At 50.5% G+C, this 55479-nt stretch overlaps 1 protein-coding gene across 4 annotated transcripts; it reads right to left on the bottom strand.

Moving 5' to 3' along the window:
* Nucleotides 1-6478: 6478 nt before the first annotated feature.
* Nucleotides 6479-54953, bottom strand: SEMA4F (ssemaphorin 4F). 4 transcript variants are annotated; one of them, XM_068944034.1, is made up of 15 exons: nt 54351-54953; nt 53695-53895; nt 36000-36151; nt 33331-33390; nt 27227-27325; nt 25931-26024; nt 25270-25389; nt 24960-25102; nt 23421-23590; nt 19380-19527; nt 18106-18328; nt 17474-17583; nt 13531-13688; nt 11098-11156; nt 6479-10316 (listed from the first exon to the last, which is right to left on the bottom strand). In XM_068944034.1, the coding sequence occupies exons 2-15, from the start codon at nt 53777-53779 to the stop codon at nt 9694-9696; spliced, it is 2244 nt and encodes a 747-aa protein (XP_068800135.1). In that variant the 5' UTR covers nt 53780-53895; nt 54351-54953; the 3' UTR covers nt 6479-9693. The 4 variants fall into 4 exon arrangements, with proteins under 4 accessions (XP_068800135.1, XP_068800134.1, XP_009669673.2 ...); XM_068944033.1 differs by lacking the exons at nt 53695-53895; nt 54351-54953 and adding an exon at nt 52425-52548; XM_009671378.2 differs by lacking the exons at nt 53695-53895; nt 54351-54953 and adding an exon at nt 51863-52057.
* Nucleotides 54954-55479: the final 526 nt, after the last annotated feature.

The raw sequence follows: 55479 nt of genomic DNA, 5'->3' as shown, positions 1-55479 counted from the left end.
GACACCCGGGGGCAGCAGGGAGCACGGCGGGATCACCGCGCATGCGCTCGCTCCCTCGCTGCAGTACTGCACTGTCGACACCCGGGGGCAGCAGGGAGCACGGCGGGATCACCGCGCATGCGCTCGCTCCCTGGCTGCAGTACTGCGCTGTCGACACCCGAGGGCAGCAGGGAGCACGGCGGGATCACCGCGCATGCGCTCGCTCCCTCGCTGCAGTACTGGGTTGTCGACCCCCGGGGGCAGCAGGGAGCACGGCGGGATCACCGCGCATGCGCTCGCTCCCTGGCTGCAGTACTGCGCTGTCGACACCCGAGGGCAGCAGGGAGCACGGCGGGATCACCGCGCATGCGCTCGCTCCCTCGCTGCAGTACTGCGCTGTCGACACCCGGGGGCAGCAGGGAGCACGGCGGGATCACCGCGCATGCGCTCGCTCCCTCGCTGCAGTACTGCACTGTCGACACGCGAGGGCAGCAGGGAGCACGGCGGGATCACCGCGCATGCGGTCGCTCCCTCAGTGCAGTACTGCGCTGTCGACACCCGGGGGCAGCAGGGAGCACGGCGGGATCACCGCGCATGCGCTCGCTCCCTCGCTGCAGTACTGCACTGTCGACACCCGGGGGCAGCAGGGAGCACGGCGGGATCACCGCGCATGCGCTCGCTCCCTCGCTGCAGTACTGCGCTGTCGACACCCGAGGGCAGCAGGGAGCACGGCGGGATCACCGCGCATGCGGTCGCTCCCTCGCTGCAGTACTGCGCTCTCGACACGCGAGGGCAGCAGGGAGCACGGCGGGATCACCGCGCATGCGCTCGCTCCCTCGCTGCAGTACTGCGCTGTCGACACCCGAGGGCAGCAGGGAGCACGGCGGGATCACCGCGCATGCGCTCGCTCCCTCGCTGCAGTACTGCGCTCTCGACACGCGAGGGCAGCAGGGAGCACGGCGGGATCACCGCGCATGCGCTCGCTCCCTCGCTGCAGTACTGCGCTGTCGACACCCGAGGGCAGCAGGGAGCACGGCGGGATCACCGCGCATGCGCTCGCTCCCTCGCTGCAGTACTGCGCTGTCGACACGCGAGGGCAGCAGGGAGCACGGCGGGATCACCGCGCATGCGCTCGCTCCCTCGCTGCAGTACTGCACTGTCGACACCCGGGGGCAGCAGGGAGCACGGCGGGATCACCGCGCATGCGCTCGCTCCCTGGCTGCAGTACTGCGCTGTCGACACCCGAGGGCAGCAGGGAGCACGGCGGGATCACCGCGCATGCGCTCGCTCCCTCGCTGCAGTACTGCGCTGTCGACACGCGAGGGCAGCAGGGAGCACGGCGGGATCACCGCGCATGCGCTCGCTCCCTCGCTGCAGTACTGCGCTGTCGACACCCGAGGGCAGCAGGGTGCACGGCGGGATCACCGCGCATGCGCTCGCTCCCTCGCTGCAGTACTGCACTGTCGACACCCGGGGGCAGCAGGGAGCACGGCGGGATCACCGCGCATGCGCTCGCTCCCTCGCTGCAGTACTGCGCTGTCGACACCCGAGGGCAGCAGGGAGCACGGCGGGATCACCGCGCATGCGCTCGCTCCCTCGCTGCAGTACTGCGTTGTCGACACCCGAGGGCAGCAGGGAGCACGGCGGGATCACCGCGCATGCGCTCGCTCCCTCGCTGCAGTACTGCGCTGTCGACACCCGAGGGCAGCAGGGAGCACGGCGGGATCACCGCGCATGCGCTCGCTCCCTGGCTGCAGTACTGCGCTGTCGACACGCGAGGGCAGCAGGGAGCACGGCGGGATCACCGCGCATGCGCTCGCTCCCTCGCTGCAGTACTGCGCTGTCGACACCCGAGGGCAGCAGGGTGCACGGCGGGATCACCGCGCATGCGCTCGCTCCCTGGGTGCAGTACTGCGCTGTCGACACCCGAGGGCAGCAGGGAGCACGGCGGGATCACCGCGCATGCGCTCGCTCCCTCGCTGCAGTACTGCGCTGTCGACACCCGAGGGCAGCAGGGAGCACGGCGGGATCACCGCGCATGCGCTCGCTCCCTCGCTGCAGTACTGCGCTGTCGACACCCGAGGGCAGCAGGGAGCACGGCGGGATCACCGCGCATGCGCTCGCTCCCTCGCTGCAGTACTGCACTGTCGACACCCGAGGGCAGCAGGGAGCACGGCGGGATCACCGCGCATGCGCTCGCTCCCTCGCTGCAGTACTGCGCTGTCGACACCCAAGGGCAGCAGGGAGCACGGCGGGATCACCGCGCATGCGCTCGCTCCCTCGCTGCAGTACTGCGCTGTCGACACCCGAGGGCAGCAGGGAGCACGGCGGGATCACCGCGCATGCGCTCGCTCCCTGGCTGCAGTACTGCGCTGTCGACACCCGGGGGCAGCAGGGAGCACGGCGGGATCAACGCGCATGCGCTCGCTCCCTCGCTGCAGTACTGCGCTGTCGACACCCGAGGGCAGCAGGGAGCACGGCGGGAACACCGCGCATGCGGTCGCTCCCTGGGTGCAGTACTGCGTTGTCGACACCCGAGGGCAGCAGGGAGCACGGCGGGATCACCGCGCATGCGGTCGCTCCCTCGCTGCAGTACTGCGCTGTCGACACGCGAGGGCAGCAGGGAGCACGGCGGGATCACCGCGCATGCGCTCGCTCCCTCGCTGCAGTACTGCACTGTCGACACCCGGGGGCAGCAGGGAGCACGGCGGGATCACCGCGCATGCGCTCGCTCCCTCGCTGCAGTACTGCGCTGTCGACACCCGAGGGCAGCAGGGAGCACGGCGGGAACACCGCGCATGCGCTCGCTCCCTCGCTGCAGTACTGCGCTGTCGACACCCGAGGGCAGCAGGGAGCACGGCGGGATCACCGCGCATGCGCTCGCTCCCTCGCTGCAGTACTGCGCTGTCGACACCCGAGGGCAGCAGGGAGCACGGCGGGATCACCGCGCATGCGCTCGCTCCCTCGCTGCAGTACTGGGTTGTCGACCCCCGGGGGCAGCAGGGAGCACGGCGGGATCACCGCGTATGCGCTCGCTCCCTCGCTGCAGTACTGCGCTGTCGACACCCGAGGGCAGCAGGGAGCACGGCGGGATCACCGCGCATGCGCTCGCTCCCTCGCTGCAGTACTGCGCTGTCGACACCCGGGGGCAGCAGGGAGCACGGCGGGATCACCGCGCATGCGCTCGCTCCCTCGCTGCAGTACTGCGCTGTCGACACCCGAGGGCAGCAGGGAGCACGGCGGGATCACCGCGCATGCGCTCGCTCCCTCGCTGCAGTACTGCGCTGTCGACACCCGAGGGCAGCAGGGAGCACGGCGGGATCACCGCGCATGCGCTCGCTCCCTCGCTGCAGTACTGCGCTGTCGACACCCGGGGGCAGCAGGGAGCACGGCGGGATCACCGCGCATGCGCTCGCTCCCTCAGTGCAGTACTGCGCTGTCGACACCCGAGGGCAGCAGGGAGCACGGCGGGATCACCGCGCATGCGCTCGCTCCCTCGCTGCAGTACTGCGCTGTCGACACCCGAGGGCAGCAGGGAGCACGGCGGGATCACCGCGCATGCGCTCGCTCCCTCGCTGCAGTACTGCGCTGTCGACACCCGAGGGCAGCAGGGAGCACGGCGGGATCACCGCGCATGCGCTCGCTCCCTCGCTGCAGTACTGCGCTGTCGACACCCGAGGGCAGCAGGGAGCACGGCGGGATCACCGCGCATGCGCTCGCTCCCTCGCTGCAGTACTGCGCTGTCGACACCCGAGGGCAGCAGGGAGCACGGCGGGATCACCGCGCATGCGCTCGCTCCCTCGCTGCAGTACTGCGCTGTCGACACCCGAGGGCAGCAGGGAGCACGGCGGGAACACCGCGCATGCGCTCGCTCCCTCGCTGCAGTACTGCGCTGTCGACACCCGGGGGCAGCAGGGAGCACGGCGGGATCACCGCGCATGCGCTCGCTCCCTGGCTGCAGTACTGCGCTGTCGACACGCGAGGGCAGCAGGGAGCACGGCGGGATCACCGCGCATGCGCTCGCTCCCTCGCTGCAGTACTGCGCTGTCGACACCCGAGGGCAGCAGGGAGCACGGCGGGATCACCGCGCATGCGCTCGCTCCCTCGCTGCAGTACTGCGCTGTCGACACCCGAGGGCAGCAGGGAGCACGGCGGGATCACCGCGCATGCGCTCGCTCCCTCGCTGCAGTACTGCGCTGTCGACACCCGAGGGCAGCAGGGAGCACGGCGGGATCACCGCGCATGCGCTCGCTCCCTGGGTGCAGTACTGCGCTGTCGACACCCGAGGGCAGCAGGGAGCACGGCGGGATCACCGCGCATGCGCTCGCTCCCTCGCTGCAGTACTGCGCTGTCGACACCCGAGGGCAGCAGGGAGCACGGCGGGATCACCGCGCATGCGCTCGCTCCCTGGCTGCAGTACTGCGCTGTCGACACCCGAGGGCAGCAGGGAGCACGGCGGGATCACCGCGCATGCGCTCGCTCCCTCGCTGCAGTACTGCGCTGTCGACACCCGAGGGCAGCAGGGAGCACGGCGGGATCACCGCGCATGCGCTCGCTCCCTCGCTGCAGTACTGCGCTGTCGACACCCGAGGGCAGCAGGGAGCACGGCGGGATCACCGCGCATGCGCTCGCTCCCTCGCTGCAGTACTGCGCTGTCGACACCCGGGGGCAGCAGGGAGCACGGCGGGATCACCGCGCATGCGCTCGCTCCCTCAGTGCAGTACTGCGCTGTCGACACCCGAGGGCAGCAGGGAGCACGGCGGGATCACCGCGCATGCGCTCGCTCCCTCGGTGCAGTACTGCGCTGTCGACACCCGAGGGCAGCAGGGAGCACAGGGAAGCCCAGTTCGCCCTCGCTGGCTGCAGTGCTGCGTTGTCATCGCCCGAGGACTGCATGGGGCGAGTCGGGGGCAGTGCTCCTGCGTTTTCCGCCTGGCTGTAGTTCTGATCTGTGATCAGGTTATGGCAGCCGTGAGCAGTGCGGCGGCGCTGCGCTGGGCTGAGCCGTCCTGCTGCAGCGGTGGAATTCCTTCGCCCGAGGACAGCTCTGCGCAGATCCGCACCAGTCCGCAGTCGTTGCTCGTTTTGCAGCAGTACTGGGGTGTCATCCGATGGCAGCAGGGAGCAGCTCGGCCGCAATGCGCGTACGCGGCCCTGCTGCGGCATCACCCTCCGCCGACGCAGCTCCCTGCACCCCCGGCCCATGCCTTTGTGCCCGTCGGCCCTTTCGTACTCTGCCCCCGGGCACCTCTGTCCTCCAGGAGGAGACGGTGGTGGGGACGCCACGAGCACCCCGTGTCCCGGCGGCCCGTGTGGGGCCCAGCGCCCTGGCAAGCAGGCGGAGCAGGCCGCGGGCGGTGGACTGCACCGGGTGCCCGCAGTCAGAGCCCAGGGCAAGGGCCTGCTTACAGCTGCTTCTGTCTGGTTAGGGAAAAGAGCCTCAGGCCTTCATTCCAGCTCTGCGCCTGACTCCATTCCAGAACCTCCTATTGTGGGCTGCTGTTACCAGAAAAGTTACAGATACACCACTGTAAGAAATGCAACTCTCTCACTCAGGATTGATGGGAAGGATACCACTGCTCTCCCGCACTGCTGCAGTCACACATCACATGTACACCTGTTACACACAGGACGGAAAAATCCTTACACATCTTAAACATGAAAAAAATTCATTAGGCATAATAGATTTAGAAGCATCACTTTTTTTTTTTTTTTAAACTCCATCAAGGCTTTTCAACACACATGCTCATTTGCCAAAAATCACCAACTTGCAATCTGTAGTTTAACAGCTAAGTTCCTGGTTACCTCATCCATTATTGTATATGTCATCATGGAGTGCATGGGGTGTCTTTGTATGATACCAAGTAATTAAACCTGTTTAGGTACAGATTTTGACAAGCTTCATTCTTCAGTGATCACTAGAAGATCCACTTTACTGTGGACAGTGTTTTCTCTGTGAGCCCTTTATGCCTAGTCATTGGTGTTCTTGCCAATCTTTTTTTCCACACTGGCAGCAGATGATTTCTTCCACATCTTTTCCTGTTGACAGACTTCTGCCATGTCAGATCAATTTTTAGTCTTGGCTGCTAGATGCCTGGAGGTTCTGACAAACTGCTGCCATAAGGGACTTCAGGACAAAAAAATGTTTTTTTAAAGACAGCAAAATACCTGAAGTAGTAAACAAGCGTACGTGATCCTTACTCAGCAGCAATATTAAAAGATATAAAGAGTAAGCCCACTGTCTATTATTCTCACTTTAAAAGGATCTTAACAAAAAGGAAAGGTTTGCAAGCAGCTTAAAGGCATCACCTGTAACCTTGCATGACCATGATTCACCACCGTGCAACCTATTTTATCTAGCATGAGAAACAGATATTTCTGACAGCGCAGCAAATGTTCATAATAACATTTGCAATAATAGCAAAGCAAGAGCCAGTGATGGAACCTTAACTATATATATTCAGTCCAGAAACAAGGCATAATTTTTTTCAACAGAAGGCCAATTAAACATTCAAATCATTTATTGAGTCACATGAGACATGAGTCACAGCATTCTTCATCATTTTGAGTCTTTATATGAAGATTTTAGACCCTGATGGCTATAGCAGGAACTGCTGCCTGAAATTATCTGACTGTTAGAAAGATAAACTAGGTGATCAATTGCAATACTACTGTCCTTAAGCCCCACCTCTAATCAGATGCAGAAGATGGCAGTATACAAGCCTGCTTTGCTCATAACCCAGAAGTCTCTAACAAAATAGTCCTGGGATACTTATATCTGTCATCTCTCTTTGCTCGCTAGTGATGCACAAAAAAAATATACATATTTTACAGTAACTTTTTATTAAATCACAATGTAATAAAAAAATTGAACAAAACCCAAAACACAGAACAGCAGAAAAAAGCCTGATGTTCCTCTCACACGACACTGTGCTCAGAGGGGCAGTCACAGCAGGAGCCTGTGGATCTGCTAGAAAAGAAGGTTGGTTTCCTTACAACTGCAAGGCAGCTGGAGGAAGCTCAAGGGAGCAGAGTCTGATCCAGTCTGCAGGGTAGCAGCTGTTGCCAGCAAGCCCTTTGAACGAGCAGGAAAGGCCAGAAGATGGAGGGATCTTTCTGAAGATGCAAGGAAAGCTGGAGTGCATCAGAGAGTTGGCCTTGAGTGGTGACCATGACATGACACTGGAGAGGGGAGAAAGAAAATAAATCACATTCCTGTGAGAGTCCCAGTGCTGGCATTTGCAGGGATAGTCCCCCGCTTGGTGCTCTACAGCACGTGGAGCTCTGCCTTGGGGTGGATGATGAGCAAGTCAAGAGCTTATGGGTAAGGATTAAAGAACAGACTAACAAGGGTGACACTGTTGTGGGTGTTTGCTACAGGCCACCTAATCAGGAGGAGGAAGTGGATGAGGCCTTTTAGAGACAGCTGGAAGTAGCTTCACAATCACAGGCCCTGGTTCTCATGGGGGACTTCAACCACCCTGACATCTGCTGGAGGAACAACACAGCAAGGCACAAACAATCCGGGAGGTTCCTGGAAAGCACTGATGATAACTTTCTGACACAGGTGATGGAGGAGCCAATGAGGAGAGGTGTGCTACTGGACCTTGTACTAACAAACAAGGAAGGACTGGTTGGAGATGTGAAGGTTGGGGGCAGCCTTGGCTGCAGTGACCACAAGATGGTGGAGTTCAGGAACCTGTGAGGAAGAAGCAGGGCAATAAGTAAGATCACAACCCTGGACTTCAGGAGAGCTAACTTTGGCCTTTCAGGGACTTTTTGGAAGAATCCCATGGGTCCTAGAAGGAAGCGGGGTCAAAGAGAGCTGGTTAATATTCAAGCATCACTTCACGCTCAAGAATGGTGCATCCCTATGAACAAGAAATTGAGCAAAGGGGGCAGGAGACCTGCATGGCTGAGCAAGGAGCTCCTGACAAAACTCAAACATAAGCACAAGACGTACAGGAGATGGAAGCAGGGACAGGCCACTTACAATGACTATAGGGACATTGTCAGAGTATGCAGAAATATGTCAAGGAAGGCCAAGGCCCATTCAGAATTAAATCTGGCTAGGGATGTCAAGGACAACAAGAAGGGCTTCTTCAAATACATCAATAACAGAAGGAAAACTAAGGAAAATGTGGGCCTGCTGCTGAATTGGGCAGGGACCCTGGTGACAGAGGACATAGAGAAGACAGAAACACTGATTGCCTTCTTTGCTTTAGCCTTCACTGCCAAGGATGAGAGGCAATGGAAACAAAATGAAATGCAAGAAGTTCCATCTGAACATGAGGAAAAACCTCTTGACTGTGAGGGTGACTGAGCACTGGAACAGGTTGCCCAGAGAGGTTGTGGAGTCTCCATCCTTGGAGATATTCAAAAGCCGTCTGGACACAATCCTGGGCAACGTGCTCTAGGTGACCCTGCCTGCTTGAGCAGGGGGGTCGGACTAGATGATCTACAGAGTTCCCTTCCAACCTCAACCATTCTGTGACTCAGAAGTCCAGCTGTGCACAGATCCACTGGGCCTGTCCAGGAACAGGACAGCTCTGAGAGAACATCTCAAGATGGGAACTGAATTACAGAATAATTTAGGTTAGAAGGGACATTTAGAGGCCATTTTGTCCAAACAAGACTGGACATCTGCTGTCTGCAGAGTTTGGGTTCATCTCTTAGCTTGCGCTCCATGGACAGGAGATTCATTAGAGTCCACCTTGTCACTAGTTCTGATCACTGCCCTACATACATGACAGACCATGCTGGCCACCCCAGCCAGCCCTGGACACAAAAACATGAATGCAACATGGGCCTGAAGACACTTATGGGCAGGTCAGGGGTACATGTGGGATGTGGCACCACAGAAGGTGATGCCATTTCTGATGGGCATTACAGACCTCAGCTCCTCTGTGGACAGAGGCCCTGAGCTTCAGGTAGCCCTCACCTGTGATCAGATCCACATGACATTCAAAGACAGTGCCGTGCAAGAGGAAGCAGCCTCAAGGTATTAACTGCTTAGCATAGGCTGAAGGTCTCTTGCATGCTACCCTGTGCAGCAGAGAAATGGGTATGCAGGCACAGAGCTTTTCAGTGAGTGTTTGTTCCTCTTTGAGACACTAGTGGCAGGGTGTATTCTTCTCCCAGGCAGAGCAACAGGAAGGCCTGAGAAAACAGGCAACTGTTCCATGTTACTCTGGTACAATCACAGCCAAAGCTATTTTCATCAATGTAGTAATTACTCCAGAGAACACCTACAGGGCAAGAGGCTCAGTGACACACATCTAACATGCATTCCCCTTATAAAGCCCAAGGATCCTAACCCAGAGGCTAAGCTGGCCTGTTCCAAGCAGCTTTGAGGTGAAGAAAAGTGGGGATACAGACTCAAGATTCATTCAGAGGGCCATTTCTTTGGCCAGAAGACAGAGGCTGTACAGGGAGAGAAAAAAGCCTAACATAATTGCTCTGCCCAACTGCCAAGCGTCTTGGCAGAGCCTCTCACCAGCTTCAAGCCTAGACAGTTCCATGACACAATGGATTCAAAAAATTGAGCCTGGTAGAGTCATGAAGAAAATGGCAAAGCAGGAGTGCTTGGTGAAGGCCGTGCCTCTTCTCCTCCTCCAGGGCAACCACTACCAGGGTGTCAGCCATGGCTGTGCCCTGTCAGCAGCAGGTGTTGCTGCTGGCACGAGAAATGGATGTGATACCCCTCAGGGATTGCTAAATAGATGTCTCATCACACTTTGCCAGGGGAACTCCACCCAAGTAAATTCGGGCTTGGTCTTTGTCCAGCTCATTAATGTAAAGATGGGGAAAGCCATTCAGACCACCATTCTTCTTGGCTGTGGCTAGTGGGTGGCGCTCATCTTCAGGCGAGCTAGGTGTGTGGGGCTCGTGGCTGCAGCTGGTTGTGTTTGACTGCATCAGATCCAGCCCATTCTTTTCATGGTTGATCAGCCCCCTCTGATGTCGGTCCCGGCGTGTCTTCTCATAGGCAAGGAAACAGCAGCAGCCAGCAGCAAAACCCAGCAGAAAAAAGAAGAGTCCCATGAGCGCACTGTATCTCCGCTGAGTGGACCTACAGCTGCTGCTGGGGCTGCTGCCCTGCATCACACTGTAGGAAGCCAGCATACTGCCCACACCCCCCTCTGTACACCAGCAGGAGTAATCCCCAAGGGTTTCCTCTGACACTGTGAGCTCCAGACCATCACTGCGCAGGGTGTACACAGAGGCATCAACATGTGGTTTCTGCCACGTGCAAGTGGACCAGGCCGACCGTGGAAGGCAGGGAAGCACCAGCCTGGTCCCAATGGCTGTCGGCACCTCAACGGGCACTGGCGCATCTGTAAGGGAAGAGACACCGGCTGTGGGGAAGACCCTGTGCAAGGGACACAACACTGACCACTCTACTCCTAACCCTACGGCCATAGGTGTGACCGTCTGAACAGTGAACGCTAACTGGCTCCTGTCTGCAGCACAGCAAAGAGCCACCAGGTACCCAGCGGCAGTGCAGCATGTTGCTCCCAAGAGGCTCTTCCAGCACCTTAACAGTCTGTAACAGGCTATTATTCCCAACAACTCTGTGCCAACATCCCCTTAAGCTGAATCACATCTTTTGCTTCCTTGGTACTTGTTAGTCATCTTCATAAGCTGCAAGGGAGCCCCGCCTTGCTTCTCCTGTCCAAGGCAACATGTGCTAAGCCCCCTTCTCTTCCTTCCAACTGACAGCTGCTGCATGGCCAATCTGGGCCCCGGTGATATCACTGTGTGAACACAAAGCCCATGGGGAGGCACCTGATGAGGCTGAAAGCAGTCTGACATCCCAGCCTGGCTGCCCCAGTTGTCTGTGCCAGCAACTGCAGACCGTCCCCTAATTACCTCTTCTCTTGCAAAGACTGTTCCTCCAGGGAATCCTTCTCCCTGCTTCTCTGCTGGGTTGATATAAGCTGAACCAGGGGAAGAAAGCAGAGCCTGTGCTTCCTTCTACAGACATAACCTCACTAATTGCAGAGCTGCAGTTTATACAGCATGTGCCCAGGACACTCCTTTGAGAAAACAGCAGTTTCCAGCTATTGACTCTTGGCTCCCAAAACTACTTCAGCAACGCCCACTCCCATCACATACCTTCCACGCCCTCTGGACACAGCATTAAGACATTCACAGACAAGATATCCTGGAGCAAGCTAGGAAAAGGCAGAAAAGCAGCAAAAACAATCATGAGCATCTAGTGGCTCCCACAGACACATCCAAAACATTCTCCTCCCACCATGTACAACAGGGTAGCTCCATGCCCTGTGGCACAGCAGGGAAGTTCCCTACAAGAGGCAAATGCCTCTTTGTTCAAGCATGAGACAAACAACTGTAAGGTGTTCAGTATTACAGCATGGGATATCTGACCCAGCAGTGACTACTGTGACAGCACCTCAGCTTCTAGGCCAACAGTCACAGCAGGGGGCATCACAAAGGGCCAGAACAGGGATAAAAGTCCCTGCCCTAGCTGCCTACCACCCTCCTCTCCAGTTGTCCTCCCAGTGCACCTGTTTCTTACAGCACTGCTTAGAAAGATAAGGTGAGAAGAGGTGAAGCAAGTTAGTGAGAGACGCATATCTCCTGGGAGAGGAGAGAAGCAGAGGCAGGCTATGCTAGAAAGAGAATCATCTCTAAGAGGGGAGAAAACAGAGAGGTATTGGCTGTGCTTTGTGCAAGGACCAGGTGTCTTAAAACATAGTAAGGATTGGCCAAGGATTTCTATATTTTACCTGATCACTATTTACTACAGAATACAGTGCCGGGAGCCATCAAGGCCTCCTGCTCCCTAGACTACAGGTCACTGTGGGTGCAGCCATGTTCCCACTCATGCTCCCTCATTCTGGCCACATTAGACTTCAGCTTTTTTCTGCACATCCTTGTCCTCACCTGGAGGAGTCTACCTCCCTCAGCAGGCAGGGGATGGTGCTTGAATTCCCAAAAACCAGATAGAGTCTGGAACACAGGTCTGGCATTTCTGACATGAGTGCAGGAGGGAGAAGGACAGCACTGCCCCCTTCAGCACCTTTGTGCAACACGCCTAGTGTGTGTCAGGCTTGCTCTGGGAGCAGCCTTGCAGACTAAGATGCCTAAGCTCAAAAAAAAATGGGTACATGTGATCAAAAACAGGTATTGAGTCTAGCCCAACAATCCATCCCCACAGTGGCCAGCAGCAACTACATTCATAAAGGCATAGGAGCCCAAGCAGATGAGGCTGTTTCTCCAGAACACTCTCAGGCCTTCCTTGCAAATACCTTTTCAAAACTGTCAGTCCAGGGAGAAGATTCATTGCTGTTCATTTGTCTACTTGATCTATAGCTTTTTCTAAAGGACCCTCAATTTTAAGATAGCTCCTCTGATGCATCACCCACGAGAAAACACTCAGCACTATAAGCCCCCCACAGAAGCAAAAATATCATTTGTCTTTTTCCCCACTGTGGCCTTATCTTCTCTGTGCACTCTTTTTATGGCTGGATTATTCACTGGTCAACATATACTTTGGCAGGCTTCCTGCTCCTGAATTGGTTGAGAAATAATTTATTAGCTTTTATGCCTTTTTTGGTCTGGGATATACCTACTCTATATCTGATCTGTTGAACAAAGGACACTGTGCAAACAAGACTACAGAATTCATGCAAGTACCATCCTCTGAAAGAATAAGTGAGTATAGAACTAAGGTTGCCAGGCCACACTGAGATAAGAACTCCCCAGGGCTGACATGGCTTCCCCAGCACCTGTGCAGCACCATGGGGAAGCAGGCTTGTCAGCAATCAAGGGTCAAGCAAGATGGTACACACACTGCCCAGCATAGCATAGCAGAGAAGAGGTCCCTTCCAGCCTCTGTTATTCTATGAAAGAAGCAGCAGGAAGGATGGGCACGTGATTAAGACACTGAAGGGGTCTGTGAAGACATTCAAGATCAACCCTTGAGGTCTGTAAAAGAGAGACAACACAGCTCCAGGATCACAGCGGGTGAGCAAGGATAATGTTTTTAAGTTCTGGTGCTGTGTCACGGGGGGAGTGAGGTAGTAGCATGCCTAGGAGAGAAAGCATGGACAAACACTGCTGTGGTGACCAGGTAGCTGGCAAAGTTCAGATAGAGAAGCAGCTTAATATTCTTTTTATGTATCTGTTTTTAATTATACAAATTAATGCCATTCCTGACTATATTTCTCTAGGCAGCCTAGAAAGAGCTACCTAAGGAAGGCTTTGACTAAGGGAAGATACAGGTCTTACAAACTCAGCAGCATGAAAGATGCCACTGAGAAAGCTGAGGCCAAGACTAGCATCAGGGTAGTCTGAAAGCTGGGGAAAGCAATGTGATAAGAGAAGGTGGGAAGCGTTGTCCTGGACATGTTGCTCTTGGAAGGGCTGTGATGCAAGGAACTGAAACAGCCAGAAAAGTGAAAACAGAGGCTCCAGGTCATTGAGGTGGCAAACAGCTAGAAAGGTAAAGCAGATGCAAGAGAGTTTCATCAAGGCAGAGATGCTGCCTCCAACACATTGCAGGTGTAGGGGAATGTCACTTACTCATTCTGTTGCTGGTGGCTGATGCAAGCACCTATTTCTTTGCTCCACGCACAGGCTGGATCTCTGCTTAGAATACACTCTTGGCAGCTCTTGTACATCTCACAGTTAGTTGTATTGAGTTGAGTCACTTCACTAGAGGAACCCACATACAACCAGCTCTGTAAATGAAGGAAAAGAAAGTAAGAGGTGAAAGCCGATGCTTGCAATGCCAAATGAGGCACAAGGCGCTAGCTTCACCACAGGACTTAGGTGTGAAAAATTCATTTAGTTCCTAAACCCTATGTCCAGTACCTATGTCTCTTACCGGTCTTGTCCAGTACCTTAGTCAAGTCCTTCTAGTGCCAAGGGGTGTATCAGTTTGGAGCCGTACACCTGCCCATGTCCTAAAGGTGCCCAGACATCACTTACTTGGATTCGCACCAGATGACCCTACCACACCTAGAAGATCTGACTGCTTGGTTCAGGCTCCACAAGAAGCTCGTGACAAGCCCCAACCAACACCACAGCACTGCCTGGAGCAACTACCCAGCACATCTGATGTCCCAGCTCAGAGCTCTTGGGGACAATGAGGTCACCCAGGGCTCAGGGTGCAGGAAGAGCCTGGTGCTGGGGCGAGGATGTGGCATCCATGGCTGCAGGAGGTGTGGGCTGGCTGAAAAGCTGTGTCAGTTAAGGAGCTGCAGGAAGAGTGGAGCAGACTGTGCATCATCAGGGAGCATGAGAAAGAGAGCTTGACAGGATCTTTACAGAGGCCCTGAAAGTCAAGAGCCTGAACCCCCAACTGCACAGAAGAAGGCACAGCCAGGGACTGCGTGTGATTTTGATGCAAACATGGACTCCTGTGATGGGAAAGGCTGGAGGCTTGTGACTTTTGGCAGGAGGAGGACACCTCCTTTTCCACCCACAGATCTGCAGCTGCAGAATAGCTTCAGCCCCTGGTAGTAGGCAAGGGACTAGGAGCTCTGTGGAGCCATCATAGCCTGATCCATGCAGCAGCACCAGGATGAAGCAGCAAGTGATAACAGTGGGAGACTCCCTTCTGAAGGGGACAGAGGCCCCTCCGTCTGCTGACTTGACCTGCTGTCTAGGGAAGTTTGCTGCTTGCCAGAGGCTCAGGCTCATGACATTGCTGAAAGATTGCTGAAGCTTCTCCGGCCCTATGACTATTACCCCCTGCTGCTCTTCCATGCGGGCACCAAAGATACTGCTAAAGGAGACCTGGAAAGTGTCAAGTGTCACTTCATGACTGCAGGGATGAGAGATCCCGCGGGGCACCAACTGATTGCACATCTGCAAAAAGGCCACGGGTGGTCCTGGTGGGCAGCCAACGGGACAGGCATGCCCTGGCAGCAATGAAGGCCAGCAGTGTCTGGGGTTGTACGAACAGGGGCTCAGCCAGGAGATCGAGGGGAGCAACTGTACCCCTCAGCCCAGCACGCGTTAGACCACATCTAGCTACTATCTCTAGTCTGGGGCCCCCCAGTACAATAAAGACAACAACAAACTGGGGTGAGTTCAGCAGAGGCCACCAAGATGGCCAGGGGCTGGAGCATCTTCCCTGTGAGAAGCTGAGGGAAAAGAGCTGGTTCAGCCTGGAGACAAGATGGCTTCAGGGGACCTAACAGCAGCCATCTAACACCTATAGGAAAGCGTGAGTAGGCTCCTCACAAGTTGCTGGAGCCTGGCTCTTCATAGTGGTACATGGCAGAAGGATGAGATATGACAAGACAAATTGAAACACAAGGTTCAGACTGGATAAAAGGAAAAACTTTCTCCCCCACGAGGACAATTCAACGTTGGAGCAGGGGCCTACAGGGATTGTGCAGTCTCCATCCTTGCAGGAGTTTAAGGCCCAATGGGGAAAAAGTCCTAAGAAACCTGCTCTGATTTCAGAGCTGACCCTGCTTTGACCAGGAGGTTGGACTAGAGACCTCCTGAGGTCCCTTCTACCCTGAATTATCCTGTGGTCCTACTATCGCTGCTCCAGTGCAATAACGCAGAAAGCACTGCATGCCCACAACTCATGTAAGGGTGTGTGGAAGTTAAAGAATGGTATTTAGATATCTAAAACATATGGACATCTGCTTTGTGAGGCTATATGGTTAACAGCTGTTCAACCTTAAAAATAAAAGAGACTGGAAAAATAATAAACTGAACACCCACCCATTGTGAACACCGATTTGTGTTGTGAATACACAAACCCAAACAAATAGGAGATAACAGAGACAATACCAAAGCCCAGAGCTTTCTCTCATTGCAGGAACCTGCTCAACCACTCAAGTGGAGAGGGTCAACCTGAGCTTGGTAACCGATAAGAAAGGGGAAACAAGATGATCCTGAATCTCTTGTGGAACAGCAAGCTTATTAAGGGATATTTGAGCGGTCTTGTGGTATTGTGTAAAACTTATTATGGTATATTTTAATGGGATTGTGGGAATGTGCAAAAGGTATTATGGGGTGTTTAGGGAAAGGGCCAAGGGCTGGGAAGAGGAAAGATCAAGGTGGATTGGAGAGGAACAAGTATGGGAATACAGAGAGCATAGGAAATAAAAGGAGCTGGTGACATATAAGCAAACTGCTGGCCAGTGCACTTGTCTGGCCAAGCCCCACACCTCATCACCATAGTCTCTGCTGTCTTCTTACTAAACTCTAGTCTTATTTTCTGTGTGGCCTTGCTCTCGGTTTTCTATGTTTGCAAGAGCATGAAATTCACTAGCAAACTTCAAGCTGGACTAGCCAGCAAGCAGGACACCAGGGTCAGGAAAGACTCAAGCTTGTAGCTGGAGGCTGGATAAATGGCACCCGTGATCTGGGCACACAGTCTAGACGGACTTATGGTCTGGTCCATGGTTCCAGGGATCCATACATGTGAATTAAGGAAGTAAGGACATGTGTATGTCCACAAGTGCACTTCCATCTTGATCAGCTGGAGAGGAGAAACAGGATGGGGCCATCTATGGAATTCATGTATATGTCAGTCCTATTGGTGTTTTTCACATGGATGTCAGTAAAGGCACTGCTCTCTGTGATGATCTGTGTAGGCAGCTGTGTGTGTAGCGTGAGTCTGTGTATCTGTGTCTTTGGGATTTGTGCTTGCCTTGCTACTGGCTGGACCTGCAAATGGGAAGAGTGGCAAACAGGCTAGGGAGGAGAAATCCCAAGTTTTAAAAGTCCACTGGAGTCAGTTTCCCTTAACTCCAGGGAATCCATGAGTCAGCTAAACAGAACTGAACAGCTTACTGCTTGCAAGGAGACAAAATGAAAACTGAGAACTAGGGCAAAAAAAGGCTCCCATGCTGGGAATTCTCTATACGTGGCTGAGCACGAGAGAGCATGAGTACATAGGAGTGAATCAAGTCCGGAGATAGAAGAAGCGTCTATAAAGAATAAAGGAGTAGAAAACAGGATGCCAATGCACCACCTCTCCCATGCTCCTGCTCTGAAAATGGAACCAGGAAACTGTACTCAGTGTTTCAAGTCAGTGGTTTCAAGTCAGTGGTATCAGGAGAATTACATGCTGTGGCAGCTACCAGCCATGGGGCAAGGATCTGGAGTGCACAGGAATCACTCTTGCAGTTGTTCTCCTACAACACTGCTGCTCCACATAATCCTGTCAGCAATAAAGGGTGATCTGCACAGACTTACTCTCCCCATTAGACATAAACCAACTCTAAGCCAACCAAAAGACACAGGATTAACAGGGCACTGAGCCTCAGTTAATCAGCTCTGCTCAGTGGAAGCCGTTATTAACGCAGACTCAGCATTGCATGACCCAGAGGCACAGCGCTCTCTCTTGCTTCCACGTGTCCAACCTGCCCACAGCAATACCTTCACTCTTTTTGACCAAGAGCTCTAGTAACCAAAGGCTTCCTTTGACCATATACCTATCAGTATGTAAAAGACTGAAGGCAGAGACTTAAGAGGAAGCAGCTTATTGCCTCACCTGGTGGAGCTGCAGACTGTGGATTGGCTGTGGCTCTGGGAAGAGGGCGAGATCTTCCGTGATGAAGGCCTCTGAGCCAATCTTCACTGCTTTGTGTAGGTGCCCATCCTCTGCACAGGAAAGGAGAAAAAAGCAGCATGCAGGACAAGTCTGTCAAAACCTGCCTGGGAACAGCAAACACCACCTGAGGAGGGCTGCTCATCTCTCCTCTCAGCAATGCCATCACAGCATTGCACAGCCACTCAATCCCTGGGCAAAAATGCACTGCGGAAAAGGCATGCCTGCCTTGTCCCAGTGCCCAGAGAAGTATTCTGCACCTCAACTCTTGACAATTTCTTCATCCGTACTGTCTAAAGATCATTCCCAAGCAACCCAGGCAGCATTAAGGCACTGTGGCCCTAGCTCTACTTCCAGTCCACTCATCACTCTAAGCCTGGGCACAATCCAGACTCTTCCTTCACAATCCTAGCTTTGCACATTTGCTAAGAGGTCTTCACTCCTGCCATTAAATCAAGTCTCTTGATCCCATTCCAGCCCCTGCGTGGTTTCCTGATGCCCCTCCAACCCCCCTTCCATTTTCAGTACATCTCTACCCAAACCTGGTGGTCACATCACAAGCTGCCAGTCCTCACCTGTTCCCAGATACAATACATCATATTCCAGCCCAGAGAGACTCTTGACCCTGTGTACTGCAATGCTGCGGTAGGGCATATCCAGGTTGACTAACAGCGGTCCACTCTCAAGAGGGTGAACAGCCTGGTCCATAAGAGGATGATCTCGAACAAACGTGAGGACACGGTCTGGCAGTGCCAGTGAGGAGCCAAAACCAGCCAGCTTCATGCTGTTGGTAATACACTAGGAGGCGGGGAGAAACAAATGTTCAATTAACCAAGAAATTGTCTATTCTGCTTCTTCAGTATCCTTGGGTTTGTTCTGGAGAAGGAGCAAAGCACATACAACTTGTACATACCAGTCTCTACACTCAGAGCAATTTCCTTGTGTTAAGGAAATTTCACCCGAGTGAGCTGCAAAGTGGATCCATTTAGGCATTTTTGTTCCACCTTAAAGAACTGCACTGTGGTTAGATCCCCTGAAAACATGCTCCCAAAGTACTTACAGGCTGACTGTTCACAGAGAGAGCATCCCAGCAACATTAGCTATGCCTTGCATCTTCAAGTATATAAAAACTTTTAAGTAGTAACATATTCCTAGGGAATCTCTAGATCAAGTAGGTACTACTATCAAACAGCCCTGTGTTCTGGTAAAACTGAAAGACTGCAGCAGGTTTATCCGTTAATCTGTATTTACTCTATCACACCAGCAGAAGAGAAAACCTCAGTTGTGATGGAAGTCAAATCTGGAACATTCAAGGGTAGGGGAAGCTACTGCATGCAAGCCCCTTCCTATTGCCTGGAACAAGACTGTGGGCTGCTCCTAGGTGGTAACTGGGATTCAGACATGTATCATCAACAGGATTTTGTGGCATCTATAAACACTACTCTCTCCATCTTCTCATACACACACTTACCACTGAGTAAAGCACTCTGTCTCCCTGAATCTCCCTTCCACATGGAACAACAGGTGGGATCTGTCCTCACTCTTCCCTCTGATATGAAGCAATGATATAAGCACTTATTTTCCAATTAAAAGCAACAGGCCAGCCTCTCTCTCACTATCTTTTCCACAATAAGCCTCTCATTTACACATACTCTTTTCTCCAAGGAGCATCAGCTGTGACATCCTGATCACAACATCTTCCCCTGTTCCACTTAATGAGTCTTAGGGGAGATTGCCCCATCTGCATTCCTCTCAGTGAACTGTAGGCACATTCTCCTCCCTTTCCTCCCTGTTTATGGGAAGGAAGGTATGCATCTCTCCAGGCTTTAGTTTGATGCACATCACTCACAGCACCAGGCCGGGGCTCTGGGACATCAGCACCCATGACACTCGTCCACTTGTCACAATCACGCTTAAATTCCTTGAAGCGACCATTCATGGCTTTATGGACGTCCTGAATGCTGTAGGCACAAACAGCAGAGACCTCTCCACCATCCCTAGAAGGACATTGAAGAAAGAGGCATAATTCAGCTCTGAACAGATTCTCCACATAAAAATTCAGTCTTGGAATATGCCTTTATCCACTAAGTCAACTGAGAATCTTTTAAAAAAAAAAAAATCACACCACACACAACCCTCCTTCCAGATATCCCCCAAATCCCTCTTCCAACCCTGAACAACCCTGCAAACAGTATGGCACTACAGATCCATACAGGGTTAAGAAACACACTTCTCCCTAACAAGCAGAAGAACAATTCCTGAAGCCTGAGGCACAGCATAGAGCTTTGTGGGAATAAGGACAACAGAAAGGAATTTTCAGATAGGAACAAAATTATAGCAATGGTAGAGAAACATTAGAAGGCTGTCATAATGATACAGTGTAAAATATGCATGATAGGTCAGCAAATATTTCCATTTTATACTTGTATTTAGAAAGAAACAAGGTCATATAAGCTATAGCTTTCAAAGAGAAGAGTCAGGGAATTACAGTCAATTCAATTCAGTTCCTAGAACTGCATAATGCATGGACAGTTTACAATATCTGGAAGATAATGTAGAAATGAGCAGCTGATGTGAATTTCTGACTCACATAATCCAATGCACTTCCCTTCTATAATAGGATAGCAAATCTTATAGACAAAAGAGAAGCAGTAGAGGTCACTTAGCTCTGTTTGAGAAAGGTGCATGCTGGGAAAAGAGGGTGAAGAGAAAGCTGTGAAGTAGTTGCAAGAGTGGTCGAACAGAGGTAGTTTTCAATGCTTTTGATGAAAATGGAATGGTATGTATAGTGGTTTCATCGTCTGTCCTGGATTTGAGACTAGTCAATGCTTTCATTTTTCATCTGCAAGCTGGAACAATGAGTTTTGTTTGAAGTATTTGCATGTGAAAATGAAGAGGGCTTTATGTGCCCTGCAGGAGAGGGTGAAAGTCATAGTGGTTTTGACAGATGAGATGACCTGAAGACAGACTGAAGAAAACAAGATGCAACTCAATAGGAGGGCAGAGCACTTCGTGGACCTAGCACTAACAAGATGAGCAAATTGCAGCCGGAAACCAAATACTGAAAAGTTGCCTGCCAGGCAGGTTACCAGGATGCAGTTTGAGTCTAGCTTCCTTCTTCACTATAACAGGGGGAACACCAGCATCAAGGATCGCAGCAAACAGGGAGTGCAAACAGAGAGTAGGCAGTCAGCAAGACTGTTAGTGCAGATGGGGATACCCAGGGCTGGGAGCCGCTCCTTGAGACTGAGCGAGTACTAGAGTCAGCAGAGCAATGGTGGTGATGCCCTGAGGACGTGGTCTCCTGCACAGGTCACAGTCTATCCTGAACAATCGGGCAACTGACTGAGGGTTTGTGGGTCAGGAATGGAGGGGAGGCAAAGAAAGCTGACATCTGATGGGCATTTGCTACAGATCAGCTGACGAGGAAGAGGAGGCGGATCAAGCCTTCTTCAAACAAGTGAAAGATGCCTCTCAGACACAGGCCCCAAGTTCCATGGGAGGCTTTTCCCCATCTTGATATCTGCTAAGAGGGCAACAGGGCTGGGCACAAGCAGCTCCAAGGATTTCTGGAGCAAGCTGGGGACAATCCTTTGGCACGGGTCCTGGACAGGTGACTGGGAGTAATGCTTTGCCATATCTGCTACTCTCAAAAGAGGCAGAACTAGCTGTGACATTAAGGTCAAGGTCAGCCTTGACTGCAGCGACAGTAAGAGGGTGGTGTAGAGACGCTGAGGAGAGTGAGGAAGACAGCAAGAGACCAAAGGACAGAATTCAGGATGGTAGGCTTCAACTTGTTCAGGAATCTGTTTGGCAGGATCCCAGGGGAGGTTGCCCTGGAGGGCAGATGGCCAGAACAGCTGGTAGATCTTCAGGAACACTCTCCTTAACACACAAGGACAGCCCAGTCCAACGTACGGGAAGATGAGCAGCCATGGAGGAGCAGGAACTTCTCACTGCGCTCAAACACAGAAAGGGAGTGCACAGAAGGTGGAAGAAGGGACAGGTGCCCAGGAGGAACATAGAGACTTTGCCTGAGCGAGCAGGGACGGAATTAACAAAGCCAGAGCTTAGCTGGAGCTGGAACTAGCAAGGGATATGAAGGGCACTAAGAACAGCTCCTGGAAGTACCACAGCAGCAAAAGGAAGGCTAAGGAAAACATGGGCCCTCTGCTAGTGACACACGACATAGAAAGGGCTAAGGTACTTGGTGTGCCTTTGCCTAGTTCCTCAGGCTTCCCAGGTTCCTGCGCCCAGGGGCGGAGCCTGTGGGCACGTAGCGTTACCCACGGTAGAGGAAGATCAAGTGAGGGACCACTGAGGCCAACTGAACATGCACAAGTCCACGGCACCAGACAGGATGCATCCGAGGGCGATGGCCAGTGGCACTGTGAGGCTGTTCTCCATGCTCTTTAAAAGGTCATGGTGACTAGGGGAGGCTCCTGATGATTGAGAAAAGGCAAATGTCACACCAGTCTGCAAGAAGGACAAGACAGAAGGTCTAGAAAACTGCAGAGCAGTCATTCTCACCTCAGTCCCTGGGACACTTATGGAGCACATCCTCCTGGAAGCATTTGCCTGACGCTTTTTATGATAAAATTACTGGCTCATAACTAAGGGCAAAGCAGGGGATGTTGTTTATCCTGACTTTTGCAAAGCCTTTGACAGTCTTCTGCAGTATCCTGGCAGAAGAGATACGGACTGGAAGGATGGACTACAAGAAGGTGAAGAACTGGCTGGACTTTAAGAGAGGCTTTAGGAGCTGGGATCAACGGCTCAAAGTCTAACTAACTGCTGGTTAGAAGTGGTGTTCCTCAGAGGTCTATACTGGGGCCAATACTGTTTAATGTCTTCATTAATGACTTTGATAATGGGACAGAGCTACCCTCAGCAAGTCTGCAGAAGACAATAAACAGAGGGGGAGCCGTTAATACACTGGAGGGCAAATACATGACTCAAGAGGGACCAGACAGGCCTGAGGAACCTCAGGAAGATCAATACAGGCAAATGCATCGTCTGCACGTGCAACTCAACAACCTCCTCCAAAATAGACAGACTGGGCACCGACTAGGTAGGAAGCAGTTCTACGGAAAAGGAGCTGAAGGTTATGGAAAACAAGGTAAAAGTGAGCCAGCAGTGCACCCGTGCGGCAATAAAGACCAACTGCATAGTCAGCTGTATTACTAAGAACGTAGCCAACAGACTGAGGAAAATTATTATTTCCTTGTACTCGACACTTGTGAGGCTGTATCTGGAGTGCTGCATCCAGTTTGGAGATTCCCGGTACAAGAGAGACAAGATCCTATGGGAACAAGACCAGCGAGGCAGAGCTGGAGCACACAACATGCAGAGAGGCTGGGAGAGCTGAGGCTGTGCAGCCTAGGGAGGGGATAGAAAGATGGTCATCCACAGCCCTCCACTACCTAGGGAGGGGGTTATTGAAAAAAGACCAAGCCAGACTCTTCCCAGAGGCTCACAGCGATGAGACAAAAGGCAACATGGACAAGGTGGGACACAGGAAAAAGCCATTAAATATTATGAAAAAATTTGACTGTGAAAGAGAACGCTTGAACAGGGGCCCAGAGAGGTGGGGAATCTCCATCCCTGGGACTTCTTAACACTGGGCAATGCCCTGAACAACTGGATCTAAACTGAAAGTCAGCACTGCTCTGGGCATGAAGCTGGACCAGAGGCCTCCAGAGGTCTCTTCCAACCCAACTTTTTCTCTGATTCTAAGATTCTGCATTGAGGCAGGAATACTCAACCTTGCAGTGTGAGGGAAAAAAGAAAAAAAAAAAAAGTTAAGTAGCAGCTCTGCAGGAAAAAAGTAAGAGAGAGCGAGAAGGGAACCAGAGCCTAATGCCTGCCCGCACCAGGAAGTACCACTCACCTACGAGTTGAGAAGATGCCATAGAATACAGTCGCATTCCCAGAGCGCAGGGTGAACACATCCCTCAGCAGATTGAAGGTGGTTCCGTGCTCTGGATCTGAGCAAACCAACTGGGCCTTTAGGAAGGTTGTCCACCGCTTCTGCAGAGTCTTCAGGCCCCCCAAGTCTCCCTGCAGAGCAAGCAGGGAAAAGATAACTCCTCCTCATCTCAAACGTAAATATCTGCTGTTCAGCCTAAGGTAAGTTATCTGCAGGGGAGTTCTGTAAGCAGGACAAAGGGAAATGCGCCATGGAGGACAGAGAGGAGAGCAGCGATTGTGGCCAAGACACCAGAAGCAAGGTTTGGCCACGGGGAGAGAGAGAAGCAGGACAACCTGGAGACATCACAAGGCTGGATTTAACAAGAGCCACAAGAAAACAGACAGATGGAAAATGCTTTGTCCCAAGTCCAGTGCTGTATGCTGCTCAAAAGTACTCTACTTAGGGTTGATGACCTGCAGGGCCAATTGTAAACAGCAACCTCTATATACATCATCAATTCTTATCAAGTCTATTTTGCACTTTTCTTATTATTTTCCTAAAAGAAAGACTATTTCAAATTAGCTATTTAAAATGTTGATTTGCGAAAACTAAAGCCTTTATTTTACATTTAAAAATCGATTTTTGCTCATGAGGACAATAGACAATATCTGTGCAGACTTACCCATTTACTGCATAAATTAGTTTTATATGCATTTGTTATTATGAGAAAAAAGTTAGAAAATTTAATTAGTCTTTTTTGTTTGTTTTTTTTGGACACAAATCTAACTGGGTAAAAAGCAGAATTCAATGAAGATACACAAAACTATCTTAATATATTCTAGATAAACATGAAAATACAGGTTTATTGAAATATATTTTGCACGAAGAATTGTCTAAACAAAGTATTAGTTGCCATTTAGGAGCCTACCATGAAACAACTCATGTTGTTACAGCTGGAGTTTAATTGCACATTATGGAACAAATTTCCTACTTATTCACATCCCAGCTGATTCTTTAACTCTTAGTGTGTAATCACTGAACTGAGCATCTTGTATAAATTCTAAAGCGAGGAAACACTTCCCAGCTTTCACAGAAAAAGCTACTACTGTCAAAAGCTGATCTTCCTTAAAGCCTTGAAAGTACACATAGCAGGTTAATGTTAATTTGTATCAATACATTTTAAAAGGTGATAACCTTTTATCAAGGTTGATACACGCTACCACAATTTGTTAATCTCCTTTTAATTTCTTAATTTTATTTTTAGTCCACCCAGTGCTCTGAGGAGTGTTATCCCATGGATGACATAAGGCAGCGATAACCTTGGCCCACATCTGACAAGAAAGCTCTTTGGCAAAGTCAACTCTCAGGGCAGCTGCCTGATTAACTGAGGGTTTTTTTCTGAGCAACAGAGGGAAGAGAAGCTTTGCCACCAGCCTATCCCTGCTGCACAGGCTCTCTCCAGTACCCACAATAGGCCAGCTTACCCTTCCCACTGCAAGGGCCCAGGGCTGACAGTACCTTGCAGACTCTGGCCACTCGAGGGACCTTCACTTTCTCATAGAAGTCATATTCTCTAGCTGTTTCCGTAAAAAAGAAGTAGATTTTATCATCCTCTCCACTCTCACTTTCTCTCAGGAAAGCGGAGCCCACAAAGTCAGGATCTAAGAACAAAACAGGCAAAAGAACAGAATGTGAGCAGAAGTGGGTCTGAGGGCAGGGGCTGGCAGGCCTGGCCTCAGTACCTGTGAGGCAAGCACTGCGACCACTGCTGCTTCCCAGGCAGCACAGCCTGCCCCTCAGGCAGCCCTCTGCATTGCAGGGCACTCACCATTCAGCCAGATGATGGAAGTCTCTGTCCGGATGCGCTCCTCCGGGTTCCCTGTTGCTCTGGAAATGATGGGCTCCGTACCAAGGAAGTTGTTGACAGTGGCAGCATAGAGGATACCATCTAGGGAGAGGTCATCAGACATGAGACACAAACATCAGTATTCACTGAGGACTCCAGGGGTGGTGACTATAGCCCAGGCTGTTCTGCGCCACAGGGAAATGTGCATCTGAACGGTGAGCAAGGGTGGCCCTTCCTTACTTCCCTCTCTTCTGAGCATCTTCCAAGCAAGTCAGTTACTGCATTGTGATCTACTCCTGGTACCATTAGCGCCACTGTGCTCATTGCACAGAGCTGAGGACGTTCATAAGGACAGACGTTGCCAGAGTTTTGGTGTGTTCAGACAGGTGCATTGAAAAGCAGGCACCCTCCCTATAAAGGGCCATACTGTGTGCAATGCCTGTGCGCAGCTCCTAACAGGCTTGCATTAGCAGCAGCCTTCAGAGGTAGGGCGAGAAAAGGCTATGAGGACTGAGCAGTCTTCCCCCTGCACTGTGAGGGAACCCGTTCCTCACTTCTACCTGTGACGCACCATTTTCTTTCAGAGCACCTATTCAGCTCCTTGCATGGAATTATTTCTGTGAAAATTTCACTTACGACTTACCAGCCATGACAGCTGCTGATGGCTGCGCAGGCTCAAAAGGGCATTTTCCCCGACCGCTTTCCTGTCGCTCCACTTTGCTGAAATTAGCCACTTTCTGTAAAGCAATCAGAGACAGGTCACTGAAGAAACCATCTCATTGCCCAGGCTCATCCGCAGGGGGACGCAAAATATTTCTCCTTTCTATAGCGTTTAATTACTGGATCGCTGTTGCTTACTGGAAGCCCTCCTCTGGGGTCCTTTGGGGAATTCAAATTAATTTATTGCCTGTTAACAAACTTTTAATTATTGATTCAGGTATTAATAAACAAAGACAGCAAAGAATTAAACAAACACTTAGGGAAACACCTTTCCTTCCCCTTTCCCCAGGCTCAGCTTGGTCCAGCAACTCTCCTCCCTGCTCCTAGTCTCCACTCCCCCTTGGTTTTGCCTCACGCTGTGCTCCTTCCTTCCAGGGCAGTGCTGGCAGCGCAGCAGGTTCAGGTCAGCACGCAACAGTCCTTCCGCTGCTCCCTGCCTCACACCCTTTTCTTCTGCTGCTCCAGCGCAGGTTGTCCCACAGGCTGCAGTCCCCTCAGAGGTACTTCCCAAGCCCCCTTTTCACGTCTCGACCAGTGCCTGCTCTCATGCGCGCCCTCCTGCTTCTCCTCTTTGTCTCTCTTCTTCTCCCTTTGTCTCTCTTTCTGTGAGTCCTCATGTGCACCCTTCCTTGTCCCCTCCTGTGTCTTCTCTTCATCTCCTGTCTCCCTTTGTCTCCCCTTCCTTTGCTCTTTGTCTCTCCCCGCAGCAGTTACTGCCCTTTCTTAAATGTGTTTTAGCAGAGGCACCATATGGTCTTCTAATTGGCGCAAGCTGTGGTGCGGTGGGGTGTTTCCATCCCTTACAGAGCAAGCTGGAATTGGTCATGACTGATGTAGGGCAGTTTCATGACCAGAAGGTCATCCCTGCATCCCAAACCCTGCCATTTATGCCCAGTACAGAGTGTAACAAGGTTTCAGGGAGAAACTGCTGTGGGACTAGGGATCCAGACCCTGCTCCCAGCTGTCACAGAATCACCACATGAACTGGGGAGTCTTGTCATTCTACATGACAACTCCCACATCCTCATCTCAGGACAAGGTGTACCAGCAAATATTTTTAGTTCCTGTGAGGGAATTTGAGACTGGGCCAGAGAGACATGCTGGTGAGGCTCCCTCCTAAACTCTTCCTATACCAGTCCCAGCACCTGCTTCACTGAGACAGCACAACCCAGAGCGTGGCAGGCACTCCAGTTGCAACCCTCAAAATACAGGCACTTACAATGAAGCCACACTGTGGGTCGAAGGCGTGGGTCCCACAGACAAAGAGATGGGTCTCGCTGCTGAACTTCAGAAGGCGAATGTAGTTGTGACACTCGGCCTGTGGAGAGAGCACAGCCACGTGATATGGGAGGAGCGCGGAGCAGAGCCCACAGCGAAGCCCCAGGAGGTGGGGACTGCCCCCTCAGCTCAGGGAGTCAGCACTGCCCAGTCTGCCCTAGCCCAGAGATTTCAGTGTCTCCCTGCAGCACTGACATGCTGGGCCATGGCCATGGGGCTGTGTGCAAGCAAACATGTACCTAACGTCCCTGCCAGCAGAAAGCTGCCCTGGCCAGGAGAAGCTACAGACAGAAGCCACCTCTAAGACAAAAGCTTAGCCCAATTCTGAGCTTCCAAATCTAGAGCAGAAACCCCCCAACAAAGGCAAACTCCATCTCCACCCCAGCTCCTTCAGTCCTTGGCAAGCCCTGCACCAACGCCCAGCGATAACCAGTGCTGGCTGTGCGCCTCGCTCTGGGAAGGGGAATGCATGTAACCCCTCCCCAGCTCTCCTGTGTTGGCCAAGGCACCAGCTAGGTCTCTGATAGCAATCTAGCAACACCACCAACTCCAGAAACAGCAAACCCTCATAGCTTCAGCCAGAAGTCTGTGTTGTCGCCCTGCTGCTGCCCTGATCCCTTCTCCCTGCACCCCTGCTCTGCTTCCCAGCGCATGGGAAGAGGAACAGACCTTGCCCCACTTTCCACAGAAGTTTCTGCCAGGCCTTGCCTCAGCAGCCTGGAGAGGGGCTAGACCTCAACCCCTTTATGAAGGGATAAATCACGTTTTCTAAAGGAAACGTTCAGAAAAGGGAAGCACCATCTTATTACAGGAATGAAAGTGTTTCACTATTGCCCTGTCAAAGATGAAAAATAAAACCAAAAAACTCACTGAACACAACACAGACCTGAACTGTAGATGATTCCCTGCACTCTGATCCTCCCTTTCTCCTCCTCCTATTGCTAGTTAAACCCACTTTTCTTAGGCCTGGTCGTAAAATTTTGGTCTGGTCCTGCAAAAACTTGCACCTGAGAAGACTGTATTCAAGTGAGGCGTCCCACTGAAGGCAGTGGACACCTCTGCATATAGCCAACCTTTTCCAGCCTGAGGATTATGCCAGTAAGGCTGGGAGCATGTTGCAAGACCTTCACTCGCCTTCACAGGGCGAGTGGCTGGAGATGCCTGAGAGAAGCCAGCAGGACACAGCACGAGCACAGCGCAGATTCCAGTGCTGTCCACCTCCCAGGCAATTCTGCTAAACAGGGCAATTTGCACAGATGGAGTTTACAAATGTTTTGCTAACACTTCTCTGAGAGCAACAAGCTCTGGCAGGGAGGCAACACCAAAACAGCTGAGGCAGATAACATCCTAAACCATTTCTGAAAAGAATACTAGGACAGAGCTTCTCTGAGGGCCATGCTTGGTACCAGGGATCCCTGTCCCAACCAATGCCACTACTGCCTACTCACTAGAAATAGAAAGCAGAAAATCTGTTTCTTTTCCAAGTTTGTCCATTCAGTGTCTCAACTTTTCTAAACGTTCAACCATCCAGAGGTGCTTTTCCTTCTTGGCTTTTTGCCCAAAAGGACTTTGGTTTTGAGCAAATGCAGTTTTGAAAATAAAAATTCCTTTTTAGTAACTTTTCTGCCTGTGTTGAGAAAGCCAAGAGAAGCAGAAACATTGTTGCATCATACTTCCCCCAGGGAAAGGACTGGCATGAGGAACACCGGTCTAGTTGGGACCACACTTTGTCAGGCCTTGTCACTGTCTGCCCTAGCAGAGACCCCCTTCTAGCTCCTGTAATAAATATATCAAGTCCAGCCTGAAGTTACTTAAGCCTTTTGCGCCCCCTGCAGAAATGAGGGTTTTGGCAGAGCATGAATTTCTGAAGGTATTTCTGAACAGACACTAGTTCAAAAAAAACCTTCACACAAGTTCAGACTGTGGTACTTTCCATTATTACCTTCCGGACTATAGGTGACCAAACACAGAGGAATAACCACTAAACAAGGCAGTTCCTTAACACAAGTAAATTAAGGACACAAGTGCAAACTCTCCAAAGCAGCAGGACAAAAAGAATGGTTTCAAGACACTTACTTGGCTAGTCAATGACACCATAAAATCCAAAAAACAGCCCACAGAAAGCACCACAGTAGGTTGGCTACCAAAAATAAACAGTGAAGAATAGTGCAAACAGATGGGAAAAGATCACAGAGGCTAACCCACACCGAGAGATATAACCAGAAGGGAGGCGAGCACATAAGTAGTAAAGGAAAAATCCATTGAATTATTGCCACTAGTAAAAGGTAAAGTTACTGAACAATGATACTGAGAAAGCTTATTTTTAAATATCTTTCTTTCTTTAGCATGCACTAAAAGGATTAGTCATGATAAAACAAATAAAATTATCAATATCAACAAACTAGTAAGAATTAAGGTTGCAATAGAGAAAGAGCAGGTTAGATAGTGCTTTGGCGAATTAGACATTTTCAGCTTGTCAGGGCCAGCTTAAATTTATCTTGGGGTATACCGAAAACTTGCTGAAGAACTAGGAATACCACAGCTTGTGAAAAGCAAAACATGTACAGATAGACAGAAACAGAGCAAACACAGTACTTATATTGAAGGAGGGAGAGCTGAAGAATTCCTGGCCAATTAAACTGCAATACTTGAGAGAATACTGAAACAAACACTGTAAGTACCTAAATGAAAACATGAAAATGAATAATAGGCAACATAAACAGCATGATTGGCTTGATGTGATTTGTTCTTGTCATGTTTCCTTCTGTCACAGGGTAATATACTTCGTGAGGAGGACAGAAGTTGTGTCAAGTAGTTCAGTATTAAGGCTTCTGACATGTTCTGACATGATGCTTTCAAACAAGCAAGTGAAACACCTTGCAACCTAAAAAAGATTGCAAGAGGGGCACAGAATTAGTTAGAAAACAACTTTCAAAACAACTACTAATGACTTATCAAGCTGGAGGGATGGAACCTCTCATGCTCACTGTTAACACTGGCAACTCAGTGAAGGCATGCAGACAGGTTTGTTAAATACAGAGACGACAATGAGCAGAAGTAGTCTGAAGCAGTAATCAAATAGCTTTGCAGGTTGAGGCTAGCTGTGAGTAAAAAGGTCATGCTGGAATACAAGGCCTCAGAACTAGCGACAGCCTCTGATGGGAACCAGAGGTGTGATGAAAACTGTTCAGTGGCAGAAGCATGGTGTGAGCACTAACTGGGTAATGTCATTGCTCAGGTATGCAAACTGCCTGTGGTTAGTTAGGAGTAGATAAGGGCAGCAAGGCTAAAGTAGGTTAATTCTGTCCCAAAAGCATATAATGGAAACGAAGTATTACCAGCATGAAGCAGAGGGTTAGTAGGGAGTCCTAGGAGGCAAATCTGCCTTCACAGAGTCACAGAACTGTTGAGTTTGGAAGGGACCTCTGGAGATCGTGTGGTCCAACCCCCCTGCTCAAAGCAGCGTCTGCTACAGCAGGTTGCCCAGGACGTAGTCCAGATAGCTTTTGAATATTTCCAAAGATGGACATGCCACAACCTCTCTGGGCAACCTGCTCCAGTGTTTGATCACCCTCACCATAAAAAAAGGGGTTTTCATTCGTGTTTAAATGGAATTTCTTGTATTTTTATTTGTGCCCGTTGCCTCTCGTCCTGTTACTCGGCACCACTGAGAAGAGTTTGGCTCCATCTTTGCACGCTCCCATCAGGTATTTACGCACACTGATAGGATCCTCCCTGAGCATGCTCTTCTCCAGGCTAAACAGTCCCAGCGCTCTCAGCCTCTCCTCACATGACAGACGCTCCAGTCCCTTAATCATCTCCATAGCCCTCCACTGAACTTGCTCCAGTATGTCCCTGTCCTTCTCGTACTGGGGAGCCCAGAACTGAGGATTACTTTGCTCTAGGGCTGCACTGGACGATCCTGCCCAGTCGCTCTACAGCGGGGAGCTCTGCCAGACCAGCCAGACCCCTGCTCTCACTGAAGGGTATTTCCCACCTGGCATCTCTTGCCAGAGAAGAACAATTTCTTTCTCCCATTCTGAAACTGCATTTTTCAGGTGGACTTCCTCAGTTCAGCCTCCCAGGTTTCAGGCCTGTTTTACAGAGCCATCCTTAAATTCACTCGCTTCCTCCATGACTGAACATCTCCAGTCTTTAGAAGACAGCTCTCCTAAATCCAAAATTTGCCCAAAGGATGGGGAACCGGCCCATAACAGCTATGTCAGAGCCCAGTTCTTCTTACCAAGCTCATCAGTCTGTAAAAGGCCCAAAGAAATTAAACACTCCTAAGTTTTCACATATGTAGCCAGTTAAACAGATAAGAAACAAAATGGAAACATAAGGTCACTTATCAAAGATTTGATTTCCCCCCCCCACTTTTTTTTTTTTTTTTTTTTTTTAAAGTTCACTAATAAATACATAGTTGTTCTAAACAGCCAGTCCTGAAGTTGATGAAGGGCAGCAGAGGGATCCCACAACAAGGAATGGACCACAGAACGGCTGGGTATATTAAGCTCATGTAAGTGAAAGCAGCACACATGGACTCAGAGGAAAACCTCGCATATCAGCTGACGTCACATATGCACCAACACCACCACCATCCCCAAACCGCCCAAGTCAAATGGTAAGAATTAACAGGAAAGAAAAAACAATACATAAAGTATCATTTTGCTGCAGCGTAATGGACAGTCTGATCACATTAGGTCCTGCTTACAGTCCCATCCACCTATCAAGGAAAAAGGTAATAACAGAACCAGAAAAGATCTGCAAAAGGTGAAGACTGAAAAGTAACATTAACAACTGCCCTTCATGACGCAAGAATTAGAGCGCATGACTGAAAGATTTCAGTCTCCCACTGAAGGGCACTTTGCTTCAGCTTGAAATCCTTCAGTGCAGGATACTTTCAGAAGTCTCCTTTATTCCCCCACGGATGGCTACTCCTCACAACAGTTAGTTACACAGGTTAAGAGGACAAATATGGTTCTGCAGGAATCCCACCAGACTTTCATGGAAAAGAGATGACAGGCTGTTTGATAAGATATACTTTCCCTTTCCACTTCAGTGGGGACCTAAGCTAAAGCATCACTGTTTCAGAGCCCCAAATCAACTCTTCTATTGTTTGGTCCCCATCTAACCATATCCAGCTCATGTCACCAGGGCTTTGGACGTTCAGCTGTTAGCACAAATTTAGTGCACTCCAGGCTGCTGCAACTTCCCTGATATTCCAAAACTTACAAAAAAATTTTAGCTAGACATTTCTCTGGAATTTCTCCAGAAATTCCTCAGGCATTTCTCTGAGGATTCTTGAGTACAAGTGACCTAGGACCAGATTTAAAAAGCCAGACTGACAAAAGATTTAACATTCTCCCAAGGTTAATGGACTGTAAGATACCAGTATTACATTAAGGTGATCAAGTTAGTCATCCTGATCACGGCCTGTCTTACCAAAGGTAGGGCTCAGATGACAGCAGGAAGACAATGCAATGACAGCTCCATCAGCAACAGTTTGCTTAAGAGGCCCATGAAATTTGAGCGAGGAGGGAAGGGAGGTAGCCTTGGACCAGCCGGAAGAAGATAGTTTAAAGCATGCAGAGGAACAAAGAGGATGTGACAGACTCTGGAGCAGAGCAGGAGTGAAGGAGTGGAGAGATGCAGGTCCAGGTTTGACACACTACGATGTACTGCCCTAGTAGCTAGGCTAGCACAAGTATCTCCAGGAGGAAGCGTGGTTAGAGGGAAGGGTTTTGGCACATAGCACACAAAGAAAAACCTTCTGATGATGTCTCTTTCTTCCTCCTCACCCTGAGCCAAACAGTAGCAGCTCTCTTGGGGACACACACCCATACGTTGTCTGTGTGAAGAGTCCTACAGACTCGTCTGTACAGAGTCCTACCACAGACTCATGAATCCAGACAACCCCCCCACTATGTGTACACAAGGTCTCCCACCCACAGCACTGGCATCCTGCAGAGAGGTATCCATGCAAGGGCTGCCTCCGCTGCAGTACTGATCAGCCTCCCGCCCCTTTCCCATTTGGGTACTTGCCTCTTTTTTCCCCTTCATTGTACAGGAGATTCGATGATTCTCGGGCACTTTCCAGGAGATCTGAAAAACAGCAAGACACCCCTGTATCCACTACCATTCAGTATGAGGCTGCATCCACAACAGGCTGCTCAAGCTGGCCAGTATCAGGACCTGATGCGCCTCTCTGCACAGACACACAGAAAAGCTTCCCTGCCCCAGCTTGCAGCTGCAGACAAGTTGCACATAAAGAGGAGCTCAGCAAGAGAGACTGTTCTCTTCCTGCATGCACTCCTGAGCCATTGCCCTTCTGGCACCATGTAACAGAGGGCTGGCAGCACCACCAGAATAATGGGATGACAGTGGAAAAGTTTCAGAAGGGACTGCCCTGGCTGCAGAAAAGCAGGGATGGAGAAGTGATCACTTTGGACTCTAGGAAGATGAGTCTGGCAAATCCGGCAGGAAGGATCTCCCCAGAAGGAGGAGAACAAGAAAGCTGGACCTGAGAAGTACATCAAAGAGTCCCCCTGCCTGCATTTCATCAAGTCTATCAAGTCTAAGTTATTGCTGTGCAGAGCTTCCTCCTATAGCTGTGAAGAGTAACAGTCATTTGACCAAATTCAGGCATCTTCATCTATGCAGGCTCTCTTTATCCAGACGATTCAAAGAAAGACCAGACACACTGTTTTCACCCAGGCAAATTCTGGGCAAAGCATGAAAGTGGACAGAAACGACTGCTGGAGTGGTGTGGCAAGTCATGAAGATTTCAGATGAGTTATTGGGAAAAAAAAAAAAAGCTTTGGCTGGATTTTTAATTGTTTTCTTTAGGTCTTAGGGTTTTAAGAAAGTCAAATGTATAACTGAACTTAACAGCACCATCGGATTCGGCAGTGCAGTCGAAGGGCAGAGGAGGTAAAAGAGGAAAGGAAAAGCAGGCTCTTTGGAGCTGGGAGGCAGTGGCAGTGTGAATTCCCAAAGGGAGTAGAAGAGGTTGGAAGCAAGGGATGGAGAATTCAAAGGTCAAGGGCTGACAGTGACTCTACTTACCATGCAGTCAACTGAGGAAGGAGAGTGCCTCCAAGGGAGGGGAAAACCTACAAGTATATTCCTCAGAGAGCTATCTACATGACTACATGCAGAGAAATACACTGCTGTTGGGCACCTTTTCCTTCAAAGTAATAACGGACACAAACTTCGTTTGAAATCCCCTGCATGTTGCCTTTAATTTTCCTACCCCAAGGCTGTAGCAGAGCTGTCTCGCTTGTGTCTAGCTATTCCTGTCAGTTTTATCTTGGCACAGTGCTGGGCATTTCATCTGGAAGTGTGAGGGACAGAAGAGCGACAGTCACTTGGGAGAGACCTTGGAAAAGAGGGTGTCATTTCCAAGCCAGCTCTCTCGTGATGTCCTGAGGACTTCCTTCCAAAACTCATTTTGCTTCTCTAACACTGCTCGTCAGATGAGCTGTTCCAGGACTGCAGCTATCACAATAGGCAAGATCTCATCCTGACACAGCTGAGGCACATGTCATTCATTGCCTAGAAAGTTAGAATTAACACTTTTAAGTTTGCACTGAAGATATGCAAAGGGACTTGATGTGTCCTTTGCAGTTTGAACAGAAGAACTCTCTTTACCCAAAACCTGAGGTCATCTTCTCATTCCACTTCAGCTCTGGCAACTGATCCAGCAAGGATTACTATAGCAAGATCCTTACCCAGGAAAAAAGGCCAGGATTTTCTAGCAACCTTGTGTTAAGGAAGCTCCTTTTCAAATAAAACCTACAAGCAAGTATTAGGGAACTCTTGTTTGCTTTTTGTGGTCTTTAACAAGTAATGCAGAGGTAAGGATCACTGCTGGACATTCAGTGCAGGCATTCATTCCTCTTCTCATAGTTCTGGAGATGATCTATTTGATCCATACTGGTGCTGGGCCACTAATCTCACAGGTCAACCACTGTCTTGAAGTTCCCCGAGCAAGAACCTCATCCATACCCATAGCTCATCACTGAATGGTGCAGCTGCTTCTGCACTGTGCCCTGACTCTACGGGGCCCCCAGGAGGCTGACTGCTGTCATGTTTGGACAGAGTTTAGCAGTTGCTACTTGCTTAGTTATTTAGGGAGATGGAAGAGTAATTATAAGGCTCTTTATGACTAGGTGGTGTCTCTACAGGAAGTGGACAAACATTGACAGAGCTTACAAGCCTGCATTTTTGAAGGACTATCCCAGAGTATTGGTACTCTTTTGCTGGAGTCAAAGGCTAGAGGTAACTCCATAGCCAGTCAACCAGTGAAGTCTGCAAACAGTTCCTCACACTAGTGGGTGCTTGGATGTCTCCGGATGCCCAGCTGCTTCCCTCTGTGAGCTAGTTCTGTGCGCTTAAATCTGCTGTGTGGGTACAGAGATCTTTGCTTTTTCCTACTGCCACGGCTCTGGCTGATAAATTGTTTGCGTTGCTGGCAGACAGGCACAGATTTTTCTTGCATCAGGGGAGCGCTAGCATAAATATCAACCTATACCCACTGCAGCCTGCCCCTTTTGCGTGCCCACCCTGGTATATCATCATAGATGCAACCTTCCCCCTGCCCAGACACACAGCTTACCCACATCAGGGCAGTCCAAATACACACGCTCTACCCAGACAATCCTTCAATATGACTGATACATATGGTCCCCAAGACCTAGCCATGTTCTCACCATCTTGGGATGCTGGCTCACTGAATCCAGGGATAAGGCGAAGACAGCATTCTTGGCTCCCACATACAACGTCCTGGACTGTGGTGCCACGAGAAAGACTGTGTAGTTAAAAATGGATTCCTGGGAGAAGCGATGAACCATCTGTTGCACCTCTGCAATCAAAAAGAGCACGTTACTATCTATCCTACAGCCTGGCTTTACCCATCAGCACAAATTGGCCCACGTGAGCCAGGGTGACAAGGGCACAAGCAACATGCTCAGCTTTGCTCCCTTCCTTCCCCCCGCACCCCAAAAGAAAAAGAAACAATGCAGAACTTTGCCCTAACTCAGACATGCCTGTCTGAGCTGGGCACCCATACTCCCTTTTTAACCAACGGGCAGAAAGGCACCTCTGCAGAACTAGTTATATCAGCTGCCCTAGAGACTTAGATCTAGGTACATAGGTGTAGGAAGAGCCCCCTCCCACAGTCTGAAATCCCCAGGAATTGACTCCACTTGTGTAGTGTCAGAGTTACGGTGTACGTGGCAATCCCTACTCAGCTCCCTGGCAGGCTAGCACTAGGAAAAGTGGAAGAACAGTTGCAAAGGAGGAAATATCCCAATATCTCCCCCAGCCTTGTCCTGGATTTTGCCCAGGTCACCTCCATTTCCATCCCGCCTTCCTCCACTCTCTCTGTTCCCAATAGCTCTCAGTCCTAGACAAAAATATGCACAAATGCAAACAAAGCTGGTACGTACTCCACCCTGAACCAAGCGTGACCGAACACGTCAACAAACACTGAGGCTGCCCACACCTCCATGCACTGTGAACATCAGGGGAAGGCCACTGGCAGATGTGACTGTGGGCAGAACTTTAAGAGTAGAAAAAGCCAAACTGTCCACTAGCAACAGCATGTGCCACTGAACTTAACCTAATGCAGCTACAACAGAGCTTGCAGGGAGCGCTGAGCATCCCTTGCTTCTCGTGGGCATCTGACAGAGAAGCCTGAGAAAGATTTCATTCCCAACCACTCAGTCTCCATCTGACAGCAACAAAGCGGACAGGCAGCTTTGCTCCTTCCACAGCTACAGATGAGAAACATTCCATGTCCGTCTTTCCCATGCAGTGCTAATAGCACTGACAAGGCAGCTCAGGGTCTTGCACCTGCCTAGCCCAGAAGAAGAAATAGGAGAGTGATGCTAACCCAAAGACACCAACAAGATCCTGCAGCTCAGAGCCCCACTGTGCTCAGCCTGTATGAGTTCTGATAGGCACCACACAGGCAAGTGTGGGACTCAGGATGGTGCAGCCCATAGAAGCGGGGTTTGCTCTGGGGTGCTCCCCAAGAGTTGAGGAACCTCAGCTGCACCACAGCCAGAGCCACCATACTGTGGGGTTGCTGTAGCCCTCCAGTGACCCCATGAGTGCAGAGCAAACCTAGTCAGCAAAGGAGAAGTGACATCGCAGACTCGCACTCTAAGCATCTAGGTACCTTGGAATTTCATACTGATATCTGTTGAACGTGTGTACTGTTATCTATTGACCATCCTGTTGGTATCCATATTGTTACCGACTGAGGACATCTCTTCCATTGTCCAACTACGCTCTGGCACCGATGGACTGAATAACGAACCAAGCCCGGGAAGGATAAAAGAGAGTAAGCCATGTACCTCTGCGTGGACTCAGACTCACCATCAGCTGGCCTGTGGAGCCGACAACCCACCCATCAGCGGGGACACCCCTGGTGCCAGCTGCCAGGGAGAACCTGAATCCTCTTAGCACAGCTCGAGCGCCGTGAGAACAATTCGGGGAAAACTATACTGGAGGGGTGGCCCATAAGGACAAGGAAAGGGCGAGAGCAGTCATTATACCGTGCATCCGAGAACAGTCATTGTACTGTGCTTCCGTGGCTTAACCATAGAGCTCTGATATGTGCATTCTGTTTTTAGTTCTTTACTATACTTCTTAGCTTTGTTATACTTGTAGATTGTCTGTTGTTAATTGTTTAGTGTTGTCCAGTGTCCGTCATATGTGTAGAACTGCTTAGCTCTAATAAATTCTTATATCTGACAAACGATGATCTCTCGAGTTCAGTGCAACTAACCCCAGGATCCAAAAGAATCCCGGACACCCCTCTAGTGGCACGTCACAGTTCCAAGCGAGATATGGCCCCTGCACCAAAAGGCCTGCCAGGTAATGGGGAAAATGGCAATATGGAACTGATCGGCAGCACCCCAGTCTCCAAGAACAAGCTCATGCTAGGACTCTGCATTTAAATAGGTCCATATCGTTTTGTCTTGGGGTACGCACAAGAGGAAAACAGTGAAAAAGTGCTAGGGAGGAGAGTCTCAGCAAGGGCTGGCATGCAGTGACACAAAGCATCAAGGAGGCCCTTGGGAGTAGAGCGTGAATATGCTGAGTGGAAGAAGCAAGAGCTCTGGGACCAAATCAGGCCAGAATATTTCTGCCTTATCAGTACCCGGTTGGTTTCTCCCCAGTTTCTTCCCCAAACCTACAGAGTCAGAGGTATAAGCACTTGTTCCTGCCTCTGGAAATGCAGGAGCAGTAACTGTGGCAACGCTAGTTAGAAGGTGACTCTGGAGGTCTTTAATACAGCCTCCTGATCCAAGGGGAGCTATCAACCAACACTAAACCAGATTAGCCATGCCTTTGTCTAGTTGACTCTTGGAAACCTCCAAGGATGGCAATTCTACTTCCTCTCTGGATAATCTGCTGTACTGCTATGCTACCCTCCAGTGTTCCTAGAGGCCACATTGGCCTTCCAGGAGCAGGGGAAGACCGCATTAAAATGGACTTGCCTGTAAACCTGACCCTGGGCCAGCTCTGAAGTGAAGGACTAGCACTTTTGGTCAATCAAGTCTGTTGCCTCCAAAAGTAGAAGGATCTAAATGAAGCACGCAGCAGACAAATCCTTCTGGCTGCAATCCAGGACAAGCAGAGAAGTCACAGGAACCAGAACATCTTCCTTCTAAGCTGCAGGGGTTAGTCTGGAGGTTGAAGTCCAACAAGGAAGGGGAAGCACTTTCCTAGGAAGCAGTAATCAGTTCTCCAGTGAGAACATTGCTTCACACTTCCCATTCACAGTCTGGCAACATACAACTCAGCAGCTGTCTGCCAACAAGTGCAGTGAGCCCAAGACACAAGCCATGGACATAGCATTCTTTCTTGGGCCAGTTCCAGAGCCTGACTGCTTTTGAGAGAGAAGAGGGGAGATCTGCAACTGCACAGTCCTGTCTGTTGCTAGTATTTAATCTTTGGAGGTAACAATAGCACTGACATGGGTTCAGAAGAGAAATAAACAAGGCAAGTTTGAGGCACAGAACTTGCTTCAGTAGAACTGCAGAAGCTCATTACTTGGCTAAGATCTAGTCACTTCCTCCATAGGTAGAAAGAGATCTTATGTAACAAGTTGAGGGATAACAAAGCGCCAGACTAGACACTGGACTTGAAACAAACTCATCACAAAATTAAAGTTTTTAGTAGCAAAGACAATGCACTACTGGGACAACTACCCTTGGAACACAGTTCATTTTCCAGCCTCTCGAACTCTTCAAATCAAGACTATTTTATTAGTATTTCTACAGCTTGGTGAGTAATCAGTGATCTGGGGGCAGAAAACGGAAACAGTTATCAAACTTGACTTAATGAAAGCAATCAGGCTGGACACAGTGATTCCCAGTCTTTAACAGACTAAGAGTGCAAAATAAAGACCGTATGTTATTGTCCATCTCAAGAGCAGCAGCATGCCTGCATGTTGCGAAGCATTGTGACAGGCTTACCTGTCACCTCCTTCCCTGCCTTTAACCTGAGCAGCTGCTGCAGGTCCAAGTTTGTGAAGACCAGGCTAACAGATGACTCTGAATTGAGTCAGCTAGTCACAGTCAAGGGGGCGAACCCTACCTACATCACAGCAGCACAACTAGCTTATGCAGAGCCTGAAGCGTAGCCACCTCTGCTTGTACAGGACAGCATGAGAAGCTGCAGCTGCACCACTTCGTTTCTCTGGTAGCAGCATGGATATGATTCACAGAGTGTGATCACACAGTTCCCCAAATATGAGTGGTGGCAGCTGATTGAGAACTCTGGGTTGATATGGATTAAATACAAAATTCAAGAGGGAAAAAGATGTCAGTGACCTATTAAAAAACCCTGCATTTGCCTTGCATGGGTTTCCTTTAAAAAAATTGCAGTTTGCAAAGGACTAAGGGTAAAGAAAGGACAAATCAGCAGGGTAAAACACATTGTGCTAATTACGCCCAGGTTGGAGGCTAGTGGCAACAGTGATATTAGTATTTGATCTTCCTTTAAGGGACCGGGGCAAAGGATAGTAAGAGCCATCAGCCTTGTTTGGTCCCAGTCATCACAAGAACGGAATTGTTTGAGCAGGCAAACTAGCACTTTGCTAGACTCTATCCTTCCTCTTTGATAGTCTCAACAGTGGCTCTCGCAGCCAGGGGAGCACCAGAAGCAAAACCACCCTCACAGGCGATCCTGCACCACCACCGCTGACAGTCAGCACAAGGCCAGAGTGCAGTATCCTCAGCCCCAGCACAAATACGCAACAGGGCTTGAGCTCATCAGCAGAAAGCAAGTAACAGCTCCTCACCTCGCTCATACCTTGGCCAGAGAATTAAGCCTACAGCCATCAGCAGGAAGGAGCGCACGTCGCCCAGCAGAGCCTGCTGCTGCAGGGATCTGCACGCATTGGGATTCTTGCCACTGCCTGCAGGGCGGGGAGACCACTAGCCCTCCAGGGCACTGGCTTTTCCCAGAAGTGGAAGAAAACATGCTCCTCTTTGTCAAGAGGCATTAAGCCAAGTAACAGCTCCAAGACACAAACATATTTTTAAGCTGTCCTCATAACCGTTTAAAAGCTCAGATGTGCAAAGGCTGGACTGCACTAACCCAATCAGTTTTCACAAAGCCCTTGTTGCAGCCTTCCCTGGCTGGATGCCTTGCTTGTTCTGGGAGCACACAGAAACCTTTGTCTTGGACAGAGAGGAACGTGCAGCCCTTGTGGCTGGACAAGTTTAGAGGTCAGAAACATGTGGTGAAGTACTGTGGCAGCATTCAGCTCTGAGGTCTGGCAACCCAGCTCCCTGCAGTTCAGATCAAAGAGGGCAGCTCGTGACAAGCTGATGTGAGACGCAAGCAAGAGGTTCAGGTTTTAACAGGGCATTCCCTGCACCAGCTATAGCTTCACAACACCCCATCAATTTCTGAGATAAGATACTTGCATTTTTCTCAGAAGTCTGATTCATCAGGTCACAGCACTGCCTGAATACAGACAGAAATGGTGGGGAAATCGAGGGAATCGGTGCCTTTTCCAGAACCACCATTCTGCATCTCATTCTCAAGAACAAGTCTATCCTGCGCTTTCCTTTTACATCCATATCATGGAGAGACTGAGGTGGGATGGCAGTACTTAAATGGCAGAAGCATTCAGTACGCAACCTATATGAAACTGCCACTGAAAGCAATGGTACAAATCCCAAAGAGCTGAACATATGCTACCAGTATCACTCACACAGCACAGGCAGGGAGCAATTAGTTGAACACAAAGGGCAGTGAATGAAGAAAAACAACTACATTCAACAACAGTTCCCTGACTGCAACCGAACAAAGCACATTCTCAAACTTCAGAGCTTACCTCAGTCACAAACAGGTGCATACCAAAACCTATGAATTCTCACTAAAGCCACAAATACACTGAAGAGTGGCAGGAGAGTTTTATGCCAAAGCAGAAAATTAAAAAGCCAGTTCTGCTTGTCATATTGAGCTGGTCAACCACAGTACGTTACCACAACATAAACGGAAACTGGCTGCCTTTTCAATAAGCCTGTGTGTTCTGGTGAGCAAGTGGGCTGTGAACATCCATTACCAGGAAAGGTAAACAGGAGCATGCATGAGAACACAGCACAGTCCTGCTGTTGCACTGAACGAATTGCATGCTCTGTTTTGCCTTTTCACGGTGCACAGAGAAGTTTAACAACTTGTTCATGATGAGCAGATGAGGTTGAGATACGAGATGCACACAAATGCTTTGCTATATAACCTCTTAGTCTCATCTCAACTGCATTTGTAAATTCTCCCGTTCTCCGTTAACTACATTTTGTACGAAGGAGTAACAGTCACTCCTTTTTCTCCTCCACGTTGATCAGACTTACTAGATTTTGAAGTTTATTTCCACCTGGTCTTTTAAAGGTGCCTGTATGTACCCATTTGGTCCTGCTGCAGCATTTGTAGATAGAACCTGTTTGCTTAACAGGGAAGATAACATGAGTAATGCTTTTCAGTCTTTCACTTTCTGGATATCTAAGTATTTTCAGCAGAAGCACAGGTGCCCTTAGAAAGGTAAGACTTGAAAGACTACCTTGAGAGTTATAGGAATCCCCACACAATTGAATTTTCTTCTTTAAGTTTTTTGGGACATTTTAGAAACAGTCCAGAGATCTGTTTGAAAACTACTGTGTTCACAGTTGACAAGCTTTGGTTTGGTAAGCTTCAGTTGCCAGAACAAGTTTTTAAACAGTCATCTAGATCATTTCAGCCTCAGATAGATACACTGTGATGCTGCACAGGCCAACGGAGGCAGTACAGGGTCTGAGATCTCTGCAAGATCCATGAGTACAGAGTTGGCCCATAGCCAGGCCTGCACAGCCCCACTTGCTAACAGAGCAGTCTGCAAGCTGCCAGCATACGCACCAAGGACAGGCTCTCCAGGAAAAGATGCCACAACCTTGGTGAGTCCCTGAGCAGCAGGAGGGAGGATAAAGCAATCTTTTACACAACACTCAGGAGGAGGTGACAAAAGAGATCAGAAGCAAGTACTGATGTTCGCACATCATCATTAGTCAGACACTTCACTTCTAGTAGGAGTGAAGGAGCAACATATCTGCACCTCCTCCACAGTATCTGGGAGGATGGTCTTCCAGTGGGGTCAACCTGGAAAGGGCACTGGGAAAGTCAGTAGGGAAGGGGAAAACACTCCCCTGCAGATTGTTCCCTGACAAGGCCACAGTTCAGCCCCCGACATTATCAGAGCAGCCACGCTCATGACGGCCTGGCTCCTGGGCAGCAATCCATCCCTTGGGGCTTCCAACTAAGGCAGGCCATTTTTACTTAACGCTTAGTAGCATCGGCTGGCAGCTACAACGTGCTAGACATTCTCAAAAACATGTTGCAGGCAGCCACCAACACCACTGACCTCTCCGAGGAGCCCTAAGAACTGTTTGGGGACCAGGAATTCACAAGACCACAAACCACAAGGTTAGTGTGTGGACAGAAGCTGATAGAGCAATTGGACCTCATTCCTGCTATATCACAGCCCCTTCTGCTGAAGGCAGATCTCCTGTGCCACGTTTATGGTTCAGCACTGCCAGCTAATGCTGCAAGATATTTGACAAGCAACAGCTGCAAGTCAAACCCAGTGATCTCATAACGGGTGAGGAAAAGACCCTAATACCTCTTATCTACAGACCGTATCTCCCAGCCACATCCAGGCAGGACAGGACCCAGCATCCTGTTACAAGAGCTAAGAGAAAAGGTTCTTGTTTACTTCAAGATGAAACTGCTTGACTGAAAGTTTCTGAAAAACCATATAGGCAATACATAGAAACCTTCTCTCGTCACAGGCAGTAGGTTCACACAGGGAAGAAAGAAAGGCCCTCCTGTTCTTTTACGCTGAGCTAAGTCAGCTTCCCACTGGACACCTGCAGGCAGCAGTGAGCTTATACTGCCTGCAAGGACAGGAACAGGCTGCTCACCTGCTCCTCCAGGCCAGCATGCACCTCTGAGTCTGCCAGCACAGGGACACCAGGCACATCTGCCAGCTGCTGGAGGCAGGGCTGGAAGCTCAGGTTTACTGTGCATGTCCGAGTGTGAGAAAAGCTGTCCCTTGTGGGAGGAGGAAGACAAACAGCTCACGCCCTTCTCAGAGCAAGGCACTCAGGACAGAGTCATATTTCACTGCTGCACTCAGTGTTGCAGTGACATAAAATAAACCATCTGAATTTGCTTCCTGCAGCAGGATTTCAGCAGGATCAGATGCCTAGAGCTGGAAAAATGGAGAAGGAAGATTAGCTGCTCTTTAATTATGCCACTGAAGCCATCAGACTGCCCCAGCTGGAACTGCAGAGCAGCTTTCCCTCCCTCGTAAAGTTTGAGTCAACTCCATTTGCTCTGGTTGTTCAGGAGGCGCAGCCTCCTTCCTCTGAACTGTAACAGTTCAGAAAAAGTCAGAAGTTTGGCAGAAAACATCATCTCAATTTGAATGATAAGAACGACCAGGTTAGGGTGGAGCAGAGAATCTATCTAGCCCTATATCCTCCTTGCAGCAGTGCCTCTATTATGTCTTCAGCACCTTGCCCGACCTTCCAGCAATCCCTAGTTCAGGAAGTCAAATCTAGTTTTGTGCTTATGAGCTACCTCCAGATATTCTTTATAAGTTTAACTCTTTTTCAGCCTATTTATGCTTTTGGCCTCCACATCACACTGTGGCAACGAGCCCCATAACACAAGCCTGAGCGAGCTGTGTTCCTCTGATACAATCCTCATGGTTCTCATGCAAGCAGTCAGTTTTGCCAACATCAAGCTTTATCAATTAAAAAAACCCTTTCATTCAGCTTCCCACACACATACGCACATCCGTTCTTTTACAGACTATTTTGCATCCTCTGACATTTGTACCTTTTGGGTGTTTGGCCTATCATACATGTGAATATAGAGCCTCTTTTCCCCAGTTGTTGGCAGGGATCTGGTATGCAAGGTCAGCAGATGATGTCAATATACCTTCTATACCTGAGATTACTCCAGACACAAATCTACACCTTCTTTCTTCTCAGGGCAGGAAGTGAGCTTTGTGCCCTATTCCCCGAAAGCATCTGTGAGATTCTTATCACACCTGGCCCACAACTGAGCTCCATCATATACATTCTTCTTTCTGGTCCCTGAGCACCCTGCAGGCACAGTAGAAGTGGGATTCAAATTGGATACAAACTTCCCTCCCTTCTGCTCTTGGTTCTCCGAGACTCAGCGCAGAGTGCCAGGTGCAACCTTCCAGTGGTGGACGCAGTGCCCTCTTCACTTCCTATGGCCTGTGTGGGCTGAGCTACAACTCTGAAACCTTCATCCAAAAGCAGCTGAAAGCTGGAAGAGTATTTGGGAAAGCCTCACTACAGACTTGTCCTGTTCTTAAACTATTCTTTATACATCCACCACCAGGCAACTAAGAGAATCCTAGAAGAGACAGACCTGCATCAGGACCTATGCAACTGCTCCCATTCTTGGGTTACATAGCTCCAAGTACAATACTTCCCTACAGGATTCATATATCACTTCAGGACTTCAGCAACCATTAGACATTAATTCCATCACCAACTCCAGTGGCAGCCCTTGTTTCAAGATGACCCCTCCAGCCAGGATCTCAATGCAGGTAGTGGGTCTAAGCCAGCTTCTCATCCCTAATGGGCTAAGTCTCAGTATTAGAGGCCTTTGCCTCCCAACAGCTGTAGCGAACCCCAGCAGAAGCTCTGGTTTCTGAGAGCCTAGCCTCTGAAAAAACTTCTTGTATCCCAAGAGGACATCAAATATGATCAGGTGGCATAGCTACCCTCTGAAATATTGCTGAGTGAGTTTGGATTTCCTCCCGGAAAAGGCACGTTAACAGCAACGTGCTAACGTAGTTCTAATTCCTACAAGCAAACATCTCAAATTGAGAGTTCAGCTGGAACGGGATGGGGGCAGGAGAGGGGATATTTATTTCTACAGCAAGTTTTCTGTGAGGCTGTGTTCTCTGCACCCTGTTTCTCTGCTGAAGAATGGGACTCTCAATTACCTGTCAGGAAACAAGAAGGATCACAGAAACTCCTTAAGCATTTCACTGCTGAGCCTGGTAGGCCCAAATCCCACCTGAGCCCCAAAGGCGGATGTTGCAGAAGAATCCTTCAAGACAAGGAGGAGGATCCAGGGAACTAGATGCCAGTCAGCCGCCTCACTTCAATCCCAGGGAAGGAGATGGAGCAAATCCTCCTGGATTTTCAAACAGATGATGGACAGGAAGGTGATTGGGAGTAGTCAGCATGGACTTATGAAGAGGAAATTGCACTTAACCAACCTGATTGCCTTCTATGATGAAATGGCTGGCTTGGTGGATAAGGGAAGAGCAGATGTTGTCCATCTCAACTTAAGTAAGTATTTCGACACTGACTCCCATAGCATCCTTATAGACAAACTGCTGCAGTCAAAGGCTAGGTAAGGAGACAGCGAGGTAGACTAAGAACTGCCTGAATTGCCAGACTCAAGAAGTTGTGATCAGCATTATAAAGCCCAGCTGGAGGCCAGTCACTTGTTGTGCATCTCAGGGGTTAGCACTGGGGCCAATACCATTTAACATCTTCATTAATGATGGGACAGAGCGGACCCTCAGCAAGTCTGCTGATGATGCAGAACTGGGAGGAGCAAATGCTACACCAGAAGGCTGTGCCATCATTTACAGGAAACTCAACAGGCTGGAGAAATGGGCTGGCAGGCCTACAAAGACATTACCTAAAGACCAGGAAAGAAGCTGAGGTAAGGAACACCGTGTACCAACTGATGCCAGGCCTGAACTTCTCCCTGAGCTATAGCATACGGGATAACAGTGGAGGTTGACTGCATTTAAAGGCTGTGAAGGTACGTCAGCACAACGGAGGGACCTGCTGCATGGAAACGCATAGCCACAGTATGATTAATATGCCTGCAAGGACGATACAGGGGCAACGACAGCACGAGGGTGGGCCCTTGTTGCTTTGACTAGACAATACAGAGTCGGCATGTGCTGCGACAGGAGCAGCCCAACGCGTTTTTGCTATTGGATATTTGTGCCAGAAAAGCTTGACTGCTACCCACTCAGTGACCTTCATCCACTGAGTAGACATCTGTAATTTGAACTCTGAATCACTTGCATTCCCAAGATGAACTATTTCAGTTGCTGTTTCCCCTCACGTGAATTTTGCATGCGACTTCTGGTCCATACAGATTATGTCTTCTGAGCTTCCAGGTACTTGCTCTTTTCTGTCTTTCGTCAGCTAGATTTAAAAAGCCATCCACTATTAGAAATACTCTCCAACTTGGTATTTATACGCTGTATCCAGAAGAGCTTTGCTTAACTTACCTTCTTTAGTGTTTTTGCATACTAAGCTCTTATTCCCAAATACCTTCAACCCTATGGTATGTTAGTGTTAACTGCCTAGGTCCGACTCTCCCCCTTCAGATTGGAGGCTTGAGCCAAAACTGGCGGGTGTGGTTTACTGCTTGTTGATTAAGTGACACCCCTTTAAAAACTAATAATATCTTAACAGGCTAATAAACACACTGCTATTATTAGTAATATTAGTACACAATTATATCACTGCAACTTATATTGAGCTACAATTCTAGTGCTTATAACTTTGTATCAATAATACTACTACTAATATTGCTATCAAGAAAACTTATAAATCACATACACAAGTGCTGTTAAGTTGCAGTTTTCTGCCTTTTCTCTTGCACTCAGTAGTAAGGCACAAGTCTATCCTTCTGTACAAGTTTATCCCTCCTTGCTCCACCTTCCCAAACTGAGTCTTTTAGACATAGACTTGATGGAGAGTCCAGCGGGTTGTCCAAAGGGTTCCCTTCCGTGTTGCAGAGGGCTTGAGTCTGCAGGTCAGCTTCCTCACTGTCTATAGGCGCCATATTCCTGCCATCACACCAGCTCCTCTGGTTTTGAATAATTAGCAGAACTATGAACACAGAACTTGATAGCAATGACAAACTAGCCATCCAGACAAAGCCTGCTGCAGCCAGTTCAGGCACAGATGTCGATTTAAAGGCTGTGGGCAGACTCATGCTGAACCACATGCTACCGAGCTGGTGCAAGAAGCACTGGATCAAATTTGTTAGCCTCCAGTAGTCAGGGGGTCATGCCAGCACAGAGGAACAGGATGAAACTGTCCAATGCTGCATCCTGAACAATGGCAATAACAATGACAAACACACCCGTCCAGCACTTGGAATTAATCACTGCACGCAGACACAGCTGGAAAGGGAGTATGTTCTCAGGCCATACGACTTACACTTCCTGACATGGAGGGACTACTACTATCATTAGGCTTGTCAGATAGCAGGAGATTAGAGAAAGGCACACAGCAAAGTTACTGGGCAGTAGAGGAGATAAGAAATATCTCCCCCCTCCGCCAATTCGGTAATGACGCTTTACTTTGCGGTGTCTAATGAAACTTGTTTAACACAGGCAAGAAGCTCTGCCCTCCTTGCTTTGACTCTGCAGCAAGAAAGACCCTTGCTTTGTAGCCCGTCCAGGAACGAGAACAGTTTTCCAAGAGCCCGCACGCAACTGGTTGAGTCAAGAGACACTTGTTTCTGCTGTTGCTGCTACCTCTCCAGCTACAAACACCACCCAAGGGCTCTTTCCAGTGTAGCTTAAAAGAAGAGACTGCTTTACAAAACCACCTCTTCAGTCCTGTAATTAACACCCAAATCTGATTTCTGCAACAAGTCAGCTGCACTGATTTGGTTCCCAACTCTAACCTCAGAGCAAAGCTCTCTCCAAAGCACAGACCATTATCTTAGTTAGGAAGCTAAGCCTGAAACGCAGACATTCATCATCCCTCCTAACTGTTCAGCTGGACTCGCCCACAGTGGGGGACAGGAGCAGCTCTTTCACCTCCTCCCCCGATTCTGCTCAGCCTAAGCCTCACCTGCAACATTTTCTATGATCATGATGACTAGTGGCTCTCTTTTGCTTAAGCTGCAAGAGCAGAGATTCTTGTGCACAGAGATATGACAAGAAGAAAACCCCACAGAACTGTGCAATCCAGAGTTATAACAATAAATACAACTGCAAACAAGTTGCAAAGAAACACTGGTGCGGCAAGCCTTTTGATATGATTATTAATATACAAAACCTAAATTAGAAAACCACATCCTCATACATAAACTCAGAAAGCGCGGCTTGGATGAGTGGACAGTGAGGTGGATTGAGAACTGGCTGGATGGCCGAGCTCAGAGGGTTGTGGTCAGTGTCACAGTCTAGTTGGAGGCCTGTAGCTAGCAGTGTCCCCCAGGGGTCAGCACTGGGTCCAGTCTTGTTCAATGTATTCATCAATGACCTGGAGGAAGGGACAGAGTGCACCTTCAGCAAGTTTGCTGATGATACTAAACTGGGGGGAGTGGCTGATACCCCAGAGGGCTGTGCTGCCATTCAGAAGGATCTGGACAGGCTGGAGAGCTGGGCGGAGAGGAACCTCATTAAATTCAGCAAAGGCAAGTGCAGGGTCCTGCACCTGGCAAGGAATAACCCCAGGCACCAGTGCAGGCTGGGGGTTGACCTGCTGGAAAGCAGCTCCGCAGAGAAGGACCTGGGAGTGCTGGTGGACAACAAGTTGACCATGAGCCAGCAGTGTGCCCTTGTGGCCAAGAAGGCCCATGGTATCCTGGGGTGCATTAGGCAGAGTGTTGCCAGCAGGTCGAGGGAGGTGATCCTGCCCCTCTCCTCAGCCCTGGGGAGGCCTCACCTGGAGTGCTGGGTCCAGTTCTGGGCTCCCCAGTCCAAGAGAGACATGGCACTACTGGAGAGAGTCCAGCGGAGGGCTACAAAGAAGATGAGGGGACTGGAGCATCTCTCAGATGAGGAAAGGTGAGAGCTGGGCCTGTTCAGTCTGGAGAAGAGAAGACTGATGAGATCGTCTCTCAATGTGTACAAGTATGTGAAGGGGGGTGTCGAGAGGATGGGGCCAGACTCTTCTCCGTGGTGCCCAGCGACAGGACAAGAGGCAACGGGCACAAACTGAAACGCAGGCACTTCTGCCTGAACATGAGGAAAAACTTCTTCCCTGTGAGGGTGACAGAGCACTGGCACAGGTTGCCCAGAGAGGTTGTGGAGTCTCCTTCCGTGGAGATATTCAAAACCCATCTGGACGCAGACTATTAGCCCAGAGTACCTGTCCTACACGTTGTAACTGCAGACTCCTGCAAAAGCCAAGAAACTTCTCTAGCAGATGAACACACACAGGACCACCAAAGCTATCTACAACATACACAGTTATCAGCCAAGCCAAGCCTCGATGTGTGCAAGCTGCTCCAGGAGAAGCTCCGACAGCCCTCTGAGAACAGAGTTGTGCAGCTCTTCAGGGAAGGAAAGTGCTGAAGTGCCACACTCTCCAGCAACAGCTGTTTCAAGCCAGGACACTGGATGTGTGGCAAGCATGGAGGAAGATGCCTCCACCAAGAGCAACACACAGCTTTGGACTTTCAGACAGAAAGTAGATAACTCTGCAGAGCTTCACTGCATTATAATGCCCGAACAGAACACCTCTGCCAGAGAGCAGCGCTGCAGGGACACCCTTACTGCCACACCACAGGCATGGAGGAAGACAAATTGCTTCTGCTAACTATCTGCAGGTGAGTCTGCAAACTTCTTCAAGAAGCCAGTGGTAAACACTGCCTTTGAGGTCAAGGTTGCATGTAGGCAAACTCACCCAAATTTCATGCTGCAGCAAAGAAAGCAGAGCCATAACTCCCATGTACAGTCTAATGCAACACCCTTTTCAAGATCGCTATCTAGATAGCGTGAACTGTCCTTATTAAGCAGGTGCACTATATTCTCTCCTGAGGTCAGAGTACTCCCAAAGTGCACCATTGCTGATGTTTGGTCCAGGTGGCTAAGCCAAGACAGCAGGCTGAGCCAACGTTCACTGTGGGACATCGCAGCAACCCATCTGTGAGAACTACTAGCCAAGAATTACAGCGTGTCTGTACTGGAAAAGCAGCCAGAACTACTGCATATAAACTAACCTCAGATCCTCTGAAACAAGTTCCCATGTTGAAACTTATTCTGGAACTGCCACACAGCTTGAAAGTCACTTACCACCCTAGTTTAGAACGGTGTTCTTGTAGAAACAAGCCCGTTCACACCAGGCTGCTGCCTCACCATTGCATGTGCCAGAAGCTCCTTACCACACCCTCAGGATACCCCAGGCTCCCTGCCCTTCCCCACCACGGTGGGAGCCCTGCTTTGATGCAGTCCAAATACCCAGCATCCGTGCAGCAGGAAGAGACTCCCACCACGATTCCCTTCAGCTAATCGAGTTCTGACAGCAATAACTACTGGAGGGATAATGAGAGCAGAGCTTAAAACGGGAGCGCAGCTTTAGTCACCAGTGAGGAGGCAGAAGCAAACTACTTGAATCTGGTCCATCTTCTACAAGGTAACAACAATAATAAACTGGGTGTGTCAGCATGCAAGGCAGGAATCCTGCCCCAGGACAGCAAGCAAAATGAGCTGGGGATCTTAGGGAGTTACACACACACACGCACTTCTGCTGCTCTGCAGATCTGGACTGTGGTAACCCTGTCCAGGACAGTTTTTAAACACTACTTGCCTCCACAGCAGGAAATAGCCAAAGAGGGCATGAAATGGCATGGATCTAGTTCCCAAGCATTTCAAGTGTGAAGGGACCATCTCCTCCTCCCCCACGGGCTGCTCCTTCCAGCAAGCAAAGAGCACTGTGACCTTCCTGCCCTCTGCTCCTACCCGTGCAGCAGGATTTCTGCAGTTTCCTCTGGATGGGCAGGAACATCCCGTCAGTCCCAAAGGGAGACGACTGTCAGTTTGGCACATTTCAGACAAAGTTTAGATTAGTAATTGCTAGGAATATTTTGGCTTTACTAATTAGAGACTCCTACTGGGGAATATATCTAGGCAGGTGAGGATGTTATATACAGTTAACTGGAAATCCTGTGCTTGTCCATCTCTTCCACTGCCCACTGCTTACAGCTTTTTTGTCCAAGACGGCTCAAAGGAATCAATTTTAACCGGCTCACCCACCTCTTGTTTTCCACAAGCGGGCAGCAACGCCAATTCACGTGGCTAGCTCTTGCCTCCCCAGCGCCGGAGCGGCGCCCCGCGACTCGCAGCGCAGGTTCCTCGGCCAGCGAGGCGAGCGGTCGGCAGCAGCCGGTCCCACGCGCCCCGCCCGGTCCTCTGCCTTGCTCGCACCCCCGGCAAAGGCCGCTACCTCCGCACGCCCCGCTCCTCGGCCCGCGGCGCAGCGGGGACCCCGGGGGAAGCCTCGGCGGAGCCCCCCCGGCCCGCCCCCCTGCCCCCCCGATGAGCCCCCCCGGCCCGCCCCCCCTGCCCCCCCGATGAGCCCCCCGGCCCGCCTCCCTGGCCCCCCCGATGAGCCCCCCCGGCCCGCCTCCCTGCCCCCCCGATGAGCCCCCCCGGCCCGCCTCCCTGGACCCCCCCCCGACGAGACCCCCCCCGGCCTGCCGGCGCGGCGCGGCGCGGCGGGCGATGCCGGGAGCCGGAGCCGGGCCCCGCGGGCCGGGGGGCCCCGCCGTGCCGGGCGCCGCCGCCCGCCCAGGCCGAGCCGGCGCAGGCAGCTCACCGGGGAAGGGGCGGGCGGTGCGGGGCGCGGCGGAGCGCGGGGCGGCCCGCGGCGCCAGCAGCGCCAGCAGCAGCAAGAGGAGCCGCAGCGCCATGGTGGCCGGCAGCTGCAGCCCCGCCCGGGCCGGCCAGGTGGTCGGGGGGCGGGGCCGACGGGGGCGGGGCGGGGGCGGGGCCGACGGGGGGCGGGGCGGGGCCGCCCGGTAGGGGCGGGGCGCGCACCTGGCGCGGCGCGGCGGGGGGGGCCGCCCGGCGGGGGGGTGGCGGTGCTGCAGGCGGGGGGGTGGCGCGGCGAGGGGGAACGGCCCGGCGGGGGGGGCGGCGCTGCAGGCGGGGGGGGGGGCCCGGCGGCGCGGCGGGGGGTCCGCCCGGCGGGGGGGGGGCGGCGCTGCAGGCGGGGGGGGCCCGGCGGGGTGTGACTGGGCGGTTCGGCCCGACGCAGAGGTCGCGCATCCTGCAGCAGCTGTGCGGAGAGAAGCGCGGCTGCTGGAGCGGCGCGGCTGCGCGCTCCTCGGCAGCGGTGCCCCTCGGTTCCCTGGCTCCGCGCTGGCCGGCTGCCTGCTGGGTCCGCCAGCAGCCGTCTGCCAAGCACGGGCAACCACTGCACGCGAGGGCCTTTCGTGGCTAGGGGGACCCACCACGCACGCCGCAGGGTCACAGCACATACAGGGAAAAGGGAGAAAGGATCTGTCTCTCTGAAATTCATTTATGGAGAGCCTTGTTGATGACATTGCAAAACTGGGAGGAGGAAAAAAAATCTGTGCTACTGCAGAAACTGAACAATTAATAACTGCTTATTGTTAATAAGTAATAACAAATTATTAACAAATTAATAATTTTCATATTGTTTAGATGCACTTAAGGCATCTAAACCCTGAAGAACACCGGTATTAGCAGCTGGTTAACATATGGCAAACTTCAGGCTGAAGGCGACATGGGAATGGATGACATCCCTAGAAAGAGTAATCAAAAAGAGCAGAGATCAGGTAGGAGGACTTCCTTCCTGTTTATGCTTTCACTGGAGCGCCTAAGCACACGTTCAAGGTCCCCGGCTGGGGACAAGCTGTACCTGCTCTGCAGAGATGTCAGGACCCCTTTGGAGCTCGGTATCTGTGACCCTGCTGCCCTGCAGGAATCACCCTGGACGCAAGCTCTCCTACAGCCCGTGGCGCACCAGCCCTCCCTGGTGGGGGCTGTGACCAGCAAGGGGCTAGTGAATGGCTTCTCTGCCAAAATTTCACGTGGCTTGTAACAGGGACAAGCGCGCTCACCTCCCACTCCAGGCCTCAGGCACAGACAGGCAGTTTTCAGTGCCGCGCTTGGAAGTGGCGCTGCTCGCCAGTGTGGCACAGTCATCTCTCAGGGTGCGCTTGCACGTTGCTGCAGGAACTGTTCTTTGATGCAAAATGTTGTATCTGGACATGATCCTTGCAAACGTAAATACCCAGGCTGCTTCTTTGTGCCTGTGAACACTCAAAACGGCAGTGGAAAGGGGAGATATGAGAGGCTATTTCATAGCACGCCAGGTGAGGTGTTTGGTAGTGTAGCGCTCCGAGAGGGACACCTGAACGCTTGGGCCGTGGTGTGGGGAGGAGGGGTATGGCATACCATAAGGCCTGCTGGGGTGTCTTTTGTGAGACAGCTGATGTGGGGCAGCTGCACCCACACTGCGAGTAGGTACCTGACCCGGGCGCACAACAGCGCTCTGCCCTCGGTCCCGCTGAAGGAGCCAGCCGGCAGTTACACTGGTAGCGTGGTGCTGGCAGAGGTAGCGCACGCTCCGACCGTGGTGTCAAACGGTACTTGCCTGGGCTGTAGTACAATTGGTACTGGCTGTAGTACAATGGTACTTGCCTGGGCTGTAGTAGCCAGTGTAAATGCAGAGAAAGATGCCAAGACAGCATGGAATAACGTATGAAAAACATACCCGGATGGGAAGGACCCTTGCAAAGCTGCTGCTTTGCCTTCTCCTGCCGCCCCTTTGGAGCTTGGCTACCCAACTCGTACAGACTTCAGCGAACTCCTCTGGAAAAAGCAGTCTGGGCTGCCTCCCCGGCAAAGCTCCTTTCCCTATGAAATGAAACTGGTGCTTGGATTGCCACCTTCTCCCTTCTACCGCGCTGCAATGGACTGGTTGCTGGTAGCATCTCCAAAGAGCAGTTTTGCAGGATTTCCAAAGGGGTCTCTGAAGAACATCGAGTTTAGTTAATCCCAGCCCCCCTTTTGAAGAGCATGAGTTGCAAATCCATTCTTCCAAAAAGCAAACAACGGAACTGGGCTCTTCTTGTTTAATTCCTCCTTTTCTAGATGCTAACTACAGGCAAGCATAAAACTGACTGAGCCTCGAGCAGTTCTCTGAGCTAGTTAATGTTTATGTAATCCACTGCAGTCTGAGACTAACAAAATTCACAGAGCTGTCTTAAGAAAAAATCCTACGTTAAAAATAAGGTATAATTAGAATGATTACTCCTTTTTCATAGTGGTGACAAATCTGAAGGTGCTCAAATAATAAAATTTAAAAAGCTAATAGAATTCTGGAATTATATTCTTCAGGAAATAATATAATTCCATACCTCACAATCTGGTTTGCAGTTGCCTTTTCTAAAACAAACATGGTCCCGTGCATGCTTCTACTCTCCAAAGTGCCTAAGCATCCATTAAGACTCACAAGTGAGCAGAGATAGACCTTGTTCGTTAGTTCAGAATCCTTTGCACGCAGTTTGACCATTCAGAAGGGTAAATCAATTCGTATGACATGTTGAAAGTTCTAAATTTTAGCCCATAATCTGCAGTGTAGCTGTATAATGAAAGCCAGCCTCCAGCCCCTGCAAAAATCCATGGAGAGCTATAGGAGGGGTTGCAAAACATGCAGACGCCCTCCTCACAGCCATGAACACCACAAACTAGCAGGCTAGAGCACAGAAAGTGCCCTTGTGACAGAAGCACAAGTGCAGTAATTTTTGGAAGCTTATACGTACCTCCAAAACGTGAAGGATTCTGTATGCAGCGATACTTCAATACTATCTACTTCTCTCAGAGACCTTTTGCTGTAGCAT

Source organism: Struthio camelus, chromosome 4 (assembly GCF_040807025.1).
Source record: "Struthio camelus isolate bStrCam1 chromosome 4, bStrCam1.hap1, whole genome shotgun sequence".
Taxonomy (NCBI): domain Eukaryota; kingdom Metazoa; phylum Chordata; class Aves; order Struthioniformes; family Struthionidae; genus Struthio; species Struthio camelus.
The sequence above is the reverse complement of the archived record's forward strand: the minus strand, read 5'-3'. Positions and strand labels throughout refer to the sequence as shown.

Bases quoted from the DNA above. Each gene is read 5' to 3' on its own strand.
- SEMA4F (XM_068944033.1), bottom strand. From the start codon at position 52,518: ATGGCGCTGCGGCTCCTCTTGCTGCTGCTGGCGCTGCTGGCGCCGCGG. The intron at 26,025-27,226 runs GTAAGTGCCTGT...ATTGCTTTACAG, and splicing joins ACCCACAGTGTGGCTTCATT to AAAGTGGCTAATTTCAGCAA. The intron at 25,103-25,269 runs GTGAGTGCCCTG...TTTTGTTCTTAG, and splicing joins TTCCATCATCTGGCTGAATG to ATCCTGACTTTGTGGGCTCC.